The following is a 60948-nucleotide window of genomic DNA, read 5'->3' as shown; positions in this document are numbered from 1 at the left end:
TTCGTTTCCATAAACTTTACAAAAGTTGTTCTGCCGTTGTTATATTTTCCAAATGTCAAAGTCTGACTCCAAAGCACTTTGAAATAAAGATAAAATAAAGAGAATCCTTAAAACCTCCTGAGTCAAACATACTTCGCAAAGTGACAAACTAAACAAACAAGAGAGAACTCTGGATTATTGTATGAGGTTTTCTGCAGAAAAAAAAATCATCGCTTTCTTACACATTGCAACGTAACAATTTCTGACAAAACTCAAACATGGCAGCTCTCTTTAAGTCACTCCACATTATTTGGCCAGTTTTCTCCTGTTCTTTTGTCTTTGGGCCTCTTTTAAATCTCAGCTTTTTAGCTTTACTTTCACATATTTTTGGAAAACAACAATAATCAGTCTGATCGAATCATCTTAAATATCTATTAGAAGAGAACAACAACCAAGATTCTTTTTTTTTTCTATATGAATGTTTATTGATCTTTAAAAAAGAAGTCCATAAACAAAGAATTACAAGAAAATGAAAGGAAATGATGGATGCCTGGTCGTCACCAGTCAGTTCAATGAATGTAATGATGGATGTTATGGATGTTGAAGATCTAACCTCGGGCGAACACTTCCACACTTCCACTTTGTGTTTGCTTTGTACCCTGTAAATGCAGATCAGAACCTAATGCGGCCCAAAAACACTCCTTCACAAAGCTAAAATGTCACTTCATGTGGTAAAGAATTCGTTTCTCAAAGATTGTTTATTTTCTTTTTGTCTATGTGCACACCTCATTGCTGTCTTGGATAATGACTAAGGCACTTTCTAGAAAAAACGTCTTTCCTTGTTTTCACTTATAAAACTGCTAATAAGTGGCGCGCAGTTTACAAAACGGTGCCATTTCTTTTCTTTTTTCTTGTTACTAACACAAAGAGCATGACACATTCAACCATGTGGGTCTACTGCACTAAAAGCCAGTTTATATCACCACATAAAACAACCAAAATAAAAGAAAAAAAAAACATTCACCACCTATATGTAAATCATGACATTATTTTGGGCTTTTGATAATTGTGGATACAAGAGCAAGACACAATTCATTTTAAGTTAAGCATAGTGTACACGGTACAGAAAGCATAACATATTCAGCTTCTAAAAGCATTCAAAAAAATCGTTGGGCTTCTCGTAATGAGGTTTTTACGATTTCAGTTCATAGTCTGTGACGCGACTTTCTTAAATCATTTACAAAATGCCGTAACAGTAATGACAAGTTGTGTTTGTAAAAAGCTGCTGTTACATTAAAGCAGCCGGTGGAGTACAACAGTTTAACAGTATAGTACCATAAGTTAACAGTAGTGTAACAAAGATGCAGCTGTGCAAGAATCAAGTAAATTTCTCTGATGATGAGTTACAATAAGCTGGATGTTCATGAAGAATTCAGCGTCTTAAGCTCGTTGCAACACTAATCCATCCATGATCAATATTACTGTAGATGCAAAAAGCAGGTATTGCATTGTATAACATAAGGATGTAATTTCAAGATTAAAGCCTTCACTCCATGCTCAATCCAGCAGAGGGAACCCACACTCCAAATATTATCTGCAGCCATGACAAGGCATTTGCATAGCTCATCTCTACCCTCATGAGATGGACTCTGTACGTACGTTTAGTAATGTCCAGTGCACGTGGGCGGCTGCAATTTCAGAACATGAAAAAACATTCAGAGCACCTGGATAACTTCTCTGAGGATACAGTAATGGTAGAAGGTACAGTGTGTCGGACATGAGTTGTAGCTTTGACGATGGTACAGTATATGGAAATGTCTCAGAATGTAAAAATCAAGTTACAAGGAAAGAATCGGCACTGCAGTGAAGATGGAAACCCAAATTTACAGGATAAGTCAGCTTCAAGTACGTTACAGTTCAGTAAGGGACTGTACAAAAATTATTAGTCAGTGGAAAGGTAGATGGTTTTGTATTTATTTGTTTATTATTCTAATTTTCTATTTCAATCCATTCCACAAAAATCCCCGCCTTACAAAACTAAACTGCAATTTATGTTTTAAAAGAAATATTTCCTCGCTCAAGGTAAAACTATGATGTAGAAGGAAATATTCCAACAGGACACTGAGGTTCACGTCTTCTCCTTTTCACTCAATGTTTACTTTTGTTTTTCATTTGCTGTTAATTAGGTTTACACACCAAAATTATTTGGCTAGGTTTGGGAAAATATCATGGATTAAATTAAAATACAACCATTTCACAACATGCTTGAAGCTTCTCCTCTGTTTTCTGGGTTGCCAGCATGATGAGTCCCATCTCATGTAATATACCACTGGTTGTCAGAAAAGAGGTCACAACAAAGCAGTTAAATAAACTGAAAAAGATATGTTGATTAGAGATGTACAACATAATGCAGAAAAAATGTCCTTAAAGCACAACTGACAATGTAGTTTAGCTGTACAGGAATACAATATATAAAGACTGAGCTGATTTTATATTAGTTTTCACTTATAAGATGTATTAAATAAATAATATCCATGATTATAATAGCAATAATTCAAAAAAGTGCATGAGTCTTAAAGGTTCATTCCTGACATACATGCAGTGCAGCAGTTCTGTCTTCATCTTTGGGCCTTTCTTTTTCTCAGTCCAATCAACTAGCAGCTAACAGGGCTGATCTGTTGGAGGAGCACAATGATGTGCATCTTGATAAATAGTTAATATCGACTGACTAAACAATGGCTCTGCAGAAAGTCTGGTATTTTTACCAGCTAATGTTTTTTAAAAATCAGCAGAAGTACAGGAAATGTGTTGTTAGGCTGTGACATACAATACATACATACATATATATATATATATATATATATATATATATATATATATATATATATATATATATATATATATCAAATTTATGCGATTAATTTGAATTTGAGTTTGTATTATGCCTGAAACAGCTACAGTTTTTTAGTTTGTTTTTTTGTTCTTTAATACAAAGGCCGACTCACATACCTACAACTTAAGCATTCATCACGCTGATTCAAATAGCATTTTCTTTTTCCCCAGAACAATGATTGGAAAAGCAGCAGCGGTAAAGCAGTGACCAAATGTTTCCAAACATCGCAAATCCTGCAAACGAGAATCAGAATTTCTCCCACTCAGTCCTGTCACATTTGGAAAGTCTCGAAGAGTGGCAGGATTATTTTATTTAATTTCATTAATGGATGCTAATGCAAATATGCTGTGGAGCCAAAATTGCGGAACCATGTGGAAATCTGGATCCATCGTGAATTTTTTTGGCTTATTCACCAATGATCAACTCTGATTCAAATAAATGTAGCACCGATTTGCAATATGTTATTCCTCTAGATGGCTAGCCACCAGACCCCAATAATTTTTGCACAGTCCCTAAAAAAAAAACAAAAAAAAAAACTTACTTTTGCTTGCATTATGTTTTAAAAAAAATATTTGCGCTCCTAGTGGAAGCCAGTCACTTGCAGTTCCTCCACAAGCTCCAGAAAAAGCAGCAGAAAATGATGTGCGCTATCAGCTCGTTGCATTGACTGTAATGCACTCAGGATGACAGTGATGTGTTCATCAAAACCTTGAAGAGCTGATTATCAGCACTTCTTTGAACCCCATTAGCCCGTCAACATTCTCACTTTCAGCACTGCAGGTAATTTTGCATCAGCATTTGTACAGTTTACCCAACTGTTTTATTTTTTAATAATTTCTGAATAGTTTTTTAAAGTCAGAAGAGACTTAAATGAGATCATATTCCTTCCTATGCTGTGGATGAACAGTTCTGGTGCGTGACCTGAACTAAACTGGAGTGTGTGTTTACAGTATGTGTGTATAAAAGTGTGAAAAGGGGCCACTGATGATAATGCTAACATTTGCACTCTGCTCTGCTCCAGTGCACTAATGCTCATCACCACAGCACCAAACAGCCAACAACAAAAAAAAAAAAAGGCCACACAGTGGAGCAAAGCACTTGACTCCCTCTCGCTCACATTGATCGCATGACTCTCAATATGCAACGCTGACTGACCCAGTATTGAAACCCTGCTTCCTCCACTTTAGTGTGCTTCAACCAGTCTCACATGTGTTTGAAATCCACTTAAAAGCTTTCATACGATTAAAAAAAAAAAAGACTCTCTATTTAGCACACTTTTACAGATGTAAAGCTTCATATTAAGGACACATTAGGTGCTGATGGCTCGTTAACCGAGGGAGGGAGAGAGAGTACAATCTTAAGATGATGGCAAGAGGAGAGGGGATCATATGCACAGTAGCAGACCATGCACCTCCCCCTCGCTAAGTGCTGCAGAGATGCAAGGGAATGTGTGTGTGTGCATGTGTGTGTGTGTGTGTGTGTGAGAGGATCTGTGCATAAGATGAGGGGGGGATGGGGAAAAGAAAGTGTGTATATGTGCATGTGAGTGGAGGCAATTCCTACAGTTTAATGATGGCTGCAGATGAAACAGGACGGGAAATGCATTGGGCCAGCGGTGGAGGTGTAACCGCAGCGGGCCAGGTTTCTGTCTGCTTCGCCAGCAGTTCATGCATTATCAGCTGGTAGAAGTTTCCAGGAGGAGGAGGAGGAGGAGGAGGAGGGGATACTAGGACTTAACATGACAAGATCTGGTATTGTTCCAGTTTTTATATGCAAAGATTAAAGATCTGTCGATGTTAAATCCCCAGGGGATTTATATCTCCTCAGTAAGAAAGCTCCTTTTTTTTTTTTTTATTCCTAGACTGGGGGGAGGTGATGCTGTCAGAGTGGCCGCCCAGGAGCTGGATTGTCAGCCTGGTGTAGTACAGTGGGACAAGGGGCGTGGCTTCTCCAAGATACCTCCAAGGACGGGAAAATATGCTTCTCTTCACGTGTGCCGCGCTTATGAGGTCCGACAGGGGAGTGCACAATGCAGTCCTCAGCCACCGCACCGCCGAAGCTCCTCATGCACAATCTCACACATATATACACACTTGAGTTCACACAAACATACAAAAAGATCTCTCTTATGCGCACACACACACACCCACACACCCACACACACACAATCCCTCCCCGTTTCTCTAAGCCTGGACCAGCCAGCAGCAAGAACAACCATCCATGGCTTTGACCCTGAATCAAACATTGAGAGAAAGAGGGGACGTTACAAATAGGACAAGTTGGTTTTTTTGTAGAAAAATAGAGGAATTTCCAGAGGTTGATAAAATGTCTTTGGCACTTCTGAAAACACAGCATACATAAAGAAATTGACACTGAGTATAAAAGGCCAAACTACAAAGCTATGTAGCAATATAAAGATTAAGATAATCCAAGTTCATCCACATATGAGTTTGGCCAGTCCAGGGTGGATTTGCGCCTGGACGGGCCCGTACTCCACCATCTCCCCATCCACAGTGATCATGCCTTGTGGGGTGATGGGCTCCAGCCGCAGGGCCCTCACCTTTTCGTACACTAGGTGGGGGCAGCCGCAAGCTAAATGGGCGCCTTTCTCCATGGCGAGAAAGAGGCGCAGGAGGGCAGGTCGGGAGATTCCAGCTGTCACATAAAACAAATGAATCACCCCATCATCTGCCATCGCTCCAGGGACAGTCCAGAGGTCCTCAGCCAGGTGGGACTGGTAAATCGCCAGCACCAAGACAAAGTCCTCCTCCTTGACCACCGTCCAGCTCTCTGGGACTGGCTGATCCAGGCCAGGGAGCAGAGAGTCCACTGGGGCTCCGGTTTTGTTGTCGCTCTGTGTCTCAGGTCTCTTGGTGGTGATAGCGTTGTTGGAGGAGTTGGTGATTGTGTTGTGGTTGGAGTTCGTGCTGTTGCAGTTGTGACGAGCGCTCAGGTTTGGAGAGGCATTGGGGATGAGCCGACAGGGAAGGGAGGAGCAGAGCGAGGGGTGCTGAGGTGTGCAGGGTGGGTGGTTCGATCTGATGCTCCCTTTTGGATGTTTTGGCGCTTCCTTAACAGGTAGGTATGCTAACCTGCCCTGATAAACTCTGAGGGTGGCCAGACGCACCAGAGTGCCCATCAGGAAGCGGATAGCTCCAACATGGCGGTACTTCTCGCTCTCAATATCGACATCTGCCACAAAGCCCCAGGCTATGGAGAGGAAGGAGAAGAGTCGCTGCCTCGAGGCCAAATGGATCGACACCAGGTCCATGGAGCCAACCAGACCTTTGCACAGCATGAAGCCACAGCTCAATAGCAGCTCCTCATTCCACGCTGGAGGTGACCTGAGGGGTTGATACAGAAACCAAGAGCTAGAAGCAACAATACTATACTTGAACCAAATGCCAACATCAGCATGCTAACACGCACACAATCATTTCGAACACTGACAATTAGCATATACAACCATGTTCCCCATATTTGTGTAGTGTATTAGCATGGTAAAATTTACCAATAAATGCAAAGTAGGACTGATGCTCATGGTTATGTCATTAGCTGTGCAGGTATGTTGTCATAAACCAAAGTTAAGGTGGACATTAGAGTGTAAACAGAATTTAATGACAACCTATTAAATAGCTAGTCACATTTCACAACTACAAATGTCAGCTAAAGCGCATAATGTCTGAAAATGCAACCATTTTGTTAAAAACAACAACAACAACAGCAACCCTAGAAATGTTAATCTCTGACTTAACTGCTTGTTTGAGTCCAAATTTGGGCATCCCTGGAAGTGCAGCTTACCTTCTATAACTTACAGCTGTGGCTATTTCAAATCTTTAAATTTCTTTAAATGTGAAGTTTTCTAGAATGAAACAAGTTTTGAATGAACTTTCACACCACTCACAAAGATTGTACAAATGTTTTCCATCGAGGTAAAAGAGTGGATGTTGGAGCATTTTTGGGCAAAGAAAAAGCAGAAATCTACGGCATCTCCATGATTTGAAAAGCAGTTGAAAAGCATCCCAAAAAAGCTTTTAAGCGTGGTGACATTAACTTAAAAAAAGACATTGACCATGTTGGGCTATTCTTATGCAGTGGCTGTGGCTCAGGTGGTGGAGGGGGCTGCCCACGAATTGCAAAGTTGGCAGTTCCATCCATCTTCATGTCCTGAAGTGTCTTTGGGCAAGAGACTGAACCGGAAGACGCTCCTCATATGAATCTAATACCCTGCATAGCAAAGTCCTTTGTAGAACTAGCCATGGTCAGACCATATACTATTTAAAATATGGCCCCAACCACAGCTACAGCTTGTAGAAGAATATAGGTAACAATCACACAGATGAGCCAAAACATTATAATGACTTAGATATGAAGTGAATAATGCGGATTAATCTTGCAACAACAGTCACTAGTCGACCTTAGAGATGGGCAGGCAAGACTTGAGCATCTGCAACCAAACCATTATGGCCAGAAGACTGAATCAGATCAACACATGAACAACAAAACTTGTGTGTTCCTGGTCATCAGTGATTGTATCTATTGACAGGAGAGAAACCATGAACTGGTGACAGGATGTTGGAATAAGTCGGATCTGCAGAAGTTCTACAGCTTGAAGGATCTTCTGTTAAAGTGTTTAAGCTTCCAGACGTCAGTGGGCTAAGGTTGTTTTGGCGAAGACCCAACAGCTTATTAGGGAGGTAGAATGTTTCGGCTCACCTATGTTCCACTTTGCTTTTTTTGATGTTGTGCCAACAAGCAGCCAGCAGATGGAGATGATACCCTGGACAACTGCTGAGTTGTCCTGTTTCACAGCTGCACCCTCAACTATAATCACTTATAATGTGCGAGTTTTCGAAACCCATTACATCATTCCTCTGAGACTTTCATCAACCTGAAATGACCTCTAGCTGCACGGCAAAACAGTTCCAGTCTCTCCTGCCTCCTGAGGAATGATGTGCCCAGTCAGCCTTCGGTATAATTACACAGAAAGGAGATAAATTGTCTTTTTTTTTGGCTGAGGAAGGTTCATCTTTTGCACTGTTAGCCCATGCATTTAAATGACTCATTAACGGATTGACTCACTGTGAGTAGTGGTGGACGGACGCAGCCAGAGCATTGCCGGAGCCACCTGGTAGAATCCCCAGAGGGGTTTGGATGGCCTCTTGCCAATCCTCTCGATCCATCAGACCATTTATCACCTGAATAAACAAGAACAAACACAAAAATCAGAATCAGATCATGCTGCTAAACAGGAAGTAGCATCTGTGAATGAGGAAAAGCTCTGGCAAAAGATGTTTCTGTGGTAGCTACAGCTGTTCTGTGTCAGGTATTACACTGCCTGGGAACCTGAAGGCACCATGATTGAAGATTTATTAATTCTTATGCATAGTACACTGACTTAGGAATTTTTTATGTTGTCCATCATCACTGTATAAGAAGTGAAACGCATACAGAACAAAAATGAGGCTACTAATCGATGACTGTAGGTTGTTGTTAATGGAGTCTTGGTACCTGAGTGTTTTTATGATGTTTGAGAACAAATTAAATTTTTCACAGGCCTATTCTAAGAAGCGCTGAGAATAGAAACAATGCTGTGGAGGCTGATTTTTGATTGATTGACTGGGTGAAAGTCAAAGCACCTCAAATAGCAGCCCATCTCCAGACATGATAACCAGCGCATCCCACTGCGACAGGTCGGCCTTCTTCACCAGCTCCCGCGCATGGTTCTGGTGCTCTGCAGGACATGAGACAAAAACCAAAAGATAAAGCAGAAAATGTGACAAAGTGTGTGACAAATTGACAAACTGAAAAACAAGGGCAAGGGCAGAGAAAGAGACACACTCCCTTCATCGCCAGCCTCTGGGGTAGGATCAGGGAGATTAGGCCGAAAAGAGATTCAGTTTCCCTTTATCAGGCCAGACATATCACATTAGACCATCCAGTGGCCACTCAACAGCTCCAAGGCAGCTTAGCCAGCCTGCAAACATCTGTGACTGACAAATATCTGCATGTGTGTATTCGGTACGTGTGTGTGAGTTGGTTAATGCGCTGGCAGAGCAGTAAGCTATTTGTTCAGCCTAGTTTTACTGGCAGCGTCCTTGAGTAGCGGGTTCCTCTGCAGGGGGTCTCAGTGGGCTCATCCCGCCAGCATTAAAGTCTGCAGCCCTGCCAGCCGAGACTCCCTGGTGCAGTCATGTGGTTGTATGTTTGTGGAGACGGGAAACAGCTTTAAAGAGGGAGCTGGAGGATGGCAGACATGAGTCTAACAAGCACTGATTCACTGCCACCATGAGGGGAATAGTTCTTGCAGAAGTATCGATCGACACAATGAAAACTTTCCTTTCACTTTGCTCAACCTCTACCTGTCCCGGTACGCTCTCCTGGGGCTTCTCCTTCCTGGTGGTTCTCCTCCATATTGCCGCTGTTTGTTTGCTGTTTGCTGGGGAAGGCTGGAGGCGTTGATGCAGTGCTGTGTTGACAGACCGAGGCAGAGGGAGTAACTGCACTGCACGGCTGACTCAGCACTTTGCTCCGACTGATGCTTTACTTCCCAGCCACTTCCTTATTCAGGGGGTCACTGGCAAGCAGAAACATCCACCTAAACCCCGGAGACGACGGTGGTTTATGGTTTTTGACACAATACATAAATACATGCTAAAAATCTTCCAGTTTGCTCCACTTTCCTCTCGTCATGTCACCCACTGCTGCCATCTTCTGAGGTTAGCCCGGGTAAGGATTAAACTTGGTACACTGGATGCTTCATACAGTATGTAAAAGGTACATGCTGACACAAGAGGCGCCTCCATTGGTGCTTGTCCTTCCTCAGGCGAAGGCAGTGTGATATAGTCATCAAGGAGCTGCGTGTCGTTTAAATGGGCTCATCGTCACATCTGACTGTATCTGACCACACAGGGCCCTTTACTGACCCATATTCTCCTATCGTCGTTCCTCTTCTGTTCCGTGTCGACATCAGTAATTACTCTGTCTTTTTTCATCAACAGCCAGCTGCTGATCTGACCTCCCTTTAAGTCTCGGGAGTCTGCACAAAGAGCCTGCATGCACATCAGTACTCTTACCCAAATAAAAAATACAAAAAAAAAAAAAACCAGACACAAACACAGCTTCTCTCTTCTTCCTCTGCCTTTGCTGTCATGATACATCTCACTTTGAGCTGCAGCCGAGATTCAGCTGTGCACTTTCAAGTTGATACTGGAAGCCACAGCCAATTCTTACCTGTCAAAATGGAGATTCTGTAAAACAGGGTTGGGGTGGAAGGAGGGGGAAGGTAAAGACTGCATTTCAGGTGGGAATCACAGAGTAGCTTACAATATGATACTCTCTGTTGTTCACATTTGCGACTTACATTCTCCTTTTCTGTATTTTATATCTTAACTGTGTCATATATGCTGCAAAAGTTAGTTTTTTGCTCACTTTTAGTTTGAGGTAGGAGGTCGGTTTGACTTTGGAAGCTTGACAGAGAAGGCCTTATCTGGACTCTCTCACGGATGTAAATCAAAGAGCCAGTTTCAGGGAGGAAGAAAGTCTGATAGGTCCACATATACTATTCTGTGAAGCTGCAGTTTGCCTTGAAAAAAGATCTATCAAAAGGAATCAGTAAAACCCAGAAAGACTGACCCCCACGGTTTTTCCTGCTAGGAAGGGGATGAGAGGGAAAAATTCTTAAAAACATGGACTAGAATTTATATCTTCTGCTCCTGTCTTCAGATGATAGGTGTATGTTTTCTGTTGGTTTTGAAAATAATTCACTGTAATGGACACTTTCACTTTGTCATCTCACTTTTGCAGCATTTCCACAGTACTACTAAGATAAGCTACCCACAAATAGGACGGTACATGGTATTCTGAGATACTCTACACATGACATTATCGCTATTATTCAAATAGGTAGTTATACTGAGTATATTGTGTATCACAGAATATACACACACACACACACACACACACACACACACACACATATATGTATATTATAATTAGAAAAGTTGTTTTCTGTTACTAAAAAAAGTCAAATGTTTAGCAAAATAGTGCCTGTAATGTAAAATCTGTTCATTATAGAGTAATTGTTTATTAACTTTCTAAAAATATTTTAACAAAGTAGCAGTATGAAGACACGACTTTACTCCACACACACACACACACACACACACATATATACATCTCCAGGTCGATAAATCTGCCATGCTTTTAATAATGTGCAGTTGAATTAATTAGCTCCCCTCCTGTCTGTTATTTTTGAGTTTCTTCTACGTATCTGCAGGTTTGTTCACTTTATTCATTTGTTAAGCACCAACACAAGCAGTGGTGACTGATGGATGATAGAAAAAAGTAATAAAAAAGAACTGTATTTTGCATCAATATACTACCAGTCAAAAGTTTGGACACACCTTCTTATTCAATGCTTTTTATTTATTTGTATTATTTTTACGTTGTAGATTAGCACTGAAAATTAACACTTTTTTGTTTACAACATAATTCCATATGTATTTTTTGTATAGTTTTTATGTCTTCAGTATTAATCTACAATGTATAAAATACTTAAATAACAACCAGAAGGTGTGTCCAAACTTTTGGCTGGTAGCATATATCAATAATGTATCATAAGAGGAAGCAATATAATATCATGTTGTGTCTATATTTTACTGCAGCCCTAATGTGCATGAGTTATTTTTGTTTTCAGATCGTTTGGTATTTAAACCTTTCCCTTTTTTCCCAGCAGCTCCTTGGTATTCAGAGCGAGGTCATTGAGAGTCTCTGATGACAGCAACCAACACAACGCTGTTTAAGGTCACAAAAAGGCACCAGCAACTCATCCAGAATGTAGAGCAGCTGGGACGGCTGAAATGAGAATTTAATGCGTACGCGTGCCTGAGTGCCTGCAGATGTGCGTAAGTGCACACGCTCGCGTTGGCTGTGAACTCGTGGCCTTGTGAATTTGCGATCACATAAACAATGCATAATTCCTGCTGAGATTGAAAGTCGGCGCAGAGGACAGTTACACCAGCTTCAATGTGTGTGTCTATGTGTGCGTAATTGGCAAAATGAGCTAATAGTCAGATTGATCTTCCCACGATGGGGTCAAAGCTTTAATCCCTGCTGCATATGAAGGTGACCTTGGGGAGAGTGTTTGTTAAACACATGAAAAAACCATGTTTATGAGTGAATACTGACCTGTGAGGACGAGCGTGTAGGGAACAGATGCCTCCGTCAGCATGCCCTGTATGTGGCCGGTAAAGAGCTGCAGAGCCTGTCCACGCCCACTGTGAGGGTTCACCAGAATCATGGTTCTACAAGGCCGACGCACCTCTGAATACACCACACCTAAGAAAGACAGATGGAGATAGATGTGAGTGAAGACAGAAATAAAGCAAGAAGACGAGGAGTATTTTAAAGAATGTATAAGGAGCGGCTCCTCCCTCGGGGTCTCTGTGGCACATACACCGTGAGAAAAAAAAAAACATGAAACAGTAAAGTTATCGGCTGTGAGAGCATCCAGGCTGACAACGCTTCATTTTAATGCGACATGCTTCTTTCTTCAAAGAGAGAGGGCGTACAGATGCTTCTCATTCGGGATCTTACCAATTATTAATAGACGTTTGTGACATCTTGTCATCCCCGTGAGAAAAACCCTCCTGTTGCTTGTGTCTTTCAGGAGAAGGCAGGTTAATGGAGGAGCGGAAATTCATTACCCCCTTGGTTTGCAGGATTTGAACTTTTTGCTCAAGGGCATTTTCACAGGATGTATGCTTTCCATTTTCACAGGTCTGCATACGGATGATCATTTTTAGAATTAGAAAGTTCAAGGAAGACAACTGAGGGATACTGCTAATGGCCTAAAAAGCAACAAACAGTTGATATTAGGAGAGAAAAACATTCAAATTCGATGTTGTGGATTAAAAATGTTTATATTTTCTAACCCACAAGAGATCATAGGGGAAATAGTCAGTGGAATAAATGTACAAACATATGGATGATCTAGTATTGTAGTGTTTATACGTCAAAATGTCATCCAGTAAGACACTGAGCCTCCAGACTGCTCTCGATCTGACTGTAAATCTCTATCCACGTATGACATTCTGCCTAATGATTGTTATATAATGTAATGTAGATTAAATAATCTCATTGCATCAATAAGGCTATTGCAGGATTTACCATAATGAACAATACGTCCTTACAGTTCCCATTGGAATTATATACCAGACTGTTATATATTCGCTGGCTGCATGATTTTCATCTTTTAGAGTGAATTTTGGAGAGAAGCTTCCCCGTCTGGAGGTGGATTTTACAGCAGATGCCCTTGTCCTTATAAGCAGACACAGACTCGCCAGAGACCATATCAAATGAATCAGAAAGGACAGCAAATCATTCCATTTTGGGGGTTTGGACGGCAGAAACTTCAGTATCAATTTCTGTCATAAATATTAGGCTGCAGATGATGCTGACTTCGGTATGAGGCAGACAAAAATTTCTAGCAGGCATAAAATGTGATGGATGTTTAAATTGAACCTCTTATTCAGTCAGTTCCTCTCTCTAGATATCTGTCACCGTTAAGCTTTAGTGTTGACAAAGCAAGCGCTGTAGGCATCCTTGTTTTGTCTCACTAACATCTGTGTACTTTTTCCTCTCGCCGGTTCGCAGCCTCCGTTTCCATCACTGTGACCTGCGCAGCTCCGCCGTCCTCGCTGCCACCCTCCACTTCATTTAGCCTGTGATGATGTGACACAGCGGAGGTACAAAAATATCTCAAAGACAGAGGTGTGAACCCGCCAGGAAGAGTGAGGCGAGAGTGCAAAAACACACAGGCACATGCCAAACTCTGCCTCCATTCACCCACACAGGGTTACCATTGTTTTTTACTTGTATCGGAGCACAATGTGGCTTTCAGACACAAAACGTCCTCGCTACACTTCCAGAATACAGTGGAAACTGGCTTCTGACAATAAAAGAGCTTCAGAATCAGGTTTTGCACTCAAGTGCGCTGAGCTGAATAACATCCCCTTAACAAACCCACAGATGCCCTTGAAAAGGTCAAAGCTGAAATCCGGGTTGCTTAAAAACAAACACCTTTGGCATTTCGGACACTGGAATAGGCTGAGTGACCCCTAAATTAGAGAAACAGAGGAGGCGGAGTAATTTTCTTATAGCATGAGTGTGGTTCAATGCCTCTAAATCGCTTCTCCACGCATCCATTTTTTTTTAAGTGAATAATGAATAGTAAAGTGAAAAAAGACACAGTAGTTCAGTATCATGCAGCAAATTCAAACATGTACTTCTACTGTGACATGAACTTACTTATCATGCAAGGGAATACTTATTAATTAGGTTGCATTAAATAACTTAGAGAACAAGAATTCTGTCAAATTCCCCACCTCAGATTATTATATGTTGTTAGCATGAAGACAATGTAATGTGATCTAATGTAAATAGTACACAAGCCATGCAAGTGGCTCTTTGGCCTAAATACAAACCTCAACATGCTAAAATACTGCGACAATGCTAACATGGACTAAACAAAAGCTAAAGCTGAGTCTGATTGGGGTGTTACTAGTTGTGCAGACATTTTGTCTATACCCAAAGTAATGGATGGATTTAAACTCTGAATTGAAAATAGTATGACATGAAAAAAACAATGGACTGCCATGGTGGTCATATTTAACTTTATGGCATTTTATTCAAAAACTGTTGAGATATTTCATGTAAAACCACAAATATCAACTTCATGGTGGTACTAGAATCACATGATCACCAAAATATATGTTTCATTCTCTTGGGACCATAAATGTCTCTATAAAACTTTATGATCCAACTAACAGCAACAGAGTGAGCTGCTGAGTGTCGTGGCTACAGAAATCGCCAATTTTGCAGTACCTGACTCCTCCGAACTCGAGATTAATCCAAAAATGAGCAAAGAGGTGGCGTGAGAATGAGCTAAGAAGGACCCTGCACACATCTCTGGATCATGAACTGTCTTTTGATGGAACCCACCCGTCACTCAGAGCGGCCATACCTTTAAATATGCATAACTTTAGTCCTTAATACAATTTAAATGGGTGAGTTACATAAAAATGAACCTCCATACATTTGAACATGACCAGGGAAATTAACTATAGGCATCAAAATTGCTTTTCATACCAGGCTGGAAACATGTATATTTCTGCTGTAACACTGACCTAAACATGGGGGTGTATGAGGACTGATGCATTTATCTTTTTGGAGGCCGCCTCCAATGGCCATTTAAGGAACTGCAGTGTTTTTGTATTAGCATTCTTCAGCACTGCTTGCTGGTTGTACTCAACTTCTGGTCTACAGATAGCAACATTCACTTAAAAGAAAGATGAGTTAGGGGTTTTGTAATGTTTCTTCCTTTTATCTGATAATTATCATTGTTTGGTCCCTAACTGGCCCCTGGACTCCTGTAACTTTGCAAAAGTGCCCCCCCCAAGAAAAACAAGTTGAGTATCGCTGTCCTCGAGCCACATGCTGCGAATGTGACTGAAATCAGGGTCAGGGTTGAATGCATTCACACAGCAAGTTATACAAACAAAACAGTAATAAAACAGCTTTGTAATAAATCCTGGCCTCGTTAAGTGACTGAGAGATGTTTTTTAATTTAGTCTATCAAAAGTGATAATAAATGAGGGGGACAATATATTAAAACCACATCCCCACATAGTGCAATAAAATCCAACAGCACTGCGATCGTACGGGTAAAACAAAAATGACCTATTTGCACAGTTTTAACTAAAACGGCACATTCTAACCTTCATGACAACAGGATTTAATGCAGCCGACCTGACAAACTGCCCACTCAGTCTAAATAAATGACACATTTGGTTGCAAGATGTGAAAGAACAAATGCTATCAAATTTGTTCATGCTTATTACTCTGCAAAGGAACGTGGCGGAGTTACGTGACGATTGCCGTTGGTTTGTCTGTTTGTCTGTCTGTCCGTTTGCAACATGACTCAAAAACGGACTAACTGCTTTGGATGAAATTTTAAGGGAATGTCAGAAATGACACAAGGACCAAGTGAATAGATTTTGGCAGTGATGCAGCTTATTGTCTGGACCCACAGATTTGTTAAAGATTTTTGGATCGTTGCGAGATAACGGCATGGCGTCACTGAAATTATGACAAGTGAACACTAAGTCAGCTGCTTGCTGACGATCACATGACTGCGATCCTACTACAAATCGACCACAAATTTTTTAAAGATTTCATCCGTAGGAAATCATATTACAACAGCCCACAGCAGTCTGGACCTCTTTAAGAAAGACACGGGGGTCATCTACCGCATGCTGGGAATGGACCCGAGCCACGTGCCAGACAACCCAGAGCGCTTCCGAGAATGGGCCGTCGTGTTTGGTGACGGGAAAATCAGCAGCGGACGACACTACTGGGAGGTGACGGTGAAGAAGTCTCAAGACTTAGGCCTTGGTGAAATAGTGCGCTCTCTGAGTGCTTTTCTGTTTATTTTGTGATGTTTGTTATATGTTGAGGTTACAAGCAGAAAATGCATCTGTTTGCACTATGACGCAGCACATAGCACATACAGGCCATAGTTGAAATGATTTTCCATCTCCATCATTTTTCAGTTTACCAATACCAAGCCCTGTCACTGGAAACAATTTCTTCCCACACATTCATCCTGCCCAGTGGTGATTTGTGTGTGTGTGTGTGTGTGTGTGTGTGTGTGTGTGCGTGCGTGCGTGCGTGCGTGCGTGTGTGAGCTAGAGTCAGTGTGAGATGTGAAGTCTGATACCTGCAGGCGAATCCTGCCCATCACACCGGCAAGCAAACTTTGGGCTGCAGTGTGTGTATTTCACAGTTACAAGTGGGAAAACGCACACACAGGCGGCGAGGCGACAGGCAGACGGGTTATGACAATGTGTCAGCGCTAACAAGTGCTGCGATGACAGAGCTGATTTACCATCTCATTGCCACAAGTGAATCACTATGCAAATGCTTTCTAAACAGGCATTCAATGCACAGTCAGTATCCCATCCTGCAGCAGAAGCACAGGTGGGATTTGTTAAAACATGACATAAAAATAATTTTAAAAAAGACTCTTGGAGTGGGAACAAATATGCGGGATATTTAGTGAAAGCGTTCTTATTCAGGAGCAGAACTATATTCAGAATGCAAACAAGCTGCATTCCGAGGCCGGGTGAGTGTTTGCTGGGTAGGAGGGGAAGGAAGAGCAGGGAGTATAAACACCACTGCCCACTGAGGTAGCATCAGATGGTGGGGGGAGAGAGGGGAGAAAGGAGAGGGTGGGCCGCTGACAGGCCATCACAGCCGTGTGTCACAGACCAGAAGACGAAAGCTCCGGGGGGACCGAGATGCTGGCCGGGGTGAGAGGTCGACTGGCGACGCATTTTAACTCACGGCTGCAGCTCAGCCTCAGGGGAGATCACACTCTGACAGACACACCTGACCCCGAGGCTGTCGAAAACTAGTCTGTGGGAGCCGAACATACCACAACTCTTCCCCCTTTTTTTGCACAACTTGTTACCCCGGCACATGCACATCTCACACTCGCACTAGATCTGCTTATTTGCACTTCTTTTACTGGGTCAGACGCAGACCCAGATTTTGGGAGAAATCAAAACAATCCTCGATGCCACTGTAACAGAAACGGGATCAAAAATACGAAACTCTATGATGCATAAATGTGTAAATGTTTAATCTTCAACCAGCAGAAAAAGGATACAGCAATAGCAAAAAAAAGAGGAGGCAGCCACTCGCAAGAAAAGTCAAATCAAGTCACCATCATCTCTTTGCTCTGCATGCAATCTCACTGTGGATCTTGGAAGCAGCAGGACTGTATCATAGCGCTTCATTATTTACAGCCCATTCATTCCGATGAACCCGTCAGTGAGGGTATGAGACTAGATTTCAACACACAAACTAAATTAGGAGGGCTACATCCTCACTGTAAACTACACCTGCACATATTTCATTTCATGCTTAATCACTTTTTCCTGCGTCACCATGATAGCTCTCCACCTAAATACCAATCTTGTGCAGCAATTGCACTTTTAATCCAACCTTTCCATCTGCAATCCCAGATGAGATGGCATGCAATTAACTTAGGAGGGGTAAACACACAGCGAGGGATTAGCGAATCACACTGACTTTCATACATCCTCTATGACAAGGCAGTAAAGCGGCCGCATCTATTAGCACAACATTACTCATTTAAAGCACATAATATATTCCGTTAAATGCTGTATTATTGGCTTTTGCCTGGATCTGGGATGCTAAAACAAGCTTATAAATTAATGATATGATTACATCGTCTCTGAGATGCAGTTCATTAGTATGTGTGACTGAATTTCAGCCCCATCCTCAAGCTCTTTGATGAGTCCAGTGAGGAGGGAATGACGGGTAGGCCGCCCAGTTACCTCTCAGGTTACCATCTGCCTGCCATAAAGACCTGAAAGTCAGAGTCCTGCTGGCTGCAGACCAGAGGGAGGCTGGATGCCGGGTCTCTCTCCCTGTGTTTGCTGTGTACACCTGGAGGCAGCTACCAGGAGGGTGACCTCATTCCTCATCCCCACTGCTAACACTTGCCTCCATCTTTGGCAGCCAACATTCCAAATTAGTCACTGCCAAGTCAAATATCCGCTTCTCCCTTCAATGCACCGACTGCTCAAGAATGCACGGCTTGCTTTATATTTTAAGCAGTTAAATATTTCTGTATGAAGCAGCGGATATTACCTGACCTGACACACAGAGAAGAGCCGGGGTTTTGCAACCAGAATCCTCGTTCTGCTTTGTCTCAGCAAGTATTTGTCCCCAGATGAGTGGCAATTAGTCGCACAAACACTTCTCATCTTGTGTTCGTGTTAATCACTCTGTCACTGTATACCAGGATAGAAGCTAATGAGACTGGAAGACAAAGGAACTTGAGGACAGTGCATTTTAAACAGAGCGAGACATGATGAGACCTAATTAGACGAGGCTGCCGCGAAGCAGGATGAAAAACAGACGCTGTTTTGATGTGATGCTTCCACCCATCAACAATAAACTCTCAGTGGGAATTTACTGAGCAGAAATAATGAAGCCTGAGCAGCAGCTACACTGTCTGCTGACAGAGGATCAGTTGAAAAATCTAAGTAGTTAAGTGATCATTTTCAGCAGTGTGTGCGTGTGTGTGGACTTTTAACAGGCTGCACATCCAGGATCATCACTGATTCACACTGTGCATGAATGAGAGCTGCTGTTGGCAGGCAGCTCACCTTTTGCCTCTCACAGCAGGTAGAGCAGGTTACTGAGAGCAGATGGAATGTGTCTCCTTCTCTGCCAAACCTGTTTCTGCCGTTAAGAGGATGTAGACTACTATTGAGGGATCATATATCAGCCTATCTATGCAGGTTGGCAACTTTAAAGCTCAGTTTGCAAGACTTTTGTCACACGAAGTTAAAAGTGCAACACTGTGCGACTCCATCCAGAGCCTTTCTGAAGACTTTTAACATTAAAATCATGTGTCTCATTTTGCTACACAGGCCCGTATTGTTCTGAATATAAAGTTTCATGCGTTCGCTCCATGTGTTCCCTGCTGTGCTCACCGTCTCTCCGGGGCGCCTGCAGCACCGAGGCATCCCTGATGGCATGAGCCCACCTCTCAGCCTCCTGGAGGTTCTGGAGCGGGTCCTGGACCAGCGCGACCCGAAAGCACTGCTCCACTCTCTGCCGGGTCACTCCTGCGCTCATCCAGCGCCTCTTGAACGGGTAGAAATAGGCGGTGAAGTACGCGCCGACGTCCGCGCTGTCCGGCCCTCTGTACGCACGGCAGCCGATACAGTCGGTCAACTTAAAAACCACCTTAGTCCGGCCGGGTGACGAGGAGATCCTTTGGATGGTCAGGGCGCTCTCCGTTAAGCTCACCGAGTACCGGACCCTGTCGTTGAGCGTGTCGGTGAACTCCCCGTACAACACGCCCACGAAGCCGTTCCGCTGGCGGGATGGGTCCGGATCAGAGGCGCCTTTCTCCATCCCGGACGGAGAGTGCGACGCGTCCCGGAGGCCGGTGTGCGGATGGCGGTGCGGCGCAGACTGTAAACCGAGCTGCCTGCTGTGGGACCCTTTAAGCGGAACAACAGGAGCTTGGCTGGTTCAGAGTCTCTCCCTAGTGACTGGAAGAGGAACGGCAGTGATGGAGCAGGAGGAGACCGTCCTGCATCCAACCTGCGTCTTTTGGAAACACTTTCTGCGTTTGTCTTTACGCACTCTGAAAAGTAATTCAACGGACTTATTCCCACCTCTTAATTAAATGCAGGGCGGCAAGAAAAAAAAATTAGAATGACATAGACTGGAATTTGTTTATTTCCATTGCACAGTCCACAACGAAATTACGCAACAACCTTGTCAGTGCATTTACACAATCAACAGAATTAAAGTAGAAAAAGAATTCTGAATATATAAAAATACAGGAAAATATTCTATGTACAAGTGTAATTTATGATGATATTGATATAGCTTAATGCGGTAGGGATACCTCATTTAGTGTATTAAGATCACTATAAAAACGTTAATGTAGCTGAACTTCTGAATATTGCCCACTGCTGAACATTAACCAAAATGTCATGGTTTAAAGTAGAGCAACGTGTACATTCAAGGTGCAATATAAAATATACATTGGGAATAAAATGTATATAAGTGTGTATATGTACAGGTTTAGTATATGCCCTGCATATAAATAAAAAGTATATAGAATAAAAGTTGCAAGAAAGTTTCCATATTAAAATAATTTACTGATTGAGATCACCTTCTATGGGTTGGGTTGACATAATAATGCCTGTAATTGCATCAATTTGATAATGTGACTAATTTAAACTCAGATCTCCCTGTTAATTTAAAACTAGACTCAAATTGAGACACCTAAATGAAATGGGCTCAATAACTAAATCAATAGAATTTTGAGTCCCTCACCCGACCTACTTAACATGACACCTTTCAAATCTTCGGATATGTTTGGTTCTCCATGTATTCTGCTATAGAGTTTTAATTTTTTAATTAGTCAGGTAATTTGTTAGAGTATATAATACTGTAGCTTTAGGATCTTAATTTGTTAATGGGTAATTTGTATGACATAAAATATTGTACTCCAGTAAATTTACATATCAAATATCACTATACGGTTTTAACCTTAAGATTTAAACTTGTTAAGCTAAATTCTCGTGATTTTTTTTTTAAATGGAAGGAACTTTGGCATAATAGATGTTGTTTTAAACGTGACTTAACAACTAACTTGACAATATTATGATTTGTAAAATTTTGAATGTAGGACTGGTACTTATAAGGAAGTATTTGCTTTTGTATAGTGGCATTTGCAATTTTATTTATGTAGCTGGGCAGAAGGATAAGCAGGCAGTCTAGCAATGAACGAACGAATGAATGAATGAATGAATGAATGAATGAATGTGCTTTTTGCTACCACGTTAAAGATTAATCATACCATCTAATTTCAACTAGTTCTTCTAGATAGTCAGATAAACCATTTTATGACTATTTCATAATCATATATATTCAACTTAAGCATAGAGTAAATTGAAAAAAAAATGTTTACAATTTGAACTTTATTAGCCACACCCAGTGTCAAATCACGTGGTCTGTGACGTTTTCAAGATATAAAGACGCTTCCACGCGAGAGTTCCGGTCTTCTTCTACTCTCGGGGCCAGAGGAAAGTAGCTTCGAGATCATGCAGCTTGTAGTTGTTCAGCTGCATTTATATGCGAATATGAATTCTGCTGCAACTAAACCGCCTTGAAAAGGTAAATATGTGATGAAGTTTTTAAGGTTTCAGTTTGTGGACGTGTGGAGGCCATTTGTTCATTAAGTTTGCTTGCGTGTTAGCTGTTAGCTCGCTTTTAGCCGGGAAACACGTGCTGGAAGGCCACGTGTGGCAGAAACTGGTTACTAAGGGAATATTTTAATAAAGTCGGACATGCATTAAACTTACTGGTATGTTGAGGAGCAGGATTGTAAAGCTGAAATGTTAATTTTTACTTTCAATCTTAACAAACAACAACGGGGCCTCTGTAGTCACCAGATATTGTTCTGCTGCGTCTAAATATAGTTCTAATAAATGTATTTTAACTTTACAGGCAGCTTTGGAAGATGTGGAGTGACTCACCTTCCTCACAAATGACAGAAGTTTTGAAAGGTAAAACTATCTGTATTGGCATTAGTTTTGACTCTGGCAGTGCAAATGATGATTTTGTTATCCCTGTCTGAAATAAAACGTGTGGAAACCAATGGTATCTGACCTGCTGCAGATTGCTGTGTAAAGCCTCATGCTACTGATTAGTTATCACTAATGAGGCGTGCTTTTATTTTTTTTTTTTTGCAGAATTGTGGACTGTCGTGCCACTTGACCCGGATGGCCACAAGGAGGAAGCACAGTGAAAAGGTTTGTACTGATTACTTGTGATGTAGTTTCCCATTTAGTTACTGATTAAATCAGCTAGATAGGAGGTTCTGTTCTGAGAAATTGGCTTTCATGATCTGAACATGATGTATTTTGTCTTTTTACAGATGAAGCAGTGCTAAAGTATGACTGTACATGGGCCCTGAAGACAACACAAACGGGTAAATGCACACTGAAGTTATGCTTCTCTGCTCTAAAATGTGGAGTCCTGGTAACAAAGCTTGACTAGAGATGTATAAACAATTTAGCCTTGGCCGACTGCAGTCGTTGTAATCTCTCCTTTTTTTCCCCTTTTTCTTTTTTTAATGCTTAACAGATGGCGTCAGTGGAAAGCAAACGCAACACCGGCTCAGGATTATTCCATAAGTCTAATGCCGGAGGATAATATTAAATGCAGGATTTTAGTATGAAAATTGAGTCACGTTTGATCAGAAGCATGTTTATTAAACTGTATGTATAAAATTCAAGCATTTACACAAGAGGTAACGGGAGTCCTGCTGGGAGGGCTCAGTCTGTGTTGAACGGTGACCTGTAAGATTTCTTCTTCAGATTATCTAGGAAAATCTGCTCCTCTTGGAGGTATTCACGGTCCTGTAGGCAGGAAAACACCCAGTTATTTAACATAATTTGTCCTAGGGAAAAAAACCTATCAAACGTTTGCAGTTACTGTAGCTGTAAGTGTGGCGTTGAAGAAAATGACACATCCTTTTGCTACCCCCCTACCTCTAATGTCACTCTTTATTCCATTACCTTTGTCGTGGATGACTCGCTTACCATTTGTTGTCTCCCAGTCACCATTTGTCATTAATTAGCAACCTTATGCAAACTGACCACTCTCCTTGTCTGTATGTACATACTGTCCCCTCCCAACTGTACAAACTGTTTTACTCTGTAAATGTTCTGGGTCGGCTTACTTTCAGACTTACGCCCACCATATAGCGGAATAGTAATGAACACCCCACAACAAAAACTTTGCATGAGGACTTTGGGTAAATTTCTTCAACTGTGAATATATTGAAAGGTTGATGTGTAACTGTGGGCTGTAACCAGTTTCAATTTCATGTGTTCAATAAAAGCCTGTACAAGAAAGTATTGTCGTCTAAGCAGTTGTCTCTTCTGAAGTTTCCGCATAAAAGGGCTGTCATGAGTTCACATTTTGTGCAGCCTAAATAATTCACAACAGTGGGATATCTTTAGAAAAAATGGTCTTTAACTTGTACGTTTTGTCCTGGTGGCAAATGAGTTGCATTCATGGGTGTAATGAGGTGAAGAGAATCTGCAGCTGTACAGTGTTGTGTATTTACATTATATCAATGAATTTTATATCATTTGATTTACATATACATAATTGCAATACTGACACCTATCTTGTAACTGATTACCAAAATAGCAGTTAAGCATTTAGAATTTCAAAAGCTTTTAAAAAAAAACTAGGACATGATTATCCTACAGGATGCAACTATTACAAAAGGTTCTTGAACTGATTTTGCACTATTGTTGACATCTGTATTGATCAAAATAGCTGGTATATGTAGGATGGCTTAATTGTACAATGGAAGTATAATTACATAAAAGTATCTTTGTAATACTGGAAAATGTAGTCTTTATAACAGATTTTTTTGAAAGGTTTCTCATCTTCAGTTAAAAAAAAAATATTAGTGAGCCAGCATTAAAAACTGGTAAGGAAACAGTTGTCAAAACATTTTGAAACAAATTGCTCTTGTGTGTTGTCAGTAATTATAATTCCAGTTAATAATTGAACACATCCTCAGCTAAAAGTGTGCCGTAAGTCTTACCTTCTCTGCAGTATACTTCCACAGGGCCAGACTGGCTTGAAGTGCCATGGACGGAGTGTTGGCAAAGGAAGTAGGAGGAGGAACACTCAGGGCTGCTGTCAGCTCAGAGTCAGGCAACACTGAAACTGGATCTGAATGGAAAACATAGCCCAGTTGCAGATCAAATGGCATACATATAGCAAAGCTGTAATTCTAAATGATACATTTTCAACCTCACCTGGTAAAGTTGGTGGAAAAACTTGTGGCAAAGGTATAATGGAAGGGTTCTGTCTCAGCCTTTCTGTGTCCTTCTGCAGATGACTTAACCTCATTCGTTCCTGTAACAACACAGTCATTTATGTGCTTTGTACTAGATTGTATGGTATAGCGAGCTAACTGGGAAACATACCTTTAGGATTCGTTGCTCTTGCTGCCTCAGTTGCTCTGTTTGGGAATGAATACTTCTGAGTCGGGCCTCGTGCTCAGCCTCTACACGTTTTGCCTCCTGCAGCGCTCGTTCTCCCTCCTCATACTTATCTGCGGCGAGCTGCGGAGAACAGTTTAGTCAGAAGTCAAATATTACACATTACACTACATGTAGGGATCATCGTAGTGTGAAATTACCTTGCTGAAGGCCTCGACCTCCTGGGCTTTTGTTTTGAGTCTCAGAGCTGTGCTACTTATTCTCTCTTTCTCTCTGTCCAGCTCTTCTCTTAGTCTCTCCAGAGTCTCTCGCTCCTGTGCAACAGTCATCTCCTTCTGTTTTAGTTCCGCTGTACGAAGCTTCAGGTCAGCTTGCTCCTACAAAGACACAGATACTACATTTTTGTGTACTTTGAGGCTAGAGCTAAGCTAAATTCACTTGAGAAATATGCCCAGTTATATTTAGCAAGTGCATAAAGCTGATAAAAATGTCGACTTGTGCAGTGAAATTTGAGTATTTTTGCTAAATCTGTTTTTCAGTTAGGGTTGCACAGTAGATTGGTGGTTAGCACTGTCGCCTTGCATTTCGAAGATCCCTGGTTTGTGTCCTGGCCTGGGCCTGGGATCTTTCTGCATGGAGTTTGCATGTTCTCCCTGTGCATGCATGCATTTTCACTGGCTTTTCCGGCTTCCTCCCACAGTTCAAAAATATGCTCAGGTTAATTGGTAACTCTAAATTGTCCGTAGGAGTGAATGTGCTTGTTTGTCTCTCTGTACAGGTCTGTGATAGACTAGCAACCTGTCCAGGTGTCCCTTGCCTTTGCTCTAAGTCAGATGGGATAGGCTCCAGCCCCCGCGACCTTAATGAGGATTAAGTGGTGTATAGACGATGGATGGATGGATGGATGGATGGATGTTTTTCAATTACAAAAGTGTGCTAAAGCTGAGTGGAAGATGCCGTCTCTTATCCCCACAGTGAAGCTCACCTGTGCCAGACTGATGATGGACCCTTCTCTCTTCTCTATGAGACTGCTGACCTCCCGTTCAGCCCTCTCATGCCTCTGCTTCTCCTGGGCGTGGAAGTGGGCCCACTCGGCTGCCAGCTTCCTCCTCTCATCTGCACAGTGCTGCATTACGGTTTTCTGCTCCTCCAGCAGTGCACTCTGATAGACAGAATGACAGGGAGATTAGAGACAACGTGGAGGTGCATGATATCAGTGGAAAGCTCTGCACTGATGTGGAGAGGTGACAGCCTCACCTTGGCCCTTTCCAGCTCCTCTCTCTCGATGCTGATCTGCATGCTAAGGACACGGCGCTCTTCCTCCAGGCTTTTGAGGGTAGACTCTGCTTTGGCCTGCTCTGCTGTCATCTTCCAGCGCTCCTGAAGCATACAAAACAAACATGGCATTTGAAGTCTTTGAGAGGAATAGTCTTGGTTTAAGTATTAGGGGTTCTTGATGGACGTTTTTGGCACTTGTAAAGCGAGAATGCTTACAAAAAAGATGTAAGTATGCTGTTCAAACCATTGCAACAGTTCTTCTTAAGATTTACGCTACTTCAGTTGCTTCTGTCTCTGAGTGTAATATTAGATGGACTCCATAACATTGAGATCAGGGCTCTGTGGGGTCAATACCATCTGCTGCAGGACTTCTTGTTCTTCTCAGAGAAGAATTTGTTTGTACTTCTCTAGGAGGACAGCTAATTCTGGCAAAATCCCCGACTCAGAAATGCAGCTCAAAACCTCAACAACAAACTGCCAGTCCAAAGCACCTGCTGCCATTTTTTTGTACTCATTTTCTTGTGTTTTCATGCGTAGACGTTTCTATGTCACAAGGCATAACTTTTTGGCTGCAAGTATTCTATAAAGACCACTCTGAAGCAGACTATCGTGCAGTGTAGATAAGTACACCAGGCTCCCGCTGGCTTCTGCCAGTTCTGGGATGATTGCACTGCTGGACATATTCCCATTTCATAAAGACGTCAGTGTCCAAGGCCAGTTACAGAGTTTCTGGACCTTGAACATTTCTTTGTGCTTCTGCAGAAGTGATTGCACAGCAAATCTAAAAATGACCAGTCTGATGTGAAATGTTCACCTGTGAAACACTTTGCCGACACCAGAATGTCGTCTTGTTGCTGTGCCGTGACTACTTCAGCCAACTTACCTTTTTAATAAACCTATGTGTTTGGTATCTAACTGCAATGTTTCTTTATTTACAAAAGGAAATATTAAAAAAAGCACAAATTCCAATTTTTTCTAATTTTGTAGGAGCCTAACACTTTTGGATAGCACTGTATGCACTTCTGGAAAACTGTAATTTCCTAACATAAACAGTGTAAGTTCTTGGTAAACATGTTTTACCTCCTCACCTTCTCAAGCTGTCTCTGCTGCTCATTGAGCTGAATGTCCATCCTGGCAATAATTTCCTTGAGATACGTTCTCTCCTCTGCCATGGATTTCTGCTGTTGCGTCAGACGGTCCTGCATTGCTGAAATGCACATGTACAGAATGACCTTAACCCACTTGCACTGTGAGGCCACTATGCTCTTGGACAACTTGTGTCTCCACCCATTTGTACGCAGCGTGTGCATGCACGTCTGTGTGAGTTACTTCGAAGCTGCTCGTCTCTGTGCCGTGCCCCTTGCTCTAAGCCATGAGCAGTGTGTTCATGTGTGCTCTCCACCCGAGAAGAAAGCTCTCCAAGCCGAGAGGAGAACTGCTCCATCTGCTCGATCACTCCTGCCAGAGACCTGGACAAAGACGGAGGAAGTACGAGTAAACATAAAAATCCCTGAAATCCTGACCAGGATTAGTCAGTCAATCCTTAAAAAGTGCTTGTATACGTAGTCGCTTGCTCTTGCTACATACAGCATAGCAAAGAAATGGCATCGAAACTGATATCACACAAAAATCCCAAAGAGGAGACACAGAAAATTAAATGCATAATTGTAAAAAGGACCTTACCTGGTTTGAGATGTTGCACTTGTGACAGCGTCAATCTCTTCGTCCTTTAGCCTCTTCAGTCTGTGGACCTGATCCTCGTGGTCTTTCTTCATCTCTAAGATAGATTTTCTGTATGGCAAAGTTGGACAAATGTGACAAACAAAATTTAAAGTCATTTATTTCTCCTTAAAATACAACAAATTTGGGACTTACTTTGCTGTTTTATTTAGTTATCTGGATAATCTGAGTAGAACCCAAATCAGGTCTTTTGAACATAACAATTAGTTTTCAACAATTACATTTTTCACCAGCTATTTTAATAATCAGTTAACTGGTTTGAGTAATAAAAAAAAAATCTAATTCTTCAATTTCAGCTTCATAAATTGAATATGTTTTGGTTTCTTTACTTCTTTATGGTCATAAACTGAACAGCTTTCAGTTGTGGCTAAAACGAGAAATTTAAAGACGTCATCTTGAGCTTTGGGAAATCTACATTTTTCACAATTGTCTGACATTTTATAGAAGAAACAACAATTAATTGAGAAAATAATTGACACTTTGATCAACAATGAAAATAATCATTTGTTGCAGCCCTATTTAACATCAGGTTCTTTCCAGATTTAAGGGCTGTCTGGGTCTTAGTTAGATTATTCATACACCACAACAAAACTACCTCTTGAATTCTGCCCTTAATGTTCTGAACCACTGAACTGCATAATATAAAGATGAGGCTGAGTGATCAGTTTGGTCCAAACTTGTTTAAATACTTTTTTATTAATTTCGATAAAGCAGACATGCTTTATTAACTGCTATGTTGTTGTGTCTCATGGGGTCGGTGGAAAGATTATTATTTGTTTCGATCAGTTTTCACTCATTTGTATGTATGACGACCTTCACCCAGTAGATGTGTCGGTAACTGTAGAACAAATCCCATAAGAAAGAATCTGCTATTGCTGTTCTCTGAAGGTTTTTGCAGGTTTACCTCTGCAGATCTCTGAGTCTCTCCACCTCGCGGTCTCTGTCCTGCTGGGCTTGGGCCAGTTTTCTCTGGTACTGAGCCTGCAGCTCCGAGCGCTCCTGCTCAGCCGATCGTGTTACTGTGGTCAGGCGTTCCATTAGATCTTCACACTCGTGTTGCGCTCGTGCCTCCCTCTGGGCTGCTGAATCTTCGAGCAGCTTCACCCGAGCCCTGGAAACACACAGGAAGACTTCCAGTATGTGTCAAGCACACAGAAACACAGAGGTACAGAGGATTATGTACCTTATAATATAAACATGTACACAGGTGCTTGAAAATTTGCAGTACGTACATGTGTGTATGTGTATGTGTGTGGTAAAATAAACACGGTGAATGTGTGTGGTCCATGATTAAACTACTTGTGTGTGTTCTCAACGAGTTCCATATCCTGTTTATGCCGCTGCTGAAAATTCTCTAACATCATTTGGCTCTGGTCTCGCTCCAGCTGCAGCGTCTTCACCTGGATGATACATGCACGATTTAAGCACAGCAAGTAAATAGAGTTGTTACTCCCTCCTTACACATACACCAATCAGGCATAACATCATGACCACCTGTTTTAATATTGTGTTGGTCCTCTTTATGCTGCTAAAGCTTCTCTGACCCAGTGGGGCATGGACACAAGACCAATGTTTCGGTGAGTGGTACACGTCAAACGTCCCCATGAATGTCAGGACTCAAGGTTTCCCAGCAGAACATTGCATTAGAACAAGATGATCGATGTTATTCTCTTCACCTGTCAGTGGTCACAATGTTGTGGTTGATCGGTGTATGATACACTAACAGTTTTTATCCCCTTATCACCAGCATCAGCACATACCTGTCCCTCCAACTGGATGATGTGAGCCTGTAATGTTTGATAATCTCCAGTTTTCTGCAAACCCCCCAGACCCAGCAGCTGAGTCTGCATCATCTTATAAAAAAAGAATAGTTGAATGAGGAACACAACAAATGATGAATTTGTAATACATCAGTCTGTAGGTAGAGGAGAGTACGTTGGTCATTACCTGCTGTTGTAGGAGCAGTTGCTGCAAACTGTCTGCTGAAAATGCCGGCTGTTCAGGAAAAAGTAATTTTAAAAGCCATAATATCTCTAATAATTATAATATTTGTTTTGCAGAAAGGTAACTGTACCTGTTGTTGGACTGCAGCTGATGTGTTCTGCATTTGGTTTTGTTGTGGAACTACGGGTGAGAAAACAAATGTGATTAATCACCATGCTGAGACGCTCACATTGTATATTACAGCACTGGAGACTATTTCCAATTGTGCCTAAAAGTGTTATTCAGCTTAGACGCTACCCCACGATTACCTACACCACACTGTGCCGGGTAGTACAGACGTCAAGGGGCTGGGCAATGGCAGCTGTTGCAGGGTTTCATCTGAAGCCTGTCTGGGCTCTCTTTGCACCCCGGATCCCCTACTGGATGGAAAGTGGTGGGGTTTGGAGTGGGGCTGGGGGTGACTAATGCTAGGTGCAGGGACTTGCAAGGGATCAGTAAGTTGAGCATCTGAGGAATGAGACGGACTAAGAGTTTGTCCAATGTCTGCTTTAGAATGGAGGGGGGTTGGTGAGGATGATCTTAAAGTGCAGGGGAGGTGATGCTGGGTGATAGGTGTGGACTTGTTAAGTGTAGAAGGAGACTGAAGTGGAGTTGAGGGGCAAGTGAGAATGGTTTCTATAGGAGGAGGACATTACTGAGTAGAATATGAGTTCATGACTTGCTGACATTTTGAGCATGGTGTGATGAAAGATCAGGCATTAGATCTGGGTCTTAAAAGCATCTGGCCTGTGTGTTATTATGAATCAATGGCTGATCTTATGGGAACAATTTTCAAAAGTGTAGAAAGCTTCTACTGTAAATGCCAAGTGTTGACAGGGAGGGATATGGCTTTGAAGAATATGTTGTTGTTGTTTTTTGTGATTTAAATTCACATTTTTATTGGAATGGAGTTAGATACCTTGCTTTTGCCTCTCCTCTCTGACCGGGGTGGAATGAGCAGCAGGGCTGGGTTGTCCGAAAAAGGTGCTACTGCACAAAACGAAAAAAAGAAGAAAACAATAGTAAAATCTTGCACTTTGATGGATTTAAAGGATTCACGCAACAAACACCTTACCTAGTTTCCTTGACAGATGAAACGGTGTCTTCTTTGCCTCCGGGAGTTTGTGGTGTGACTTGATGACTGAAAAGAAGATCAGGTTGTGGTTCATTACGAAGAAAAACATGTCCTCTGTCAACATATTGCCTCTGTTGTTGTGTTGTTGTGCACAGTACCTAACAGTTGACTCAAGATCCACTTTTTCTCTCAGGTCTAAGGAGTCTTCCTGCTTTAAAGTTGTTGCCCCTGTGCTAGATGATGAAAAAGCCTTCTTCCTGCTCAGTGCCCCAGCTAACCAGTCATCCTCTTCCTCTTCTTTCCTCTGCCTTTTGGAAAATTCTGACTTGATGTGTTTGGAGCTACTATCAGTTGGGAGTGGGGCATCTCCTGACATTTTTGCAGCAAATGTGGTCTGACTACCAGTCAAAGACGACTTTCTCTCCAACACAGGAGAAGAGGGGGCTTTTGGAGACTCTGCTGCAATCTTGGTCTCTTTGGGACCATCCTCTAGGTAGTTTGGTTCATCGTTAGGCTTGAGGCCAAGCCAGTCGGCTGAGTTGCGGTGTCGAATGGAGGTTGGGGTGGTGGGTTTTGGTTTCTTTTCTGGAGTCGATGCGCTGACATCCTCTGTAGAAAATCTGATCATAAGAAGAAAAAGTGACAAAAGTTTGTTTTGTGCAGTTGGAAATGGCAGCTAAAAAGTAACACATGAAGCCTGGACACACCTGACAGACTGTCTGCGTGAGTGACGCCCTTCAGGAGTGGATCCTAGAGTTGGCTGATAGGCCCCGAATGTCAGGTCATCTTCTACAAGTGCCTCTGATACATAAAAACATATTTAATGACCAAAAAGGCAATTCCTCACAACTATGCTAAGCAGTAAACCATGCTGTTGTATTACCTTTTGCAGTCTTCTCCTGTTGCTGCTTCTCTTGAGACTGCAGCTGCTCTTTCCTCTCACCCGTGGGTGGCCGCTCCAGCAGCTGTGGTGAGGTCAAACTTTCTAGAATCTCAGTGATTCTAGTGCGAGGGGCGCTTCTCTGAGGGGCTTCACTCCTGAGAAACAGAGACGTGAGATAATGATAGGATGCAAAGACAGTTAGCCATCACTGCAGCAGCAGGACAGTGAAGCAGAACAAATTAGAAAAGGACATTAGTTTGTAAAACATCGTCAAGGTAGGCTTTTGTTTTAGCTGCATCCCAAAGCACTAACACAGTAATTATTCATCATCTGAGCACTATAAAACTATAAATAAGGACAACAATAAGAGTGAGACAGAAAAAGTGAAAACAGGGTCATTACCTTTCCTTGGTAGACCAAAGCGAAGACTCTTTTTTCTTGGGATTGCTTTTATCACTATCAACCCCGAGTGCACCCATGAAGTCATCCTCATCATCTAATGTGATCTCACCCTTCTTTGCTGCCTTAGCTGATGAACAAAGAGCAAGCACACACGATGTTAGATGATTACCTGTATGAAAGAAAAATAAAGAATCTCAGAAAGACTTACTTGTTTCCTTCTTTACAATGGGAGATGCTGAAGGAGATGGCACAGATTTTTCAGGTTTGGCTTGGCTGGATTTAGATTCAGGCTTCGTTTCATCTGGCAGCAAGTCATCGAGTGGGTCAGACAGAGGGTCATCCAGATCTGCAGAAGGGAGGAGATTCTTTACTATTTTTAGGGTACCACCAAAATGTAAAGCAGTGAATTATAGAAAGTCATTTCATATAGACAGATGTGGGTACTTAGAAGATATACATGTATTTGTGCAGATATATTTATATACTGATTTTTGATTATTTAAATGATTTAGTGTTGTACTGAACAGGAGCAGAAAAAACATTCCAAACAATAACAAGATTTACTGGGGGTTGTGGCATTGGGTTGCTGATATCTGTAGCTAATTTGGCAAATACACCTCCAGATATGCACATTTAGGGGGATTTCCACTTTTTATAGTGTGTCTCTTCTATTCAAACTACCCACAGATTCCCACTAATATTACTCAACCACAAGGATAAGGTCAAACACATCTTTACTAATGTACCTTTACTGTAAGGTGTCTCACCAACACCTTGATCATTTATCTACTGAACTTTGTTGTTACCAAAACAAAAACTAACAGCAGTGTAGTGTTGGACTGCATTAAAATAGGCAAGCTTTATATACTGCCCACTTCACATATGTAAGTGAGGGTGGGGAAAAAAAATCTAAACAAATACAGAATTTAATGAAGGGTTGTGACCTTGGGTTGTTGACATCTGAAGCTAATTCGGCAAATACGCCTATAGATTTGTACATTTGCATGGGGTTCCCACTTTTTAAAGTGTGCATTTTTCCTTTTCAGATTAGCCACAGACACCCACTGATATTATTCAACTACTAAGACAAGGCCAAACACACATCTTTACCAATGTACCTTTAGTGTAAGGTGTCTGATCAACACCTTCATCATCACCACCATCACCACTGTCTGAGTTAAAGCAGCAGGTGCAGAAAAACAAAGCAAAACTATCAGCCAACAGCGCATTTGCTCTCCTGTGAAGTTACACAAAGCGCAGAAGTGAATGCAACAAGGACTCACCAGAGAAGGTGAACTTCTTGTAGTTACGGGTTGTGGATGAAGGTGCAGAGTTTGGCTTCTTCCCTCCTCTGGTGGGTTCATCTGAGTGAAGTAGAGGCAGACAAAGGCTTTTGTAATTTCTGCTATTAATGTGAACTTCAAAGCTGGTGAAGGTGTGAAGGTAATAATGAGAAAATTATTTATGCAGGAACACTGTGCAGTGAATTACCTGCTCCCTCTGGTTTCGCATTACTTTCTAACACAGCCAAGTCTTTCTTTGGCTCTTCATTACCAGACTGCTTTGTTTGTGCGGGAGCTGAACGGGGCTTTTTCTTTGATGTGAAAAGGTCAGCATCCATATCATCCATGTCCTGTACAAGGATGGAGGGTAAAACAATAGGCGCTGTCAGTAAACCAAAACTGAACTCTGTCTCTGCTTTTGCACATTTGATAATGACCCACCTTCATGTTCTTCAGTATGATATTGGGATCAGCTGCTGACACATCGGAGTCCTTGAACAGAAAGGAAAAAAATAATAATGGCACAACAAAATAATGCTGACACAAAAGATACAGTACATGTTTTCCTACATACCTCAGAGTCCACACCATCCTGCTTTACCTCCTCTGCTAGCATACTAAAAATATTATCACTGGCATATGTGCTGAAAAAGAAAAAAAGTAACTTACAAAGAGGAGATGTAAAAATTTATGATTGGTAGTGCGTAAAAAAATCCAATAGCAAATATTTTTACAGATATAATTGCAATATGAGTCAAAATTTAAGTGTGAATCTCAATTTATTTTCTCATCTTATTTATTTTCCACTGAAAAATATTTTAAAAAACAACAAAACAATGATGCAGTATTTACTATGGTTTGCACCAAACAAGCATGCTCCCTTATATCAGGAGTACATGTTTTTTTGGCTGGAGCATCTTTGCAGCACAACGCTTCACATATAATTGCGGCATGTTTGACCTTTATCAAAACATTGCAAGTCTTGCTATTTGGACATTGCACTTGGCTGTATTGCAGTTTTGATAATATTTCAACTAACTGTCCATCCTGGTAAATAGCTGTTGAATTCTTCTAACTTACCGATGCGGTGGTCCTCCGCGAGTTGCTTTCCCCCTTGTTGGTTCTTCTGGTGAGCAAATAGTTAAAAATAAATATAAGATGCCACACTTTCACAGTGTCAGAGACCTTACTGCTAACACTGATGTCCATAAAACTGCAGAATGATGCTTACTTACTTTTATCATCAAATAAGCTGTCAAGCAAATCATCATCTTTGAATGAACCTTAGGAAAACAACAAGGATACACTTAGCATAAGCCTGACACTCAGTTAAATACATTTTATTACAGTTCAGACTGCTTTGCCTTTTATGTATATATACAGGGGTTGTGAAGCCTTCTGAGCACACTATTACATACTTTACTATAGAAATTAGCGTGATTTGATTTCCAGTAAATCCTTCTAGAGGTATAATAATACAGATTGTAAAAGTGTGGTGTGTAACATTTAAATAACACTGGTGAAACTTACCTTTAGAGGTTTTAGCCTTCGGTTTGGCTGCCTGTAAGTATCGGTGAAAAGTTATTTTACAATGGAACGCTGTAAATTAGCCGAATGTAACTCCACTTTAGAGCAAACCAACTGTTTAAACACAAAGTATCTGAAAACTTGGCGTTAACATTTTAAAGAATCGTGTTACCACTGATAAATAATTGAAAAGCAGTTCAACTCACCATGATCAATTTCTTCTGGAAGCGTTAAAACTTGAAGCTAGCTAACACTAGCTAAATCTGATTAGGCGTCTCCTGTCTCCATTGGTAACCGCTATGCTAGCACTACTTAGCATGTGTGTTGATGTTAGGGACACGACGCGATTTCAGCTTATAGATTTAAATAAATGGTTTTACAATTTTATCATTTCATGTTTTAATGCAGCTACTCGTTTTTAGCGTTCAGCAATTTAAAACCGGACAGTTGACTAACGGTAAAATGAATCACACCGCCACTAAACGGCGCACACTAATATAAGGATTCACGTTAGCCACATAGCACACTTAAGCTAACTAAGTCTTCTAGTACAAACTTTACGGTTAGCATAAAATAAACCTAAACATGAAGCAGATTTAAAAAAAAACAAAACACGAGCTTCTCTGTTTAGACGACTCACTGCAGCAGCACCACAACCCGGCAAAACACACATTTCCTGTTTACAGTGCGAGGTGCATTCTGGGTAACGTAGTTTCAACGTGCCGCTCAGGGAAGCACATTTCAGGAAAGGTATTTCATTTGTGTTTAAAGATGCAGTTGGCTGTTTTGAAAGCAACCTGACACTTTTTACCTGCTTTCTTAGGCCTGCGATGTGAAATCTGCCTAGCTGCTTTACCACCAGGTGGCATCAGAGTTCAGAAAACTAGTCAAAGCAATTCAGTTATTATAAAACTGATTTGCTAAATAATTTAGCTCCTGTAGCTTATGTTTAAGTCATTTAGGCCTGGACCTGACGTTGCACTTTTGAACATCACAATAATAAGCAGGCATCATCCTCTAGTATGCACATTGCTTAAAGGTAGGTTTATGGTGCTTTTACATACTTACATCCTCCTCCATCATGATGAAATATGCTTTTTTAGAAGTTAGGTGTAGGTGTAAATGTTGATATCACTTAATTTCCCTTGATATCATCCTATCTTCGAGTCAAAATGGAGATTAGTTCATTAACTGTGTTTAAAATTTCGCCCTGTGCACCCATTAATACGCTTTTCTATTTGCTAAATTGGTTAGTCAGTAGGGAGTTGTTCGAGGGGAGTATTTTCTTCCCCAGTTAGGATAAATTTGCACAGTATTTCAGGTTATCTTGACAGACTAAACAACGCAAAGCCAAGATTTGTTGGACTAACATACATTCCAGTGATAATTCCTGGTAACTTTCCTGTGATAAAGTTACCAGAGTGTGCTTATCTCACTTCAGGCAGGTTGGAAGTGATTGGTGATGCATGCCATGCAATCAGTGTACTTTGAAGGAGTGTTCTATTTACGGTGTCAGAAGGTGAGTCGCAGTACTTATTTAATTTTTCTGAAAAAGTTCACCTCGTTAATATATCACCACGAAATTAAACTCAATTATTCTAACAAGAGATAAACTTCACTGACATGTAGTAACACACAACAGCACACCAATGTCTTTCATTGCTTTATTCAGTCACTGGGCTTCCTCTGTGAGATCAACATAAAGCTTTAAGGTTCACAAGATTTTGCTACATGCCATATGTAGTAGAGTACATGACTCCAACCACTATTTCAGAAGAAATCAGGCCACTTATGAGATGCTAAGATACATGCAACTGAAGCCCTCCTCATGAATAGCTATGTTCAACACAAATTATTTAAGGTGTCAAAGAATAATAACAGAGAACCAAAGAGATTTTCGTGGCTTTTTTCCATATGGAGGCACATGTTTGTCACTTTAAACTCAAAGTCACAAAGTAGGGAAAGTTGTGCATTCAGCATTTATACAGGTTTCATTTTAACATTTACCCTGCACTCACTCAGCTGTGATTTCCTGTCCCAGTAATGAGAGCATCTGCTGGACACAACGGAAGAAGCCATGATCAGAACAGGTCTGGGTGTTTTTGCAGCCCACTTTTTTTTTTTTGTGGTGGGAGTCTTGGCGTGAGCTGTCAAGTGCAGATAAATCAGAATCAGATGAGAGGAATGAGAGGAAACCAACATATGAAGTCTCTCCTGTAGTTGCCCAGGAAATAGTTCTTCACATCAGAGGCCACTAAAACAAAAAAAGAACACAACGTAAGTAAAGATTTGCTGCCTTAGAAACATTTTAGATTTAAAATATTGGACAGTTTATGTCTACAGGGGAGTAGAAGTACAAGAAGCTACCATGCAAAATCATGAGTGATGTGGGAAAATGAAATTATGTCTCATAAAAGAACAATGCACTATGACTCAGCTGAATACACTTGCATCCATAAAATGAAATAAAAGTTCACACACAAAACGACCTGTGACCTGCTAAAACCAGCATACTGTGGTCGAGCACAGTTGTCAGTACTTTGTTGGGATCCTATACGTTTAACGAAGCAGTGGCAGAAAGGTGATGTGTTTATAATAAGCCTCTGAAGAGACGATGGATTGTTGTTCTGCCTCTGAATCATTTAGTATTAGCAGTGTAGCAGCGAGTACTTAAGAGCCAAATGTGGGGCAGGCATCTTGGCTCTTCATGCATCTGTGCTTCTGTAACATGCTCCACTGCTCCACTTTCTCCCCTTGTCTGGAGCCCCTTCTGTAAACCCCCTAACACACACACACACACACACACACACACACACACACACACACACACACACACACACACACACACACACACACACACACACACACACACACACACGCAAACACAACTTCCAACTTCGACATCACTGTCAGCTCTCTCTCTCTCTCTCTCTCTAAATGTGATTCTCAGTTTTGTGTATTGGCATTAAGTCTCTTCTAAGTATTCTATATTGAATTTACAACAAAATTCGATTAAATTTTATAAGATCCTACTTTCTTGTCTGCTATTCTGGATTAATTGTTGACTGGATTCTCAATAATTCATCCTGGAGACTAGCATTTTCTGTGGCTCTGGAGGAGATTTGAAACATCTGTAGATAATAACCCCAATGATGTCATCAGGGTTATCTCTCATCAGCCCAGCATCCTTAGGAATGACATCCATGTTTGATGATTCTGCGTGATTTACATCCAGTCCCAGTGCTCACAGCATATGCAGGATTTTATGCATTAGGTCAGAATATATTACAGAGGCCATATGCTAAAACATACACCTTTCTCATTCATATAAATATTGCCACTCTGGCAAAATAGTGCAGGATTGTCTGTCAACTTTTGCTGCACGCTGCTACCTCATCCAGCAAGATGTTGTGCTGGCCAATCAATACATGAACACAACCCTATATTCCTGTTGTTTACCTCACTACTGTTATGATGAAACATACAGTAGTTGCCTCAGGATTTTACTGCATGTTGTCAGTCTGACTTCCCAATAATTAAGTGAAGTTTGGGGATGGCATATGTTTGGGCATGTAGGTATCTTTTTATCTTGTCATGGATCTGCAATTTAGATGTTTTTTTTTTTTTGTTTTGCATACTTGTCTGTATGGGTTTGTTTCAGGTTATGTCAGTTGATTTTTAAAAACAGAAAGCCTATGCCACAAACTGGGAGTGGTGATTTTGGGAAGCATAGTTGTTTACCAGGCAGAGAGGATCTAAAGATCCTGTTTTTTTCCATTCGTCTTTTACAAGTACCCCACTTTGTAAAAGCACGACTAATCAATTTGATCTATTTGTGTTTTCTCACCCTGTCATGATCACCGTCGTCATTTTTGGTCGTCTGTTGCTCCGTTGCTCTTCATATATGGCACGTCTTTCTCAACATCATTTTTCTGACTGTGAAGGGTGACACAGATTGTAAAACATAATCAGAATGTAACATTAAATGCTTTACCCTGATGGTTACACATTCTTGAATGGGGTTGGATGGAGGATGCAAACTCATGTTGCTGTTTAGAAACTCTTAATTGTAGAAGCTGGATGCTGCGATGCTGTGTGGTGCTGCAGCCACGTGGCATTGTTTGCAATGGCTGTGTGAGTGGCCAGGCAGGGCCAGGGGCAGCTGAGAAGATTGCACTTTGAGTCAATTAGTAGCCGTGAAGTGAAGAGCTCCGATGCTTTCTCCTCCATTCATCTCTCCATTAAAAAAAAAATGCTGGAATACACTGTTATGTAGCCAGCCACTTAATCCACACACTGTTCCTCAAGGCAAACCCCAAGATAATCACAGGAGTGATTGCAAATCAATGATGCAGATAAGTCTCTCCTTCTTTCTCACACTCTCTCCCACACATTAAACACTTATGCATTTTTTTCTGTATGTGCTCATAATGTGGTATGGATGAAGGTATATAACTTCATTTCTCTGTAGGCTCAAGCTGTTGATTTTTTTTCTATCACATGTCTGAATCAAAATCTGAAAATGGAATATTGACAAAAAGCAGGTAAGAGTGCAACAACAGAGGACTAAATGACTGTTATTCTTCGGAGCTAAAAATCAAAAGATTGGTCTCTGTGTACTCACGGTTTGATTTTGTTGGAGAATCTCTGTCGCAGGATGAGGGCGATGGTGGTGAGGACCATCATAGTGGTACACATGGTTCTAACCCCCCAAGGATCTCCTGCCTGGGGACTACTGGCAGTTCAGAACACTTCTTCCCCCATTGAAAGGCTTGAATGGTAAAAGGCAGAGTTTGTGGTGTAACAATCTGACTATTCCTGCCTTTCCGCTTTGGCTCTCACTCATGATCGGGAAGATTAGCTCAGAGGATTAGCTAGGATCAAGCAGGGGGGTTAGATCTCGCTGGCAGGACTAGGAAGCAAACAGAGCATGCTGTGTGTTGCTATTCTGAAAACAACCCACCTCACCACCATGTCGCTAGCACAGCAAGACAAATTAACCTCTAGAATGTCTTTTTAGTTAAGAAATGGCAGCAGTTCGGCAGCAGGCCTATGGCAGCTTGGAACATGATTCCAATCAGCTCAAATTAGTGTATATCTGGATTGTGCTGTTTCACTCTGATTGTGCTCAAACTTACTCTGATAAATGTTGGATCTTTGTTAGATATCATGGAGGTGCTTCTAAATATACCCTCTAATGACGTCCCCGCAGGCAAAGTGCAGGGCTCCTACAATATATTATGAAAAGAGAGTGAATAGTGGGATAAATAGGGGTATAAATAGGGACTGTCAGCAGATAAGCCACTTATACTTAGCACTGCTGACTCGAGCAGAGAATAAGAGAGCAGTAGGCCAAGGAGAAGAAAAGAAAAGCGTGATTTTGTCGATAGAAATGCAGGAGCAGACAGAAGTTTGAAAGAATTCATCCCTGGTGCTAGACATCTAAGGGGATATTCTTTGTATTTTTTACTTCAAAATTTACTCCATTACAGATACAAATGTGAGTCATAATGAAAAAAATGTACAATCGTCACAATTAACTGTTAGAAATGTAAAAATGTCTTCATAATATCTAATAAAACGGACACAAGTGGATACAGACCGATAAGAGGAAACATCTGAAAAACATCCTAATGTTACGAAAGAATGCCGTTTACATTTTATTTTCCAGATATACACATTCAGCAGAAGGCACATCCAAGTCAAATGTGACCCCTCTTGTCCACTGTTGGATCTACAGTTTGTATTTTCTTCCTCTTTGCTCTCTGCTTCCAGCCTTTTACGCAAGAAGAAACGGAAGGACGGGAGCTTTACAGTTTAGACTCTCTCTCTCTCTCTCTCTCTCTCGCTCTCTCTCACACACACACACACACACACACACACACACACACACACACACACACACACACACACACACACACACACACACACACACTCGGCTAGCCATGACAAGGGCAGAGTATTTGTTCTTACTGTTGTTTACATTAAAGTGTATGTTCCACAGCCCATGATTATCTTAGATTACATCAAACTGTATTCCCAGATACAGTCCAGTTACAGTCAGTTGATTCCTATCTGAGGCTGCAGCCCCAAAAACTGAAAGGATTGTCATGTGTCCAAGTTTACAAGCTTCAGCCAGTCGAGGCCGAAAGCTTTGTCCAGCCCACTTCCTCATAGACGGCAGTGATGCCACAGTAGACTGTAGCCAGGAGTTTGGTCCACGCTGCAGCCACCTCTGGAGTGACAACCTCTGGAAACTCTTCCCCCAAGACCTCCAGAATCACGCCACTCAGAATCTGAGGAGGACACAAACAAATACATCTAAGGCTTAAAGTAATTTTAAAGAAACTGCTTGACATTATAGCCTGAGAATGTTAAATACCAATATTTTTTTCACATTTAGTCCAGATTAAGTAGAATGAAATGTAACGTGCACCTTTGGGAGTATTGGCAGTCTAACATTTGTGACTATATCTTCATATTTGAGGGGGTTAGAAGCAGAGCGGTCTAACCCACAAAAAAACAGAACTGTGTTTTATATAATTTCTGTAATATTTTATGGTCTACATTTTAGTGGCAAAGTGGTCTCACCCACAGCCCAAATATAGCGTTACAGTGACGCTTTGAATGTTAGACCATTCTTGAAAACATAAAACTTCGAGCTCATTTTTCTCAAAAACTACAGAAAGTCTGTTGGACCGCTTTGCTTCCAAACCATTCAGTACAAACAGTAGTATCATTCTTCTCGGCTAACTCTAGGCAAGAAAACTATTTCTTTAACAATATGTTTCAGTACTAACTGAAATGAATCTTTGGGGTTGCTAGTACTGCCAGAATCAACACTGAAAATCAGGTAATTTCAATTAAATGATCTGCTTTATTTATTTATTCAGATGGGTTTAACCAACTTTCTACTTCTTTTAAATGTGTAGGTATCGATAGTCAAGTTACCGTGGATCAAAGATTTCTATTTTTAAGTTGATTTGCACCAGATGACAACTACTTAGAGAATATCTGCTCCCAAATATCAGACAGGTGTTGTCTTTTAATATAAAGGATTTGGTTAGCACGGTATTGCCTATCTGACATTAGTCTAATCTTACAGTATTATCCAGTGTTTCCTGTAATTGAAAAACCTGGTAGTGACATGGAAATTAAGTCCCAAATCATGAACCAGAGTCTAAGATTTGACTGTGTTCAAATGTCCAAAAAGCTTCTTTAAAGCTCTTCAAAAAATCACCAGGAAAGTCAGCATTCAGAGGCTCTGCATCATCTTTTATGCTGCAAGAGTTGGCCATTTTCTTCACGTTACAGGGCGTATTTTTGGAGAGATAGTTCTGACACCATTATACTTTTCTAAATCTAGTGGTAAGATTTGACATCAGGTTATCATATTGCACCATTAGGTAACAGTTTACAGAGGACATGTATATTAGGTTATCATTAGGTCATGTTTTACAGAGAGCATGCCCAGAAATATTCAGACTTTGCCCCTAGTCTCCTGTACACTATTCCCTATTATTTTGTGACAATTTTTATGCAAAATTACACCATTATGTATCGTTATGTTTCTATTTTGACTATATAGAATCCTGTAAAAGTGGCAGATTTCAGAGGTTTGTTTAGTGAGCTAGTTTTTTCATGCAATGTCATGGACCGAAAATGGAGAAAATGCTCACAAATGGAAATAAACATTGAGTGGTGGCACGTATTTGCGAAGTTTGACAATAAGAGGCTTGATTAATGTCTGACATTACAGATATTGTACAATTTCCTGGGAATATATTGTCAAACAGTTAAACATATTGGGTAATTTGCATACTAACTGTGAAGCATACCATCCAGGTTGCCACTTTTACCAACATTTCTTATTCATATTCCTCTTTATACACTGTTAAGTCACAAGCATCCCAATCATTCAGAGAGTGTGTCACTTTGCTTTGTTTTCACACACACGGTTTACCTTGAAGTACACAGGCTCCACCTTGTGACGGAGTGCATGGGCCTTCCCCACCAGCTTCAGCACTGAGGCCACCTTCTCTGAGTTGTCGAGGCTCTCCACCAGCGTATTGATGGCATTCATGACTCTGTGAGCGTGTTTCCTCAGCTGGGAGCTCTTCTCCAGCTCCTCCGGGTCCTCAGTGTGTTTGAACTGGCTGAAGTACTGCTTGGATGACGGGAAGTTCACAAACAGCCTGTGAAGGAGGAGAGTTAAATGAGAGATTTGTCGTGTATATGTGCAGCTACTCTATTCTCGTCGGCCTTCAGACTTCACCAGCTTGATCCTGCAAACCCACGTTCATTTCTCAAGCTGGCAAGATACCACGAGTAAACAGTAGCACTCACATGACAGAGCTGCGTGTTTTCCCTTTAGATGTTTGCGTTAAACTGCTTCTGTGTGATATGGACTACATATATTTGGAAAGAATTCCAGAAAGCGAAGGTAAACATCCTGCTGCAGAGAAACCATCATGCAAAGTCAGTAAAAAATGTGCCTTTCAGAAGGAAAAGTTATTTAAGTTATGTTTAGTTACACTGTATATAATACAGTATAACAGTTCAAGAATCAAGCCACGTTTTCCCTTTATTTACTTTATCAATAAACATGTTTTACTGGAGAGATGCAATAGATGTTGCAGCATCAAATAAAATCTGTTGAAGCTTGATCTGACGATGAGTGCCTGGAGAGATTCTGTTTCATAACTGTTTGAACTTTGGCTTTGATAAATGTTTGTTCCATGTTTTTTTCAGTACTTTCCAGTGTATTAGTTGCATAATATTTGTTCCCACTTGGCATTCTTTGTAAAGTCAATATCGGATGTATACATTTAAATCTTCCCTGTAAACCCAGTTTGATAGTTAACTCCATAAATTAAGGTTTTTGAGGAATTCGAGCAGGTAAGATGACTAAGGCTAGCACACCTCATGACTTCCTTTTTACTTTGTGATTGATGATGCAATTCCAATTACTGCAAAGACGGTTAATGTTTCATGCTTCTAATGACATAAATATTACATATTTCTAATTTTAATACAAGTTCCTGCTCTTGCTTTTTGATATCTCCCTGCACATCCTAACTCACACTGTGGTCTCTCTGAGGATAAATTGTCGGTTCAAAAATGTTTTTCTTTGATTGTATCCTTGCTTGACCTTCAGAGTTATCGTAGCGAATTAACAAAGAGGAACCTAAAAATTCACCCCCTCCCACTGTCTGGGAAGAGATCCAATGCATCTGGTTGCTGGCTATCATATCAAGATGTCCCAGCTCCCCTTGTTTCCACAACAACTAACACAAAAAGGAAGCAAATATTTTGGCTAGATATTAGAGTTTTACTTGTGAATTTAAATGTCTGACAAGGGAGGAGGTTAGAAAGTGGTGTCTTAGTTTTTCAGCTCTAGGTGGAGGGCTGCCGGAGCAAAAAGATTCCTAGTTTCACTGCAAACTAATGAGGAACCATGGTGTTTAATCTTTCTTTCTTGTAATTGCATGACCCGTGGTTGCATATAAATAGCCTCATTAGTATTTTATGTGGTCATTGGACTCTTAATCCTTCCTTATCTTATTTCAAAAATAACCGAAGAGCTGAATTGAGGGAAAGTTTCTAATTTCAGAGACAGAGTGCCATAATTTACTACTTTAGATCTTATCTGTTACCCCAATGACAGTTGGTTTCAAGGATTTGCGGTAGCATTATGGTTTAACAAGAGTGACAGGATCTATTCTTACTGCTAAAAGAAGAATTCCCCAGGGTCACGCTTATCGATCAATCCTCATTCCTCAAATTCTTGAAGGCTGAAGGGTCTTTGTGATGGAATGTAAGTTGAAAAATATGGCAGCAATTGATTTAGAATTATGTAATTTTAGCAACTTTATCATGAAAGATGAGGATTTATTTATTTTTTGGTGAAAGTGCTGCAGCTACATTATTTTATGTATTCAGTAATCTGTGAAGAAATACATCAGTTCACCAGTGATGAGTGTACAAATCTAATGCTAGCCTCCCTCTCAACTTTCACCACCTGCAATCAGAGAGGATTATGAAGGCATGCTGTGTCAAGCAGCGAATCTCGTCACACAGGAAAGACAGTCAAAGCCTTCACATCTTTGCCAAATCCCTGTTGACGGTTGATTTTTGGATTTAAAGTGACTATAACAGGTTGCCATAATTACATGTAGTGAATGTTTAAGTGACTGATGAAGAATATTTGAGAACAATGTGACACATCTATATAGATATTGTATTAGAAAAAGCTGTCATGCCTTGTTTTCAGAGAGAAGATGGACTTTTTTAATGGTCTGGCTGGCTGAGATGGAGTCAAGAGACATGTAAAGACAGATGTAGGTTGCCTGGCCCTCTAAACAGGCATTCAAAACATGACCTGCTGTACGGGAGGGAGCCCTTTGAGAGCCAAAGATGTCTGACTGATGGATTGTAATGTTTATCATTTGCCTCTGCAAATTCATAAATACGATGGGGAGAGGTGAGAATATCACATCACCTGTAAAAATATCACCTGCAGTGCTCCTTTGGACCGACTGTAAACTTGTAAAGTCAATAGGCTCATTGAAGCTTCGATTCTGCTGCATTCTGCAAGAGGAAATTCCCATAGTCTGGATTTGAATTACACAGATATGTTCACTGATTATAGGAGATAATAGGTTGCATCAGTAGTTTTGTGGCTCCAGCAGGTGGATTAGTATCACCGAGAAAAAAAATATGCAAAAGGCACATTTAACCTGATAGTCAGTGAACTAATTAAAGTTGCAGAGATGAGAGGAAATTAGATTTTTTAAAAGTCTTACTGCATAGTCTTACTGCTTTATGCATGCTTTCTAAGTTTCAAATAATTGCTCTCCTGTGAGGGATCAACTAAGTTTGTCTTCTCTTATCCTGTCTTATACAATGTCTATTATAAGCAACTCAGTAGAAAAAATAAAAACAAGACAAGTGCAAATGGATGCACAACCACAATGGCGATAAATATCAAAATAGCTCAAATATAACACCTTCTCTCATCTAATTATAGACAGTATCTGTCACTGTGTCACCTCTCTGCTATTTTCTTTCTTCTTTGAATTAGATAAATACCTTCTTAACTCACAAGTGGCTCCAGCTGCCTTAACAAATTCAAACACAAGACAAGAGAGTAAACTACAGAAAGAAATACCTGACTAGTATGGCCACCCCGGCATCGTCACAGTTCTGGTAGACTTTAGCCCACGAGTCCTGGATCATCACCCTCTCCTTGTCAGTCAGTGGGCTCGGTCGCTCCAGGTGGTCCACCTCTCCCTCTCCCTGCATCCTCTCCATCTGGAAACACAGTGTGTAGCGAGCTGAGCACATGCAGAAGGCAGGGCTGATGATGAGAGTACCCCTCCCCCAAAATAAACACAATTTCTACCTTATGTTTTGTTCGTTTTTTTGGTTTTTTTGGCTTATTTGTGTCTCTTTCTTGGTGCAAGAGGAAGCAATTCCCTCTTCCACCTTTCTCTAGTGAGAATCTCTGCTCTCTACCTTCTGAATCTCTGCTGAGCGAGAGTGTGAGTGAAGAACAGGCTGAAAAAACACAAGAAACGCACGCAGCGAATGAGGAGGAGCCTCTGTACTCTCTGCTTTTACACTCTCCCTCCCTCTCTACCTCTTTCTCCCTCTACCCACCTCACCTTTGTAGGTGGTGTTTGATGAAAACATAATGAGATCTGAAACAAATCCTTAATAAGACAGTCTGATATGCCGTGCATGCAACGTGTGAGCATGGAGGCAATGTAATATTATGGCGTCAAAATAAGATAAAGGAGCACAGTGACCTTTTCCTCCAGGGGTTCCATTGCACACTATCCAGGAGATTAACTTGCAATATTATTGAATTTCTCACAAAGCCCTGTAAATATAAAAACACTTAACTGACTGAGAATAAACAGCATGACGTACATCAGAAATAGGGCTGACGTCTATTCTGTTTGATTTGTTCTGTACTTCTAACAAGATATTGATTATATCAGTCAATTTTGTATTATTTTACTCAACCCATTACACACCCTTAAGAGGCTTTTTCAAAACTGTACAGCTTTGTTGGACAGCTTTGTTTTGCAGCAGGCATTATCAGTGGGAAGGCATATCTTACTCCTGCTGTCTGCTTAAAAAACTTATGTATGTTCTTAATCCGGCTTTACAGTGGTTTGACAGAATAGGACCCTTAAACCTGATATCTGGGAGTTAACTTTCAAAGGAGCGCAAACAAAGGAGGAGTGAAATACATCAGATATAACAAAAGTTAAGCCTAAGGTGAGATGCAATGTACAAGCTCAGGTTAAACATTGACATAGTCCTTGATAGCTTGTCGTTACCAATCCAGTTGCACCACGAGGTGTATTTTTTTTAAAAAAGCTGGAAAACAACTGGATTTAAGGTGTCCATGTGTCATATTTCTCAAATGTCTTTGCAAAATAACACTTAAAAATAGGCTGTGCAACTTTTCCTTTGAGTTATATTATGCCAGTTAATCAGATTTTACATATATAGTACAGAAATATGGTTACAGGTAAATAAGACCATCTCAGACAAACCAGTGCCAAAAACATACAAGATCAGCGTCCATGATTACACATTCTTATGGTCATCAAACCAGTTCAGTTAGTCAAGAACAGGTTGTTGTGCATCAGTCGATTAATGAGGCTTGTTCGTGATTGTAGGACACAAGTACGCAGTGCTTTTACTGGTTTTGGTTTCTACAGATGTTTTGAAAATCCTTCATGACTGTTGGTATCTCCCCTGCCCAGATTTATGCTCCAGGTCATGTGTAAGGCTGTGCAACAAATGTAAAAAAAAAAAAAAAAAAAAAAATCTAGATGTTTTGGATTTATGTGACGTCAAAAATGTGATAATTCTACTTTATTGTTATTACTGAGGTTGTAGTGGGTGCTGGTTGCCCACCCCATTAACATGCATGAATACTTGGGAATGTAATGCAGTCCAGTACACCAACACCTGCTATGACTTCAGTGCTAAACATAAGACAAAATGATTACATATTATTGCAAAAAAAAAAAAAACTTGGACGCCTTGCGAAAGTACAATTTATGGCAAAGCTGTTGCAATCCGAGATTTCACAGGTACATCTTGTAAATGAGCCTTTGAGTGTCTGTACCTTTAATCTCGTCTCTTGGGGGAGAACAACACAAAGATAAGATTTCATGGTGACAGTATTCTACATCTAAAGGCATAACTCTGCTGTAGATACAGGACTAAAGAATAATGACATCTAGTGGGCAGTTGGAGTAGTACTGCTTTTCAGGTCAATCGAGACGCTATTTTGAGTCTGGGTCAATTTATGGAAATTACTTGTGGGAAAATTAAATCATTAATTGCATATTGCTCAACAACTGAGGGGGGAAAATGAAGGCTACTACAGATTTTTATTTATTTTTATTTCACCCAAGCGCTGGCAATAATGGAATTAATCCATGACAATATGATGGCTGTCTAATCCATTATCCTGTTTTCCAAACTGACAGATTAACAGGGTATAAACACATTTCTACATAAAGTCTGATAATGGATTTTATGAGAAAAGCTGCATTTCAGAAGCAAATATTCTACTTTTTACTTTAATACAATAATTTTAAAACCTCAAATTTTTAAATATTAACTGAAATTACAATAAAAATGGCTAAAACCAGTTTATTTACAATTGGCTGTATTAAAATGATCCTTATTGCCTATTAATGCTTTAAAAAATAATATTCTTACAATAGCTTACAGTGTTTGACAATGGGACACTGCATGAAGAGTTTGGTTACTCGTTGTTGATAATTATATTTTAGCACTGAATGCATGACCTTAAGTTGTGATTAAATATTTCTACACTGTGAGATAGTTACCTTTAAATAAGTAAAACACATAAATATTTTTTTCACCATTGAATAATTAAGATTGCAGTGTAGGATCAACACATAAGCGCAGCCGCTAAGTTTGACCCAGGGGAGATCCCGTAGTTGTCAGTGTGGACCATTGTTAGGTTATAGTGCTACCTGACGGCCAGGTACCAGTCGTTTGGCTGCCCAGAATCGCACAATTTTTTTTGCCACACGACAGTAATTAATATTGAACTTGTAGCTATGTTCTAGGTGAGGTTTTTGTCGCATTTTGACTGTAAATTTCGTGTGAATTAGCTCCTCGGGTGGGCTACTGTGCGGTCAGCTAGCTAGCTAACGACAACGTCATAAGAAGAAAATCGCAACAAAACGTGTCTTTCGGCTGACACGACAGTATTTGTGGAATAAAACACGAAAAGTACTAGAATGAATGTGGCTAAAAGCGGTTACCGTGTCTTTTCCGCCAACTCTTCCGCAGCATGCACAGAATTGGCCAAGAAGATAACGGAGTAAGTCGTGTTTTAAGGCACTGCTATTGTAACTGACTTTTGAGTTAATTTTTAACGGTGCAGTGTTCGCATACATGGGGCCAAGCAGTAAGGCTTGTTAGCTTATGTAGCATATGATCGTGTTCTAGTCTAGCCTTGGGGATCAATGACATGCAGCTTTTTCCAATAATACAATCACAATTACTGATACATGATAAATGGCTATCATGCAACATGGAGCATGATATTTATGTGTTACAGCTGTTTTTGTATAACTGTGTGTGTCTCTGGTCATGAATGAATGAATGAATGAGTGAAGGCTGCCTCGTGTTGGTTTGTGTATGAGTTGGTAGATGATCCTCAGATTTCACAACTAGTTTCAGTATTATGACTGCAGTGTTGTGCTCTTGCTTCACAGGCGGCTGGGAGTTGAACTGGGCAAATCTGTGGTCTTTCAAGAATCTAACAGTGGTAGGAATGTAACATTAAATTCATATGTCAGGCTTCTGTCTGGCTAACTCTCATTTTAATATTTACCTGATGAGCGTTTCGTTTTCAACAAATGTAGGGATTGTGTACCCAACAATGTGGAGGGTGGAGAGCATTTGTGCTGCACACAGGAAGTCTTTGTGTGATGCATTGAGATGATTTCCCTGAGAGTTACTAATCATATTCTCCATGAATGCATAGATCTGACTTTATCTCCCCAAATTTAAATACCTCAAGTCAGAGTATGCTGTAGATCAGGGATGTGAAACTCATTTTAGTTCAGGAGCCTCATTCAGCCCAATTTGATCTCAAGTGGGCAGCACCAGTAAAATCAGAGCATAATAACCTATAAATAACCACAACTCCAAATTTTTCCTTTGTTTTAGTGCAAAAAAAGTACATTCTGAAAATGGAACATTTAAGGAATTGTCTTTTTGCAAAACACCATGAACAAACTGAAATTTCTTCAGAAAAATAAGTTGAATTTCAACAACATTTTGCCTCAGTTAATCATTTACACATTACAACTTACAGATCACAGTGTGTCTGCAAAGGCACAAAACATTTAGTCACAGGCATCTAGAACTGAACAATATAGTTTTTTACTTTATGATCAAAATGACAAAAGTCAGACAAAAAACAACAATAACAAGACAAAATTTTACAAAAGTGAGACACAAAATGACAAAAAAATGTACACACAAGCGAGACAAAAAACAACGAATAAAGCAAAACAAAATGACAAAAGTAAGACAAAAAACACAAGCAAGACAAAAAGGAAACAAAACGACAAAAACAAGAAACAAATTACAAAAACATGAGACAAACAACAAAAATCAGACAAAAACCAAGACAAAAAAACAACAAAAACAAGACAAAATATGACAAAAACTATGCACAAAAGAACAATGAGCAATACAGTATTTTACCCTATGATCAAAACAGCTTGTCAAGATCCAGAATTTTTTTTTAATTTGTAATTTTACAAATTTACCATTTGCAGTTAATGTAGTCTGTAATTTCTATACTTTACAAAGTTGGCCCACGGGCCGGATTGGACCTTCTGGCGGACCGCTTTTGCCCCGCAGGTCACATGTTTGACACCAGTGCCAGTGCTGGATCAGTATTACTTCGTGACTAATTGTATGTAACAGATAGAAAATGATCTGCTAAATGCGGCGAATATCTGTGCCACTATGAATCACGCATCATTGCTACTTCCCTGATATTCATATTAAATCTCTTTAAAGGCTTTTATCACATGAAGGCTATTAAATATTTGAGCATGACATGGACATTTGGAATTGATGACTGTTGCATAATCCTCAGTGGCACCTTTTTCTCTCATAACCGACTTATCAGGACACAAGTTGAAGATGTGCAAACACTGCAAGATATACAGGTGTATTTGTAATATATCTTCAGTAATATCACTGTACTGTATTTTATGGAATATAAAACCTTAGCTGTGGAGTCAATGCAAGTTATTTATTATGACTGCTGCGTGTACAATTCCTGAAGAGGAGCTTTTCTGAGAAAATTGTGCATGCCTTAATTATTCCTCTGTACAGAGACCAGAGTGGATGTGAAAGAATCTGTTCGTGGACAAACTATTTTCATTATCCAGACCATACCAAGGTGAGCATGTCATTTTCACTGCATCAGTTATTTTCAAAGTTCTTACCATAGATTTACACTAACTTAAAGTTCACATGATTTACTCTTTGTCTATATTTTTGCAAAAACCAGAGATGTCAACACGGCCATTATGGAGCTGCTGGTTATGGCTTATGCCCTCAAGACGTCTTGTGCAAAGAACATCATTGGCGTCATCCCTTACTTCCCCTATAGCAAGCAGTGCAAGATGAGAAAGAGGGGCTCGATAGTATGCAAGCTGTTAGCGTCAATGTTAGCTAAAGCAGGTAAAGACAACATAGCAAACCTTATTTTGTGATTTGTTAGAAGTCTCTTTATTCGAGTTAGATTTTTATCTGTCTGTTCCTTCAAAGGATTAACACACATCATCACCATGGACTTGCATCAGAAGGAGATCCAGGGCTTCTTCAGCTTTCCAGTGGATAACTTGCGTGCCTCCCCTTTCTTGATTCAGTACATCCAAGAAGAGGTGATAATCCCATTTGAATCTCTCTTGTGTATTTTAGTGTAGGTGATGGTAGCTCCATGTAAATTAAATCAGTCCATTTGACTGAAGCACTGACATTTGGTTTCTTTCATCCTATCAGATTCCTGATTACAGAAATGCCATCATTGTTGCAAAGTCCCCTGCTGCGGCTAAAAGGTAACACATGCATTTTATCTTTGATTATTCTCCCCTTTCCTAAACATTGATCATCTTGTGCCTGAAATATTAAATCGTACACTTAACCAATGTATGCAAGTAAAATTGTGTATATACATGTAACTGATAAAAGGAAAATTCTGAAGTTGTTTGCCTCATTTCACCACTGCATTCTGATTTTTTTAGTTTATTTTTTGTATTTTCTAGGGCTCAGTCTTATGCAGAACGGCTGCGTCTGGGTCTGGCTGTGATTCATGGCGAGGCTCAGTGTTCAGAGTCTGATATGGCTGATGGGAGACACTCCCCACCATGTGTACGCAACACCACAGGACACACAGGACTGGAGCTGCCTTGTAAGAACAATCATCCTCATATATCATTGTTTTTGTTTTCAGGTTTCTTTTTTTTGGCAGTTTTCTAGTTTCCGATGCTTGATAGATTTTACCTGTATGAATACTGTCAATATCACTGTTTATTGATTCTCACAGTTGCTTATTTCTCACACCATTGCCCAAACCAGCAATAAATTCCTCATTATTTCTGCTAGTTAAACTCTTCACTGCTTCGATTTTTAATGTCAACTGTTCATATTTTAACAGAACTTTTTTTTTTTCACAGCAGACATTTTGACTTGTCAGAGCAGGAGAAGCACAGTTGAAAAAAGTGGCTCCAATAAGTGAAATACAGCCATCATTTATACTCTTGTGCTTTTCCTGCTGTGACGTGTTAGAATGTGTGCTATGTATAGCGTCTACTTTTACCAATAACTTCATGCAGCTCTTATTTGTGCTAACCTGTTTTGAGCTCATGATTCTGCCGTTTCTCACTCATACCATCAACCATACCTCAAGACAAGGACTTTTTGTGTTACTGCATGATGTATTTCCATAGACACACTACTTTTACTCATTATGCATCCTCAACAAGACGCAACTCCTGACTTACAAAGAGTGAACTACTAAATATTCATAGAAGCATAGCCCCTTGCTTGTTTCTTGGCACATACTTTAATTTTGAAATGTTAATTTCTGGTGAGAACTACAATTTTTTACCATATTGCAGTGTTAAATTGTGGTAAGACAACTTTAAAGGTTGAGTCAGAAAGAATATCAAATTAGTGTGTCATTGGCAAATGACTCCGTATTTGCATCCAGTATTTATTTCATTACTCGGTTAAAAAAAAAAAAAAAAATCCTAATTCTTAACCTTGACTTAAAAAATCCTCCTTTGGAACTTGCAACTCACAAATTTAATTATCAATTTGTTTCAGATTGTAATCCAGCCAGCCTGATTTGTTGCGTTGTTTTTAAAATTCCTGTCAACCTAGGGAGAGGATTTTCCAAGTCTTGGCATCATGTGTTTGTCATGTCAAATATTTGTGCATTTTGTGTTAACGTGGTGTTTATTTGTTGATAATAGCAGGCAAACAACAAGCTCCGTTCCCTGGCATAGAGCTTCCAAGTACGACCGTAAAATTAATTTACATCTGACTATGAAATGATTCCTCTTCAAATGGTTCCTCAGTTCGTGCATGTGTAGAAAAAGGGTTTGCATCTTGTGAATATACAGTCTGGATTCAGGAGGGGGAGTTCTTAAAAAAATGCAGATTATTTATGCCCAGACAATTTGCACTGACTAAACCTCTTGCAGCCTACAGTGTGCTTCCTACTATATGCTGTTTGCATGGCATGTTTGACTTGAAAACAACACCTTTCATGTTTACTGCACCTTTCTACGATTCCAGACAGCTTGTTCTACAAGATGGCCGAAACCCTCTTTGTTTTGTTGTGTTCTGATTTTTCTCTTGAAATCCATGAATCAAACCAAAACCATGCCAAACATTTTTTCTTTGTTTTATTTTATAGTTAAATATCTGGACTCATCTTGCCAATCAACACATGGTGCACCCATAAGTAAAGCCGCTCTGAAAAACCTGATTAACATTTGGTCATAACCGCATGTGATGAAAATAAAAAAGCATGCTTTTGAAACTTAGTATCCAGTGAGTTTGTGAAGAAATGTTACAAAAGCAACTCTTAGTACTTTTAAGCATTCAAGTTTTAATATGCTTCCTTAGCATAAAACAGAATTTATTTTATCAATGTCAGTATTTAGTGCAGTGTTATACCCAACTCTTTGGAAACCTGCTGCTAACATTTGCAAATTGAAACCCTTTAATCTGCTGAGATCTATCAGAGGATTACGTTGACTTATGGGTTTTGTTGACACGTTTTAAGACATACTCAATTCATTTTTAAGTATCTGACCAAACATTTCTCAGGTAGCTAGTGATAGTGCATCAGCAAGCTGTCACGACAATGTATTTCTGAGACGTGTGTGTACTGCTAACAACATGGCTTTTGCTGTTTTGTTTTTGGTTAATAGCGATAAAAGACTGAATGTGACACTGCCAGGTTTTCTGATGCTGTGGGACTCACGGTATTCAGCAAGGTGTTCTGCAAGGCATGCTCCTCCTTTCTCTGCTTCTTTATACCTTTTCCTTCACAATCGGCTTGGCTGGCTGATTGTTTACCAGTTGATTGTTTCCTCAAACCCTTTGAATGTCTACATTTACATGCACACCAATACTCAAAATGCAGCTTTTATTTTGGAAATTGGCTACGCATCAAAGGTCTGTGTAAGGGGTAATCGCATCTAATGTAATCCCAGTGTAAATCTAAGACTTTAATTAAGAGTTAGACACGCATTTATCAGAGTTTTAGATCTGCGTAAAGGTCAAGCACTTTCATGTTGTCAACTGTGCATATCCATGCAGAACACTGAAAATTTGTATAGTCCTTTAGAAACTGAAATTACATGAGACCAGGATGTTAACAGTGTGTCAGGAGCAAAATGATAATTGCTTGTTACCTCGGGATTGGAACAACTGCACTAATAGTTTTATAAACTAGATATGAATAACTACATTGCGTATTTTTAGCTGTATTTATTAGATATGTCTAATATGTAGCTGTGAGATATAATCCGATTATTGTGTGCATGTAGAAGTAGTTGCTGGCATCACTGATGTTCGACTGAAGACTGATCCCAGAACATTGGCAAGTGTGTATGAAAACAACCCTCATAGGTGCTTGCCACTGTCGTCCCATGTGAAACGAGATTGTCTGCTGCATATCTGGTTCATATGCAGACTGCTGCCATACGCCTGCCACAGCCTGGGCCTGAGGTTGTGTGTGTCCAGGCGGTTATACATTGTCCTCTGATTGGGTATCCTGGGCAGAAAACCCTTTTGGTCATTTGATCTTTGCATGGCATGTTTTGTACTATGTTTGGCATTTCAGTTTAATCTAGGGGTAGGTGGGGTAGAATGGGGGGAAGAATAAATGTTGTTTTTTTTTTATTGCCTTTTAAATTCATTATAGCATTTCTACAAAGCATTCATAAAAATATACTTCAAAATTCAAGGTGCAGATTTGCTTTAAACCATTTTCTCAACCCATTTTACCCAATCTACTGAGGTTTATTTTTGATTTGGGGAGATACTGTACACATAACCTCTTGGAAGTGGTTTCACAGGTAACCGGGTCTGCTTTCCTTTTCAGTAATGATGGCCAAAGAGAAACCTCCGATTACTGTTGTTGGAGATGTGGGTGGCAGAATTGCAATTATTGTGGTAAGATGCAGACATTTTGACTGCTTTGACATATTTTAATTATTACTCTTTTATTTGTTTGTCCTTCAGAGTGATTCCAAGTATTTCTGAATACATGATGACATACAGGTTGATTTTAAAAATACAACTTGGGCAGTCATTGTAACTATTACTGCTTCAAAACAAGACCATGTCATTTGTAAAAAGAAATGACACTTTCTTCCTCTTACATTTAAGAAGTAAAATTCATGAGCAACAAAACATACCAGTGTCAGCTCATTCAGCTGCATCTTTATTTGAGCTGGTGGCTAATTTTAGCTGTCTGCAGATTTTTGATGGATCATTGCACTTCTTCTGTTATATCTATGTTTGGTATTTCCTAGTTACTGTATAGTCGACTATACCTACCATCTGCTGTTTTATTTTTGCATGTTCTTTCTAACAATTCCAAAATGTAATGCTCTTCATTTTACAGATGCAAAAACTACAACTGTACTTAACTGTCAATAATGATTATTAGTGACTATTAACTTGAGCTTTTTTTTAAAGTACAGAGTAGTAAATAAGTGAAGAAGGGAGTGATTTTTAACACCGTGTAGTCTTTGTTTTTGCATTTCTAGTTATTCTATAAGTCTCAGGTATGATCACTTTACCTATTCTTCATTATTTCTTGCATGTTCCTGTTTTTATTTTCCTACTGTTATCCAAAACTACTAAATTATACTGTACAAGATCAACAAAACCTAAAACTGGAAAGCTGACATTCTCTCTTCTCTTATTAATCCTAACAAAGAGAAGAAGTAGAATGAGGTAAAATATCCAACAAGATATTTAAAAAAAAAAAATCAATCTTTGAGCACAATTAAAACTGTGCAGGTAGATCATCCTAATGAGCAAAGATGAGACACTGTGACACATTTTAACAAAAGAGAAGAAGAGGTCAGTTTAGGGGTAATTTATAGGTTTTAGCTACACGTTGTGTTTTCCTTTTTTCCTTTTTCTTCCAGGATGACATTGTAGACGATGTTGGAGACTTTGTTGCAGCTGCAGAGATCCTGAAAGAGAGAGGAGCCTATAAAATTTATATTATGGCCACACATGGTTTACTTTCTGCTGATGCTCCACGTCTCATAGAGGAATCAGCCATTGATGAGGTAAAGTCACCCAAATGTATTTTAATTTTCTTTTGTGTGGTTTTTTTTTTTTAATGAAAACCTGTCACTGTTGAATAAAAATGTCTCACACATGCCGAAAAATGTCAATATGGCAGCTACAGGAGACAAACTGAAGAGCTTATTTCAAATCAGAAAGAACGTGTTTGCTCATTTTATCTCCCCCTTTTTTTAATGAACAAATTGTAAAATAGGGTTCTTCCATGTAATGGACTTTTTTTTTGCTGAAATATTAAGGCATTTTATGGCATTGAATGAGTTCTAACTAGAACACAAATCACTATGTCCAGCAGTTGCATTTCTGGAAAGCAATTTTCAATTCCTCTTAATGGTACAGTGTTCAGAAAGCTGCAGTTTTACTCTAAATTTAGTCTTTGTTATACAAAATGCAATTTAATGTATATGATATATAATGTATATGATTTAAGCTTTTTTTTGTTGTTGTTTGATTTATTAAAGAATGTACTTGCAACTGCAGTTTGTTGCTCATGTATTAGCCAGATATTGCCTGTTGGGTGCATCATTCACCCAGTCTGGATATACAGCAGATAGGATTGCATATTTGTGATAAAAATTAAGAGAAACGGGTGAAAAATGGCCGCATTAATTGTTTCTAAGATCCACAAGAATAACCAAATGCAAATTAGTTTACAGACAGTTTTATAAAAGGATCGATGAACATGGGCCCAGAGGGTGAATGAGTTTATGAATGGTTTCTGCTGTATTAAAGAATCAGACAATTTGGGTTAAATTTCCAGGGCGAGGTGAAGAATGGAAGTATGGATGTCCTAATTATGGGGCTATTTTTCTGACAGTGGTTACATTATTTTATTTATTTATTGCAACAATAAATGATGAACTCCAAAGTGCCAAATTGTTCAAGACCCAAAGTAAAACAAATACAGGACGTCTTCGGAAGTCCCTCTCAGAATGTTTAACTAAATTCTATAAAACGCCTCCACAATGCCATAGAGAACAAAATGCCAACCCACAAACTGTTGTTCAGTTTTGTGGATGAACTGAAAGTTTTGGTGGAGGAAACTCTGACCACAGCTTTTACAGAAGCAAGTTGACTATAACTGTGCCAGACATAAACACCGAAAACTTAAGAAACTTGTTTTTATAGTATGTTTTAACAAGTGTGCTTCAGCCACTTTGTAATAAATGCCAGATCTTTGGACATTTTGTAAAATAATACGATGAAGTTCTGTCTCTCAGGTGGTGGTGACCAACACAGTGCCCCATGAAGTACAGAAGCTGCAGTGTCCAAAAATCAAGACGGTGGATGTGAGCATGATATTGGCTGAAGCTATCCGCCGCATCCACAACGGAGAGTCCATGGCGTATTTGTTCCGCAACATCACTGTGGACGACTAGAGTGTCAAAATAAGAGCTGAGGTGGGTGTCAGCGATAGAGAGCTCCCTTCTGCCCAGTTCTGTCACAACCTACTACTGTCATGTTAAATGTATTGTGGATGTCAACATTACATGCATCCTGATTAATTTAAAGAAATTGAAGTCTATAAATCACCCAAAATTATTTATCCTCTTACCAAAACTTGTTGAAATGTATGTCTTCAGATGAGTCAGAAAATGCATGTGGTGGCTGATTGAGAAAAGGGTTATACCATCACGCAAACAAGACTTATTGCAGTTATATTCTTGAAGCCTCAATTCTTTTCTTGTCTTGCAGCGGTCACTCTTTGTTTAACTTGAACAAAAGAAGCTTTGTATTTATAAAGTTATTTTGTCATACACTACAGTACCTCATATTTTGTGACTGAGCGTATTCTGCAAAAAAAAACAAAAAACGATAAATGTCTCCAATAATTGGAATTTGTGCTTTAGCAACCATTTTTCCAACAGCCTTGCTGGCTCTGGTGATCAGAGCTGCTCAGGCACTGTGAGTTCTTTGCATTTAATGAGGTGTGCTGCTTCTATCCACGAAAGAAGGACTTCTCAGAAACTATATTTTTATGCAGCTTTTTTGCACCATTTGTAGGAATGTTTGGTAAAAATGTTCTGTGTGGCAGAAGAAGTTTATCATCAGAGTTAAATAGGCTATCTTTTATATATTGTATTTATTAGTGATCAGTTAAAATAAGATATTTTTTCCTACATACTTATAGTAATATCTAGCCAAAAAGATAGTTTCAGTTCAACAGTCTTAGGAAATCTGCTTCAGAGAGATTTACTATTATCTGGGTGCCACGTAGTTGAATTAAATTTGTGGTGTTCAAAGCATTAATATCGTTTGATTTTGGTTCACTCAGTGTTCAAAGCAGCATCTGAGTAATTTGGCCATTATTTATGGCAAAACCAAGTATTTAAACATTCTACTGGCATTGATTTAGGGATTCAAATGTTACACCATTTTCTTAACTGATAATTGATAGCGTTATCAGTCAATAATTGATTAATTGTGAATGTGAACTAAATTGAATGGACTAATTCCCATATGCTACATGACTATTTAAAATACTTAACATGTGACATTTGCCGTTAATGCAATTTGGTTGCCTTATCCCCTTGTTATTAGAATAGCTGACCCTGTAGGTTTCAGTGAGGCTTGAGAATTTGAGCCCTGTCCGTAACCCATTCAATGTCACTGTAGTCTTTGTCATGGTGGCCTATTGCTGACTAAATCCCCATAGTGCTCTCACTATTGAGAGGCTAATGGACGATACATTTTCAGACGTGCGTCTCCTTCATCCTCTGTTGTATCGATTAACTTTTTTGTAATAGGTTAAATTATTAATGGAAATTACCCAATTAGCCTGTAATCTGTAACATCTCTGCATTGATTTTACATAATTTTTTCTTCCAATGAAAATACCCTCTTACTACCTACAGTTCAAAAACACTAGCTCACCTGTGATTCTGTTAAAACACTCTAAAACTACACTAAACTACACGTTTGCACATTGCAATGTTAGAGCGCTTCAACCATAAATGTCCAAACGGGAAAAGGAGACCCGCAAGTTGATGGGATTGGTTCCTTGGGTTTGTTACGTAAAAAATTCTGAAAGTCTCAATCCGTGTTTTTGAGACCATGATCAGCTGCAGCTTTCTTTTGAAAATGCTAAACCATGCTGTCGACTGCTGATTTTACTCAGGGTGTATTTTGTAACACATAAAAAACACCATTTGGACATGCTAACAAGGTCAAAAACTTAAATTTAAGCAGACGTAGACTGAAGATTTGGACACCACAAATATAATTCTCTTCGCTTCCACTGTGTTGCACTGCTAGCAGAAGGCTAACCGTGAATGGCTACATTCTATAAGTGGGGAAATGCTGTAAGTTTGTGTCATTGGGTGACATGACCGTTTAATATACTGTATCACTTTAACCAGCTGATGCTAACTGTTGTCTGACAGTGCCAACATATCACATATGAATGACATACTTAGTGACAGGGAAGTCCATTTGGATTTCTACGTTTTTCCCTAAGATTCTGCATTATTACCAACTGCTACTGCAGTGTTGTCGCAGTTAAATGCTGTTATCCAGTAATAAAAGTGTGGAAGGATTTGAAAAGTCTTCTGGTCTGGTGTGTTGCTGGTTTGCTACTAACTGCTTTATAGAACTTACGATGATTTTTTTTTTTTAAGCAGTGTAATCAATTTTTTTCCCTGGACAAATTGATTCTCAATATTTGAAAAAGTTTAAAAAGTAGTTATCTGTGGTTTTGTAGTGAACAAACTTGGCTGCATAGCATCATCAGAAGGTGGTGTTACAAGCTATGTTACGCGTAGGTGGAATAAACAGCAAAAAACACTTTAGCCACAAGTTGTAATGTAATTATTTTTTTGTCATGTTTGGTTTCCCTTTAAATGCATTAATTCTTTTTTGAAAAAAAAAAAGACCATTTTAAGTGAGTAAAAATCATTTTTTGATGAAATTGGGAACGTTTTCCTACATTTTGCCGTTTCCATTCCTTTTTTTAGATGCGATACTTCAAAATGTGCGTTAAAAATACAGCATGGAAACACGGTTATTGTTGTGGCAGCTTTTCTTCATAGTGTTGAGAATTGTAAAGGATGAGTTGATGTATTTCAAGGTTCTGTATCAAATTTAGAAACTTCTGTATCACAACGACACTACTTGGAAGCGGCGCAAATTATTGTTAAAATTCTTTAAATGCAAGCAACAGCTATGTCCTTTTACTTTGTTGATTTTTGTTTCTTTCTTTTTTGGATTCTTATTTGGAACAGTATTTCTCATAAAGGCAGTGCCTTAAAGCAACCAACTTTGATTATTATCCCAAAATATACCAGATCAGTAGACTTTGAATTGGTCCATGCTTGCAG

At 40.0% G+C, this 60948-nt stretch overlaps 4 protein-coding genes and 1 long non-coding RNA gene across 13 annotated transcripts in view; 2 read left to right on the top strand and 3 right to left on the bottom strand.

The window, feature by feature from the left end:
* Positions 1-2854: 2854 nt before the first annotated feature.
* Positions 2855-20083, bottom strand: LOC111565381 (sphingosine kinase 1-like). Its single transcript, XM_023265432.3, has 5 exons — positions 19465-20083; positions 12062-12211; positions 8512-8606; positions 7955-8070; positions 2855-6216 (listed from the first exon to the last, which is right to left on the bottom strand). The coding sequence occupies exons 1-5, from the start codon at positions 19889-19891 to the stop codon at positions 5307-5309; spliced, it is 1698 nt and encodes a 565-aa protein (XP_023121200.1). The 5' UTR covers positions 19892-20083; the 3' UTR covers positions 2855-5306.
* Positions 20084-21527: 1444 nt separating this feature from the next.
* Positions 21528-23418, top strand: LOC111565337 (uncharacterized). Its single transcript, XR_002745898.3, has 5 exons — positions 21528-21670; positions 22004-22062; positions 22249-22308; positions 22434-22487; positions 22643-23418. It is a non-coding gene; the product is annotated as an uncharacterized LOC111565337 (long non-coding RNA).
* Positions 22750-35384, bottom strand: LOC111565336 (fas-binding factor 1 homolog). 5 transcript variants are annotated; one of them, XM_023265370.3, is made up of 32 exons: positions 34903-35384; positions 34700-34730; positions 34405-34452; positions 34250-34295; positions 33744-33813; positions 33611-33661; positions 33378-33519; positions 33170-33250; positions 33005-33058; positions 32095-32232; positions 31887-32013; positions 31485-31639; positions 31309-31402; positions 30760-31221; positions 30602-30667; positions 30446-30516; positions 29800-29994; positions 29618-29667; positions 29491-29538; positions 29304-29396; positions 28843-28943; positions 28448-28654; positions 27487-27594; positions 27133-27272; positions 26892-27010; positions 25783-25905; positions 25511-25687; positions 24726-24902; positions 24511-24648; positions 24340-24439; positions 24123-24253; positions 22750-22917 (listed from the first exon to the last, which is right to left on the bottom strand). In XM_023265370.3, the coding sequence occupies exons 1-32, from the start codon at positions 34903-34905 to the stop codon at positions 22834-22836; spliced, it is 3630 nt and encodes a 1209-aa protein (XP_023121138.2). In that variant the 5' UTR covers positions 34906-35384; the 3' UTR covers positions 22750-22833. The 5 variants fall into 5 exon arrangements, with proteins under 5 accessions (XP_023121138.2, XP_054861282.1, XP_023121141.2 ...); XM_055005307.1 differs by having other exon boundaries at positions 30446-30513; XM_023265373.3 differs by lacking the exon at positions 29800-29994 and having other exon boundaries at positions 34903-35383.
* Positions 35385-40139: 4755 nt separating this feature from the next.
* On the bottom strand, positions 40140-46266 carry LOC111565380 (cytoglobin-1-like). The gene is made up of 4 exons (XM_023265430.3): positions 46101-46266; positions 45867-46009; positions 42660-42891; positions 40140-40992 (listed from the first exon to the last, which is right to left on the bottom strand). The coding sequence occupies exons 2-4, from the start codon at positions 46007-46009 to the stop codon at positions 40828-40830; spliced, it is 540 nt and encodes a 179-aa protein (XP_023121198.1). The 5' UTR covers positions 46101-46266; the 3' UTR covers positions 40140-40827.
* A 2423-nt stretch (positions 46267-48689) lies between these two features.
* The window catches only part of LOC111565338 (phosphoribosyl pyrophosphate synthase-associated protein 1), a 12874-nt gene continuing 615 nt past the window's right edge, over positions 48690-60948 (top strand). The window contains exons 1-12 of one of the 5 annotated variants that reach the window (XM_055005305.1): positions 48690-49082; positions 49480-49532; positions 51122-51188; positions 51300-51472; positions 51560-51675; positions 51794-51849; positions 52057-52202; positions 53269-53310; positions 53715-53762; positions 55413-55483; positions 56470-56616; positions 57853-60948. The exon at positions 57853-60948 is cut by the window's right edge and continues 615 nt beyond it. In XM_055005305.1, coding sequence (XP_054861280.1) covers positions 49000-49082; positions 49480-49532; positions 51122-51188; positions 51300-51472; positions 51560-51675; positions 51794-51849; positions 52057-52202; positions 53269-53310; positions 53715-53762; positions 55413-55483; positions 56470-56616; positions 57853-58011 — 1161 coding nt within the window. In that variant the 5' untranslated portion in view covers positions 48690-48999 and the 3' untranslated portion in view covers positions 58012-60948. The remainder of the gene's footprint in view (positions 49083-49479; positions 49533-51121; positions 51189-51299; positions 51473-51559; positions 51676-51793; positions 51850-52056; positions 52203-53268; positions 53311-53714; positions 53763-55412; positions 55484-56469; positions 56617-57852) is intronic. The other 4 variants (XM_055005306.1, XM_035945998.2, XM_023265374.3 and 1 more) reach the window with 4 other exon arrangements.

Source organism: Amphiprion ocellaris, chromosome 19 (genome assembly GCF_022539595.1).
Source record: "Amphiprion ocellaris isolate individual 3 ecotype Okinawa chromosome 19, ASM2253959v1, whole genome shotgun sequence".
Lineage (NCBI taxonomy): Eukaryota > Metazoa > Chordata > Actinopteri > Pomacentridae > Amphiprion > Amphiprion ocellaris.
This window is presented reverse-complemented; position numbering and strand designations above follow the sequence as displayed.

Bases quoted from the DNA above. Each gene is read 5' to 3' on its own strand.
- LOC111565381 (XM_023265432.3), bottom strand. From the start codon at position 19,891: ATGGAGAAAGGCGCCTCTGATCCGGACCCATCCCGCCAGCGGAACGGC. The intron at 12,212-19,464 runs GTGAGCACAGCA...TGTCTTTCTTAG, and splicing joins GCAGGCGCCCCGGAGAGACG to GTGTGGTGTATTCAGAGGTG. The intron at 8,071-8,511 runs GTGCTTTGACTT...TTGTTTATTCAG, and splicing joins GAGATGGGCTGCTATTTGAG to GTGATAAATGGTCTGATGGA.
- LOC111565336 (XM_023265370.3), bottom strand. The intron at 27,273-27,486 runs GTAAGGTCCTTT...GTCTTTGTCCAG, and splicing joins AGTGCAACATCTCAAACCAG to GTCTCTGGCAGGAGTGATCG. The intron at 24,254-24,339 runs GTGAGGTTGAAA...TTTTCCATTCAG, and splicing joins TTTTCCACCAACTTTACCAG to ATCCAGTTTCAGTGTTGCCT.
- LOC111565380 (XM_023265430.3), bottom strand. From the start codon at position 46,009: ATGGAGAGGATGCAGGGAGAGGGAGAGGTGGACCACCTGGAGCGACCG. The intron at 42,892-45,866 runs GTATTTCTTTCT...CCTCCTTCACAG, and splicing joins GGGGTGGCCATACTAGTCAG to GCTGTTTGTGAACTTCCCGT. The intron at 40,993-42,659 runs GTAAACCGTGTG...TGTCCTCCTCAG, and splicing joins TGGAGCCTGTGTACTTCAAG to ATTCTGAGTGGCGTGATTCT.